The 72089-nt window shown below is 46.2% G+C and overlaps 1 protein-coding gene across 1 annotated transcript; it reads left to right on the top strand.

Moving 5' to 3' along the window:
- Positions 1-34892: 34892 nt before the first annotated feature.
- Positions 34893-39773, top strand: LOC123143043 (putative disease resistance protein RGA1). Its single transcript, XM_044561814.1, has one exon. The coding sequence runs from the start codon at positions 35007-35009 to the stop codon at positions 38808-38810; it is 3804 nt and encodes a 1267-aa protein (XP_044417749.1). The 5' UTR covers positions 34893-35006; the 3' UTR covers positions 38811-39773.
- The last annotated feature ends 32316 nt before the right edge of the window (positions 39774-72089 follow it).

Genomic DNA, 72089 nt, shown 5'->3' on the forward strand with positions numbered 1-72089 from the left:
ACGATGAGCCGACACGTGTTTCCTCCAGCCAATGATGATTTTACACGTGGAAAATCCCCATTAGTCCGGGCTGTTAACGGGTTATCGGATCCAAAACCCGACCCGATAGCTTAACGGCGTTCCGTTATGGTGGATGCCACGTGTCGGTCACCCTTAACGAAAGCACTTCTGTGACGCGTGATTTATCGTCATGGAAGTGGACACTTCCGTGATGATAATTTTGGTAATGTCATGGAACACTTCTACGACAGCACAGGTATGACTATCTTGATTCTGTCATAAATTTGTCATGGATGTACATGCATGACAGAAAACGCGACCTACTGTGACAAACACGTATCATCACGGAAGTGTATTTTTTTTGTAGTGATAAGCATGGAGGTGCAACATAACTATTAACCATATCAACAATGAATCATATCCAACTGAGCATGCCATACTGACTAGCATGAACATCACAAGTACATACTTCTCAGAAACATAGCATGACCACTAGCATCAACAATAAATATCATGCAAGAACATATCAACAATGCCATCATGCAAGCATTTAACCAACTGGATACAATGGAACATGCATAACAACAGTAATTGGGACAGACGGCAGTCATGCTCCGAAGACCATCACCAACATCAACATGTACTACTAGCAAGCATAAGCATATGAAAAGGAATACTAGCAACTAGCAGGGCAATAACCAGGTGCATAACAACATAGCAAGAAAGTAAGCACTAACCCAGAAGCATTACCATAACAATGATACCCATATTTTAAACAAGCAAACATTTAATAAATATTCAAGTTTAAAACCATGGCTACTACATGACCATCACGCAAGTGGGTATTGTGGCTTGCCTGGGGTGGAAGAAATCACCGGGACAAAGTGCGAGAGGCTTGCGGGAAGAATCACCGGAAAAACGTTCTCTCTCGGAGGGGGCTGATTAGGGGCAAGGGCAAAAAGGTCACTTTCAGACTGTTAAAACATAGTGAAAATGATACCAACAAAACGGGCTCGACGAGACGAAGAAGTCGGCTTTGGGATCACCTCATTTGGAGTTGTGGTTAAAAAGTTATTGTTGTTTTTCTGCCAGGGACCTATCTGTAATGAAATCATCACAAACAAGCCCTCAGCCGGAAAAATAGAAAGCACCTTCTCCAACTTGGCCGGATGCATGGCAGGCTATACGTCATGGGCTCGGCCCTCATGGTGTTGATCTGCGGTGCTACTTCGGCTGTTGCAGCTACAATTGTGGCTGTGGTGGTTTGGCCCCAGCAATCTTCGTCGGTCATGGTATCTTCATGTCGAACATTGACCTCTTTGATCTGGCCGCTGACACATTTCGGTCTTCCCCATCAGAGATCTATACGGATTAGCGAATGTCGCCCCTGGATATCTACATCAGAAAGGCTCCAGTCGCACGTGCTTACATTATAAGCCAACACAACTTCAAAAGGGCGTGATGCGAAGCTTCGCTTTATTATCAAAGTCATGGGATATGTCTAAGTCAAGATTCCCAAGGCGTTGATAGAGGTGGAGAAAGTCATGGCGGCTGTGATTGGAGATCTTGAAGCGTTGGCGGAAAGGTGTAGTGGATGCTATGAAAACTGTGTGCTAGGTGTTTGGTGGATTGCAACAGCGGCCTTGGCAAGCGGGGGCCGCGGCACTAGAGGTTTGCAATTTTGGTGGTGCTCTTCGAGTATCAAGTCTTGATTCCCAGGGTGAAAACCCAAGGTCTGGCCTTCATTGGTTGTACCTGGCAATGGCCTTATTGAAGGCATTCTTTCTTTGGTGAACTCAGACTTTGTCCAAGGTGAAAACTCAAGATCTTCGATCGGGCAACGACAACGCTTATGCATTGTTTCCTTCTTGAATGTGTTGCTTTTGGAGAACCTTTTTTTTTAAGTCGGGTGTTGTCTTTGGTGGTGGTTAGAGGTTTGTTGTTGCTAGTGACTGATCACCATGGCAGTTTTTTTTCTTCTTTCTTGTCATTTTCTTTTTTGGTTGTGTGTATCCTTGATGTATTTCGACATTTTGTTGGTACAGAGGCCAGTGTAATTGGTATCTTCACGATATTAATATATTCCCTTTCTCAAAAAAATTGTATTTACACTTCGTCTTTCCCTTAGCTAGCTTGCATTTTTAAGACTCCTTCCCAACCACTTCTTCGGGCTTCATGCGTGAAGTTGATTCAACACCGGGCTTCCAAATTCAATGCTTGAGGACCAAAATCATATTCCCTGGTTCTAGTGGTTGACTTAAGGATCCTTATTGGCACCGCCGATTGTGAGGTGTCGGTTCTCCTTGGATTTTCCATAGATGAAATCCAGTGGCTGCACAAAAGTTAACTTGTTAGCACAGGTATTGATCTAATATAAGGAGTATCACTTTACAGAAAAAATAAATTAGAATATTGAACTGAACTTCAACATTCATTACAAAGTAGTAAGCAAATTCTTGGCTAAAGATGAATCTAGTATTGCACATGGGAGTCCCAATGAAAGAAACAAACAACATGTTGGAATTTTTCTAGTAGGCCTTTGGCCCAAAGCCCAACTAAAATTCTGAAATTCTCTTAGCACATTCATGCACACATGTGAGTGGAGTGAGTGATACTAGAGTTTAGTCCCACCACGGAAGTTGAGAGAGACTTGCACCTCTTTATAAGGTGAGCTCTTCTACCACTTGTATGAGCATGAGAAGAGGAGACCTAGATGCGTGCTCCTCCTCCTCGCTCGCCACGCCACGTCACGGGTTGCGGGATTGAGCCGAGCCAAGGACAGAGCTATGCATGTTGTCTATATTTTTGCTGCTCGGGAATAATTAAAGAACGTGTTAATTACTGAACCGTTTCCGATTCTTTTGGATCGTGACGACTCGGACGTGGGGTTTACTCCCACGATCTACCCGGCCCGCACTATATAGTCAGGAAGACGTCTACCCTAGTCGTCGCCGCTTCGTATGGTTTCTCACCACCGTTCCAGATCATTGTACCGCCAAGCAAGTCTTCTCCATCCCTCCTTTAGGCGTGCACTGGGAGAAGGGACAGCAGGCCTCCAGAACCCCGCCTCTCGTGATCCTGTATGGGAGAGGGGCGATCAGGTTTTTTGGGAGCGCACTCGCGCGACTGTTGGCAGCGATGACTTCGCGAACGACGATTTCTTCCCCGACCATGGCAACCTCATCCTCGACGACATGGGCGACAACGTCAACGCCGGCGGTCCTGCTCCCGCTGCACCGTATGTGATTCTATCCTTCCTATTTGAGATCGTTGTAGAATTCATGTTTCTAGTATGTGCCCTAGATGTGATCTGTTCATCTTCTATGCTAGTTCGCATGATTAGTTCAATCTCTGCTACTGTAGTCATGATTTATCTTCTGTTTATTCGGATTAAATCTCGTAGTAATTTGCTTATATTTCCAACAATCCAAAAACCTGATTATAGGCAATTTACTCCGAGTGGTTTTACTGTGCATCTGAAGCCGCCTGCCTTTAAGGGGGGCACAATATAAGAGGTGGCGCACGAGAGAAGTCTATTGGTTTCAGACTATGGGCTGCTATGACCCCACCAAGGGCAAGCCTAAGGGCAATCTTAATCCAGCACAGTTGGAAGCTTTTGAGAAGATCGATACTCTCTTTAAAGGCGCTCTTCTAAGTGTTTTGAACGATTCCATTGTGGATTCGTATATGTTGTTTGAAAACAACAAGGGCATGTGGGTTGCGCTCGAGGCCAAGCTTGGTGCCTCGAACGCCGGCGGCGAGTTGTATGTCATGGAGCAATTCTATGACTACAAGATGACTGATGAGCGCTCTGTTGTACAAAAGGCTCATGAGATACAGTTGCTTGCGAAAGAACTTGAGTACTTCAAGTGTGTGTTGCCCGACAAATTTGTTGCCGGAGGCATCATTGCCAAGCTTCCACCTTCGTGGAACAATTTTGCTACTTCCCTGAAACACAAGAGACATGAGTTTTCCGTTGTGGATCTCATTGGTACTCTTGATGTTGAAGAGAAGGCGAGAGCAAAGGACACACGTGCTCGATTTGCTGAGGGAGCTTCTAGTGCCCGCATGGTACAGAAGAAGAACTTCCAGCCCAACAAGTTCAAAAACAACAAGAACAAAACTCAGGTCAAAGGCAAGTTTGATACAAAGAACAAGCCGTCACATTCTACCAACTTCAAGAAGAATTCTCATAAGAAGGGGAAGGGACTTTGACATGTCTGCGGTGATCCTAATCACTGGGCTCCGAAATGTCCTAACCGCTTTGAGGAGCGTGAACATGAGAAGAGCGGCAAGTCCGCTAATGTTGTCATCGGTGATACTGATATGAAGGAATCTGGGTGCGGTATTCTTCCTACCATCCTTTCAGTATTTCAATCTCCTGATTGGTTAATTGACACCGGTGCCAATGTACATGTTTGTGCTGATGCCTCCATGTTTTCTTCTTACCAGGTCACAGGGACTTCTCCTGTGCTGATGGGGAACGGGTTACATGCCATCATTCGAGGTGTTGGTACGGTCGATCTGAAGTTTACTTCGGGGAAGACCGTGCTTTTGAAGAACGTTCATCTGTGCCGCCCATCAATAAAAATCTCGTTAGCGGTTCCTGTTTATGTCGAGATGGTTTTAAGTTGGTTTTCGAAACCAATAAAGTTGTAATTTCCAAGTGTGGACAATTTGTTGGAAAAGTTTATGAGTGCGGAGGCTTGTTCCGCCTATCTCTGTCAGATATTTGCACTAAAGTTATTAATAATGTTTTCCACAATAATGAGTCTGATATTTGGCATTCACGACTTTGTCACATTAACTTTGGATGCATGACGCGGCTAGCCAATATGAATTTAATTCCGAAAATCTCTAATGTCAAGGGCTCTAAGTGCCAATTATGTGTGCAAGCTAAGCAACCTCGCAAGTCCCATAAGAATGCAGAGGCAAGAGACCTGGCGCCACTAGAGCTTATACATTCTGATCTTTGTGAGATGAATAGCGTGTTGACAAAAGGTGGAAAGAGATACTTCATGACGTTGATTGATGACTCCGCTAGATATTGTTATGTGTATCTTATGAAGTCAAAAGATGAGGCTTTAACTTTCTTCAAAAACTATAAAGCTGAGGCAGAGAACCAACTTGATCGAAAAATTAAACGGCTTAGGTCCGATCATGGTGGAGAGTATTTTTCCAATGAATTTGATTTGTTTTGTGCGGAACATGGTATAATCCATGAGAGGACGCCTCCCTACTCACCTCAGTCAAATGGGGTAGCCGAAAGAAAGAACCGAACTCTAACTGATATGGTTAACACCATGTTAGACACATTGGGTCTCTCCAAGGAATGGTGGGGGAGGCGCTAATGGCTGCATGTCATGTCCTAAACCGAGTTCCCACAAAGCATAAGACCATGACTCCATTTGAGGAATGGGAAAGGAAAAGATTGAAACTCTCTTACCTACGTACTTGGGGTTGTTTGGCGAAAGTCAATATACCAATTCCCAAGAAGCGCAAGCTTGGACCAAAAACCGTGGATTGTGTTCTTCTGGGCTATGCTTTTCACAGCATTGGCTATAGATTTTTGATAACAAAATCTGAGGTATCCGACATGCATGTTGGTACCATTATGGAGTCGAATGATGCAACTTTCTTTGAGGACATATTTCCTATGAAGGATATGTCGAGTTCATCAAATCAGGAGATACCTACTCCATCTAGTGAGGAATTCACTGTAATTCCTCAACACACCATTGCGATGGAACACATTGAGAATCCTGATGAGGGTGACAATGGAACTCCTGTGAGGAGTAAGTGACAGAGGACTGCAAAGTCCTTTGGTGATGATTTCATTTTGTACCTTGTGGATGACACACCCAAGACTATTTCAAAAGCCTATGCATCTCCTGATGCATACTACTGGAAGGAAGCTGTTCATAGCGAGATGGATTCCATCTTAGCTAACGGAACCTGGGAGATCACTGACCGTCCTTATGGGTGCAAACCTGTAGGATGCAAGTGGGTGTTCAAGAAGAAGCTTAGACCTGATGGTACGATTGAAAAGTACAAGGCACGGCTTGTGGCTAAGGGTTATACCTAGAAAGAAGGTGAAGACTTCTTTGATACTTACTCACTCGTGGCTAGACTGACCACAATTCGGGTGCTACTATCACTGGCTGCCTCACATGGTCTTCTCGTTCATCAAATGGACATTAAGATGGCTTTCCTCAATGGAGAGTTGAAGGAGGAGATTTACATGGATCAGCCAGATGGTTTTGTAGTACCTGGTCAGGAAAGAAAGGTGTGCAAGTTATTAAAGTCTTTATATGGCCTTAAACAAGCTCCTAAGGAGTGGCATGAGAAGTTCGAAGAACATTAACTGCTGTCGGCTTTGTAGTAAACTATGGTGACAAGTGTGTGTACTATCGCCATGGTGGGGGGTGAAGGAGCTATTCTTTGTCTGTATCGACGACATACTGATCTTTGGAACCAAACTTGATATGATCAAGGAGGTTAAGGATTTCTTATCTCGCTGTTTTGAGATGAAGGATCTAGGAGTAACTGATGTTATCTTAAACATCAAGCTGTTGAGAGATGAGAATGGTGGGATCGCACTGCTTCAGTCTCACTATATGCAAAAGGTCTTGAGTCGTTTTGGGTATAGTGACTGCACGCCTTCTCCAACTCCATATGATGCTAGTGTGTTGCTTCAAAAGAATCGACGGATTGCTATAGATCAACTAAGGTATTCTCAGATTATTGGCTCGCTTATGTAATTGGCGAGTGCCACGAGGCCTGACATCTCTTTTGCTGTAAGCAAGCTGGGTCGGTTTGTGTCAAAACCAGGAGATGATCATTGGCATGCGGTTGAGAGAGTTATGCGCTATTTGAAAGGCACTGCGAGCTATGGGATTCACTACACTGGGTATCCAAGGGTACTGGAGGGTCGTAGTGACTCAAACTGGATATCTGATGCTGATGAGATTAAGGCCACAAATGGTTATGTTTTTACACTTGGTGGTGGCGTTGTTTCCTGGAAGTCTTGCAAGCAGACCATCTTAACGAGGTCAACTATGGAAGCAGAACTCACAGCATTAGACATTGCCACTGTTGAAGCACAGTGGCTTCATGAGCTCTTGATGGACTTACCCATGGTTGAAAAACCAATACCCCCTATCGTGATGAACTGTGATAATCAAACTATGATCGTCAAGATAAACAGTTCTAAGGACAATATGAAGTCCTTAAGGCATGTGAAGAGGAGACTAAAATCTGTCAGAAAATTGAGGAACTCCGGAGTTATTACGTTGGATTATATCCAAACGTCGGAAAACTTGGCAGATCCCTTCACAAAGGGTCTATCACGTAAGGTGATAGATAATGCATCGATGGAGATGGGTCTGAGACCCACCACATGAGTTGTCCATAGTGGTAACCCACTCAATGTGATCGGTGATCCCATGAAGTAGAAGTGGGAGACAAGCTGTCGGACAGCTGGGAGGAGAGTATCCCTATATTAATTATCCCACTCCGAGAAGATGCAATAATCTCCTGATCTGCATGGCAGGTTGATACTTATCTTAATGTGTTCCAAGTGGCTTATTCGGGTAAGCAGAGATGTTGTCCTGCAGAACATCTCCTGAGGAACACACCTATATGAATTTGACTGTTAACGTCGCAGTCTGTGAGAATTGGGTGTTCTCTAATAAATTCATGAAAGGCCCTGGAGTATGACGTATACGCTCCACCCGCGGGGAAGCCTTGCGGCAGCCCAGTATCGGTCAAGAATTTGTGTGAAACTAGTTTCACAGAAAACTTGTAGTTCAAGTCATAGTCCACTATTCAAGTTATGATCTAGTGTAGCATAAAACTCTAAGTGGAAGTTCAACTTCACAGTCTCCACTAAGCACCGGTATATAAACAATGTTTTGGAACTAAATGATGAGATGTGCCAATGAGACTTTGTGGGGGATTGTTGGAATTTTGCTAGTAGGCCTTTGGCCCAAAGCCCAACTAAATTTTTGAAATTCTCTTGGCCCATTCATGCACACATGTGAGTGGAGTGAGTGAGACTAGAGTTTATTCCCACCACGGAAGTTGAAAGAGACTTGCACCTCTTTATAAGGTGAGCTCTTCTGCCACTTGTATGAGCATGAGAAGAGGAAACCTACACGGGCGCTCCTCCTCCTCGCTCGCCTCGCCACGCCCCGTCACTACGCGCCGCAGGTTGCGGGATTGAGCCGAGCCAAGGATAGAGCTATGCACATTTTCTATAATTTTGCTACTGGGGAAAATTAATGAGTCATTAAATAATAATTAACGGACACGTTAATTACTGAATCGTTTCCGATTCTTTTGCATCATGACGACTCGGACGTGGGGTTTACTCCCACGATCTACCCGGCCTACACTATATAGTCAGGCAGACGTCTACCCTAGCCGCCGCCGCTTCGTATGGTTTTTCACCACCGTTCCAGATCATTGCACCGCCAAGCAAGTCTTCTCCATCCCTCCTTTCGGCGTGCACCGGGAGAAGGGACAGCAGGCCTCCGGAACCCCGCCTCTCGTGATCCTGTATGGGAGAGGGGCAATCAGGTTTTTGGGGAGCGCATTCGCGCGACTGCTGGCAGCGACGACTTCGCGAACGACGATTTCTTCCCCAACCTCGGCAACCTCATCCTCGACGACATGGGCGACAACGTCAACGCCGGCGGTGCTGCTCCCGATGCACCGTATGTGATTCTATCCTTCCTGTTCGAGATCGTGGTAGAATTCATGTTTCTAGTATGTGCCCTAGATGTGATCTGTTCATCTGATATGCTAGTTCCCATGATTAGTTCAATCTCTGCTACTGTAGTCATGATTTATCTTCTGTTTATTCGGATTAAATCTCGTAGTAATTTGCTCATATTTCCAACCGAACGTACTCCCTACGACCCATATCAATTGACGTTGGTTCTAGTTAGTCGCATGTATGCTACTTTTTAAGTTCTATTTGGTTTTGTTTCTAGCAACATCATTTCAATTTATGATTTCCCTAGGATGGCCCTATTACCACATACCACAAAGCAACTACACATGGCAACATAGCTCAATAGAAATAACATGTATATGAATTCTTGTGCAACAAAAACAAAGGAATGGCATCAAACCAATGTGGGGGCATCTATTGAATCTCATATCAACTGAACAAGACACATACCAAAAGTGCTAAAATCTAATTAAATGCCTTGAACATAAGTAAAGAAATATGCAGGAATGCCTAGCAGTGACGGTTGCAAAAGGGCATTAGTGGCAGGCTTTGGGCTTAGTTGCCCCCACCACTGACCTCTCGTAGTAGCGGGCACAAATATGTGTCTGTTGCTGGTAATTTGTTTTGCAGTGGCAGGTGGAAATTTAAGCTTGCCACTGGTAGTCAACGGGGGCCCTGCATTCTGCCCACCAATGGTAGCTATTTATAGATTTTTTAGAAAAATAGGCACAAAAAATATGCCACAATAGGTTGTGCAGTATGCAATATGTCACAATACAAAGAAACTACACCAAAATGACGTCAGCCACTACAGAGAGGCCTGACTTGCAGTGGCGGTGGTCGCCTGATGGACATGGACGACGGCATCGGCAACTGCAAGCCAATCGACAACCAAGGAGCCCGACCTCTTCAGCATTTAACTTGTGTCACGCTCATCCGGATCAGCGGCTAGAAGAACAAGTGGATGTGGCTCGATCCACTAGGAGCCACCACGCCTTGATCTGCTTGATGCCGCCACGAGGTCCTGGTGGTCATCTGCATCCATCGAGGGAGGGTGCTTGCTGCTCTGAATCAAACGAAAAAGTAAGGAAGGGGGCTGGGGAGAGAAGGAAGAAGAGGATATGATCTCGATCGAGGGAAGGTGGATATCACCGTTGTGAGTTGAAGAAGTGAGACGGAGGATGGTGTCCCTGACCGCTGAGGGTGACCTGATGCGGCTAGGGTTCACCACGCCTCTATCTGGCCACCTTCCCGGTGGATCTCATGGTAGATGGGCCGCCTCCATCACTAGGTGGCGGAGGGTGAAGGCAGGGGGACAGAGAGAGGTTGTCGGTTTTGCTATCAAAACCAATTTCACTGAGAATCAATGCGATCTACTGCAGTCTGCCCCAAACTCGATACTTCGGTACTGATCTGTAAAAAAGAAACACCAGTTCCCCTAGTCTCAAATGTGTTATACCATCATGCAATTAACTTGCAGAAGTACCAACAAGCCCTTATGCGTACGAGATAGCTTAGGCTGGATAGGTAGCTGCATAGGAGATATCAGGATGGGATTAGAGCATCTCCAGCCGTTCAGCCCCCCAGGGCACCAAAAAAGAGCGGCCTGGGGGCGAACCGGCGCTAGATTGGCCCCTGGGGGCGACCTAGCTCCCAGCCACACCCCCAGGCACCACCCCCCAGCCATGGCAAATTCAAACGTAGTCATTCTCGCTCACAAAATAGACGCCACAAATCCGGCGATCAAGCGGCCACAGTTCGGCGATCGAATGAAAAGTTCGGCATACAAAAAAGAAAGGACGCACGTGCACATCAGACGGCGAGGTCGGCCTCCGGCGTCGGCGGAGTCGGCGTGCGCGGGCTTGGCGGGGTCTCTGTGCTGGGGGCGTCGGTGTGGCTTCTGTGCTGCGGGGAGTCGCGGCGGCATCATCGCTCGGGCTTGGCGGCGGCGGCGGCGTGGGCGTCAGCGTGGGCGGCGCCGTCGAGGGAAGATGGTTCAAGATGAGGCCACGCTCCGCCAAGTACCACGCCTTGACCGCCTTGTCGTTGCTCTGGAGCATGTCCGCCCCGCCTAGCAGGAAAGCCAGGTCGGTGTTTCTCTTCTTCGCGGCGATGCTGGTCCGGAATAGGTCGAGCTTGACGGCGCTGCTCGAAATCAACGCCGACCACCGCGCCTCGGTCTTCTCTTCACGTAGGGCGGCCCGGGCCTATGCAGCGGCGAGTCAATGCTCGATGGACTCCTGCACTCGAGTGGTAGCCGCGGCGGCGTGTTTCCCCTTCTTGGCCCCTTTGTTGCCGTCCGGTCGCTCTTCTGACGCGCCCGGCGTCAGCGCGTCCGGCTTGTAGGTCTCCTTGGCCTTGTCGTGGGTGCACCGGACTTCCGCCCACTTCTCGCACTTGTCAATGTGCTTGTACACATGGAGGTACTTGAATTCGGCGTCGATGTTGCCCTGTTGATACATGGCGAACATGCGCAGCAGCTGCGCGAAGGAACAAATAGTTGGCGGGCGCGCATGGCGAAGAGAAGCGGGAGACCGGCGTGCCATACCTGTTGGAAATATGCCCTAGAGGCAATAATAAAATGGTTATTATTATATTACCTTGTTCATGATAATTTTCTATTGTTCATGCTATAATTGTATTGACCGGAAACCGTGATACATGTGTGAATACATAGACCACAACATGTCCCTAGTAAGTCTATAGTTGACTAGCTCATTGATCAATAGATGGTCATCGTTTCCTGGCCATGGACATTGGATGTCGTTGATAATGGGATCATATCATTGGGAGAATGATGTGATGGACAAGACCCAATCCTAAGCATAGCACAAGATCGTGCAGTTCGTTTGCTAGAGCTTTTCTAACGTCAAGTATCATTTCCTTAGACCATGAGATTGTGCAACTCCTGGATACCGTAAGAGTGCTTTGGGTGTATCAAACGTCACAACGTAACTGGGTGGCTATAAAGGTGCACTACAGGTATCTCCGAAAGTGTTTGTTGGGTTGGCACGAATCGAGACTGGGATTTGTCACTCCATATGATGGAGAGGTATCTCTGGGCCCACTCGGTAATGCATCATCATAATGAGCTCAATGTGACTAAGGAGTTAGCCCACAGGATCATCATTACGGAACGAGTAAAGAGACTTGCCGGTAACGAGATTGAACAAGGTATAGGGGATACCGACAATCGAATCTCGGGCAAGTAACATACGATAGACAAAGGGAATTGAATACGGGATTGATTGAATCCTCAACATCGTGGTTCATCTGATGAGATCATCGTGGAACATGTGGGAGCCAACATGGGTATCCAGATCCCGCTGTTGGTTATTGGCCGGAGAACGTCTCGGTCATGTCTGCATGGATCCCGAACCCGTAAGGTCTACACACTTAAGGTTCGGTGACGCTAGAGTTGTTATGGGAAATAGTATGTGGTTACCGAAGGTTGTTCGGAGTCCTAGATGAGATCCTGGACGTGACGAGGAACTCTGGAATGGTCCGGAGGTGAAGATCGATATATTGGACGAAGGGTATTGGAGTCCGGAATTGTTCCGGGGGTACAGGGTGACGACCAGCATGTCCGAAAGGGGTTTCGGAGGCCCCGGCAAGCGTTGGGGGCCTTATGGGCCAAGTGGAGGGGGCACATCAGCCCACTAAGGGGCTGTGCGCCCCTCCCACCCCATCTCATGTAACGTGGAGAGGTGGGGGCGCCTCCCCTAGGACATCCACCCTTCCCGGCTTGGGTGGCAAGTTTCCTAGGGGTGGGGCGCCCAAACCCATTTAGGGTTTCCCCTGTGGCCACCGCCCCTACCCTAGGGAAACCCTAGGGCGCCTCCTCCTCCCCCCTTCCCCCTATATATAGTGAGGGAGAGAGAGAGGGCAGCCGCACCCCTTCCCCTGGCGCAGCCCTCTCCTCCTCCAACACCTCCTCCTCCTCCTCCATAGTGCTTGGCGAAGCCCTGCCGGAGAACCACGAGCTCCACCACCACCACGCCGTCGTGCTGCCATAGCTTTCCCTCAACTTCTCCTATCCCCTTCCTAGATCAAGAAGGAGGAGACGTCCCCAGGCTCTATGTGTGTTGAACACGGAGGTGCCGTTCGTTCGGCGCTAGATCAGATCTTCTGCGATTTGAATCACCGCGAGTACGACTCCATCAACCGCGTTCTTGTAACGCTTCCGCTTAGTGATCTTCAAGGGTATGAAGATGCACTCCCTCTCTCTCATTGCTAGCATCTCCTAGATTGATCTTGGTGACACGTAGGAAAATTTTGAATTATTACTACGTTCCCCAACAGTGGCATCATGAGCTAGGTCTATGCGTAGATTCTATGCATGAGTAGAACACAAAGTAGTTGTGAGCGATGATTTGTTAAATTTGCTTACCGTTACTAGTCTTACCTTGATTCGGCGGCATTGTGGGATGAAGCGGCCTGGACCGACCTTACACGTACTCTTACGTGAGACAGGTTCCACTGACTGACATGCACTTGATGCATAAGGTGGCTAGTGGTTGTCCATCTCTCCCACTTTAGTCGGATCTGATTCGATGAAGAGGGTGCTTATGAAGGGTAAATAGCAATTGGCATATCACCGTTGTGGCTTTTGCGTAGGTAAGAAATGTTCTTGCTAGAAACCCATAGCAGCCACGTAAAACATGCAACAACAATTAGAGGACGTCTAACTTGTTTTTGCAGGGTATGCTATGTGATGTGATATGGCCAAAAGGATATGACGAATGATATATGTGATGTATGAGATTGATCATGTTCTTGTAACAGGAATCACGACTTCCATGTCGATGAGGATGACAACCGGCAGGAGCCATATGGGTTGTCTTAATTTATTGTATGACCTGCGTGTCAATGAAAACGCCATGTAATTACTTTATTGCTAACTGTTAGCCATAGTAGTAGAAGTAATAGTTAGCGAGACAACTTCATGAAGACACGATGATGGAGATCATGGTGTCATGTTGGTGATGAAGGTGATCATGCCGCACCTCGAAGATGGAGATCAAAGGCGCGAGATGATATTGGCCATATCATGTCACTTTATGATTTGCATGTGATGTTTGTCATGTTTACATCTTATTTGCTTAGAACAACGGTATCATAAATAAGATGATCCCTCACTAAAATTTCAAGAAATGTGTTCCCCCTAACTGTGCACCGTTGCGAAGGTTCGTTGTTTCGAAGCACCACATGATGATCGGATGTGATAGATTCTAACGTTCGCATACAACGGGTGTAAGCTAGATTTACACATGCGAAACACTTAGGTTGACTTGACGAGCCTAACATGTACAGACATGGCCTCGGAACACAAGAGACCAAAAGGTCGAGCATGAGTCGTATAGTAGATACGATCAACATGGAGATGTTCACCGTTGATGACTAGTCCGTCTCACGTGATGATCGGACACGGCCTAGTCGATTCGGATCATGTATCACTTAGATGACTAGAGGGATGTCTATCTGAGTGGGAGTTCATTGAATAATGTGATTATATGAACTTAATTATCATGAACCTAGTCTAAATTGTCTTTGCAAATTATGTTGTGGTTTAATAGCGCGCTTTATCTCCTTGTTTTAATATGTTTCGACAGAAAGACTTAGTTGAAAGATATTGTAAGCAATTGTGTGGACTAGGGCCGTAGTCTGAGGATTGTCCTCACAGCTACACAGAAGGCTTGTGTCTTTGATGCACCGCTCGGTGTACCAACCCCTCTAGCGTCGTCTGTGGATGTTGTGAACATCTAGGAGACACATTCTGATGACTACTTGATAGTTTAGTGCGCCATGCTTTACGGCTTAGAACCGGGGCTCCAAAGGTGTTTTGAACACCATGGAACATATGAGATGTTCCAAGAGCTAAAATTGGTATTTCAGGCTCATGCCCGTGTTGAGAGGTTTGAGACCTCTGACAAGATCTTTGCCTACAAGATGGAGGATAATAGCTGTCACGCCCAATATGCGATACTATCCTAAAGAGACTCGAAGGGCCCACCATGGATAGAACCGCATATTGATATGCTTTTGCAAGGTGGATATCATTACATAAACATTACATAATAGATGGGGATACATACAAAAGGCATACAATGCTACATGAATACAACATCATTTTACATAAGAGCACCATCCGACTACGGATGAAACACAAACAGAAACTAAAATGACATCCACCCTTCTAGCCCAGGCTGCCGACCTGGAACCTATCCCCTGATCGAAGAAGAAGCAGAAGAAGGACTCCAAAACAAGTAAACATCACTCTCGCGTCATGATCATCGCATACCTGTACCTACAACTGTTGTTGTAGTAATCTGTGAGCCACGAGGACTCAGCAATCCCATTACCATGGGTATCAAGACTAGCAAAGCTTAATGGGAAGGGAAGGGGTAAAGTGGTGAGGTTGCAGCAGCGACTAAGCATATATGGTGGCTAACATACGCAAATAAGAGCGAGAAGAGAAGCAACGGAACGGTCGTGAAGCTAGCAATGATCAAGAAGTGATCCAGAACTCCTACTTACGTCAAACATAACCCAAAACCGCTTTCACTTCCCAGACTCCGCCGAAAAGAGACCATCATGGCTACACACGCGGTTGATGCGTTTTAATTAAGTCAAGTGTCAAGTTATTTACAACCGGACATTAACAAATTCCCATCTGCCACATAACCACGGGCACGGCTCTCGAAAGTTTATACCCTGCAGGGGTGTCCCAACTTAGCCCATGATAAGCTCTCGTGATCAACGAAGGATATTCCTTCTCCCAGGAATACCCGATCAGTCTCGGAATCCCGGTTTACAAGACATTTCGGCAATGGTAAAACAAGTCCAGCAAAGCCACCCGATGCGCTGACAATCCTGATAGGAGCTGCACATATCTCGTTCTCAGGGCAACACCGGATAAGTCAAGCTACGAGTAAAACCAGACTTTGAGTTTCCCCGAAGTGGCCCCGCAGGCTGCTCGGTTCGGACCAGCACTTAGAGAAGCACTGGCTCGGGGGGGCTAAAATAAAGATGACCCTCGGGTTGGCCGACCCAAGGGAAGGGTATAGGTGGTGGTGAGGCAAATGGTAAAACCAAGGTTGGGCCTTGCTGGAGGAGTTTTATTCAAAGCGAACTGTCAAGGGGGTCCCATAAATCACCCAACCGCGTAAGGAACGCAAAATCCGGGAATATAATACCGATATGACGGAAAATAGGGCGGCAAGAGTGGAACAAAACACCAGGCATAAGGCCGAGCCTTCCACCCTTTACCAAGTATATAGGTGCATTAATAATATAAGAGATATTGTGATATCCCAACATAATCCTATCCACCATGGAGCAATCTTCAACTTCACCTGCAACTAACAACGCTATAAGAGGGGCTGAGCAAAAGCGGTAACATAGCCAGGCAACGGTTTGCTAGGAAGGGTGAAAAGGTTAGAGGCTGACATGGCAATTTGGGAGGCTTGGTGAACAAGTGATAGGTAGCGTAGCTTGGCGATAGAACAAAGCAACTAGCATAGCAATGATAGTAGTGAGATCCAGGGTAGCGGTCATCTTGCCTGAGATCCCGCTAGGAAGAAGAACGAGTCCATGAAGAAGACGACGGGAGTGGTCGAACGAATCCTCACAATCGCAACTTTACCGGAACTGAGAAGCAACACCGGAAAGAAACAAACAACATGGTAAACGCACAAGCATAATCATGGCATGATGCACAATCAAGTATGATGCATGTCCGGTTTAATGAGGCATGGCATGGCAAAGTGCAACAAACAATACTACAAGTTAAGTGGAGCTCAATATGCAACAAGTTGCATACTGACAAAACACCACATCAATTATTTAGTTCTCTCTTGTTTATGTACCCAACAATAATAAATGTTGTTAAATATGGCAAGGGGTGAAACATAAGTAAACTAACTATCTAGGCAAGTTTAAATGAGGCCGAAACAACAAACAACAATTCCGGAAAATCCCCATATGCAAATTATGAATTTGGTACTGTTCTGCCCTAAACCATATTTTATTGTTGTCAAACAGGAAAATAAAGTGCACCAAGTTAAACTAGTCATTTTTCCACCCCATTTACATATAAAGTTTATTCAAATTGGAGCTACGGTTATTTAGTTATGAAATAAATCATTTTAACATGGCATTTAAGCAAATAAACACAAACAACATTTTTAACATTTTAACATGGTTTAAAGTGGCAAATTATTAAACTAGATGAAATTCTAAGCATTTTACATGTATAAATTATTTACAAAAGATGCATGGTTTGTGAGTAATTAAATGCATGAACTAGGAGGGTTTTTCTGCAAATCTGTAAAACCTGGAATAATTAGCTAAATTCGCAGTAGTAAAAAAACACAAAATGGACCGAAACTACTGGGCGCAGGACATCAGCAGCAGTAGCAGAATCGGGCCAAGCCCAAGTAGGAACAGGGGAGTGGCGTTGGGGATCTGCTCACCATGGGCCAAGGCCCGATGGAGGAGCTGGGCAAACCGGTTGCTGGGCCGGCTCGGCAGCGGAGCTGAGCGCGACCCACGTGATAGAGCTGGTCAATGCGTGTGCGAGCATTCGAGCGAGGCACGAGTCGAGGTGCTCGTCCTCTGCTCGACAAAGAGCAGAGCAGCGGCAGGGACTTGGCAAAAGGCGCGACAACAGTGCGCGGCTGAGGCCACGCGGCGCAGAGGAGGTCTGGGGATGGGTGGTCCATGGCGGAGGTGGCGAGATCCGGCGGTCCTCAGCCGGATCTGACGCGAAACGGCAGCGGTGGTGGACTCAGGGTAGAGCACGGGCGTCCATGGTGTCGGTCCCTGTGAAGAGGAAACTAGAGAGAAGAGAGAATCTGAGAGAGAGCGTTGCCAGGGAGCAAGAGGAAAACAGAGGGGAGGACGGAGAGGAAGGGCACAGTCCTGCTGGTCCGATGTTGCTCCAGTCCGATGGAGCTTGACGGCAGCGACGCGTAAACAGAGGTCTCCAGCGCGGGAGGCTAGCGAGGGAGGGGAGTAGCGGCCTGGTGGCACTCCGGCGAGCTTGGTCGCAGGGACCTCCGTGTCCGGTGAGGCAGCAGGGTCGAGGAGGGAGGAGCGAGCGGGAGGAGCTCAGTGTGGGGGTGGATCGATGGGTGGATCGGGCAGGGAGGTAGCTGCGCTTGCGGGACTCGGGCGGCTGCGATGGTTGGGGATGGATCCCGAAGGAAGCGGGAGGCTGGCGCTCGGTGGTGGTTGGGCGAGGGGATCGAGGGATATCGGTGAGGGGATCCTGATGAAGAAAGTGGCGGCGGCCGAGACGGGATGGATGGGACATCTCCCTAGATTTTAGGGTTGATCTATTTATATAGAAAGTGGGGTAGGTTTAGGGGTATTTGGTCCCTCCGATCGTAATCGGACGGTCGAAGATAAATGGCTTATGGGAGTCCAACAAATAAACGCAGATGTTTATAGATGTTTAGGGATGATCCGGACCCATTGGTCACGACTGACCAGTTCGGGTCCGGGTAAGATTCGGACACGCACACGAGGGGTCTGAGAGAGGTCAACGAGGACAAGGGCCTGACAAAATAACAATGGAGGCAAAGAGAGAAAGGGCAACTACAAACGGCTACGAGTTTTATGAAAACATGCGGATGCAATGCGCATGATGCTATGAGATGAGATGCATGACATGAACAAAATGCAAAACAAAAGACAAAAACCCAACCACGAAGGAAAAATCATATCGCATCTCCGGAAAAGGCAAGAGTTGGAGTTACGAATATGGAAAGTTGTATTCGGGGCATTACAACACTCCACCACTACGAGAGGATCTCGTCTTGAGATCTAGGATGGCACCGGAGGGAAAAGAAAGAGGAAGATAAGAGGTAAACTAAATTGCTTCTTCGACAAACGAGTGAAACCATGAACCTTGAGAGGTTCAGTAGAATGAAAGAAAGAAAACAACAAAGATGAACAAAGTTGAAAACACTCCGTTAGAAAAGAGGAACAAGGGATTTGACGAGAACCAAGAGTTTTATTGATAAGATAGATATTGAAACCACTCCGGTTAAAACTAGATAGAGAAGGAATAAGATTGATATAATTTGGGCAGCACTCCGACTGAAAGAAGAAGGAAGACTTGATAAGATGAAAAGCACTTGAAGAGATGACACAACACTCCGGTTAAATGGATAAGCAAGAAAAGAACATGATCCTCACAATTCGAGATGATGAGTGAAGAGAGCAACATCACCATGCCTCCGAAATAAGAAATAGAAGATAGATCATCGAAATAAAGGGATGGAGAAGAAAATGCCAACTTCTGCCACAAATGAGCTTGGAAAGCATCCTTGCAAAGAAGAATTGAACGGAGTTGTTGCAAAATAAACAACGAAAAGCACAAGCTTGTTGTGGGCTTATGGCAAACATCTCAAAATGATGAGGTGACAACCGGCCACCGATGGAAACAATTGCTTGCTTGAGATCAACGAAGAGATGAAAAACCTCTCTCACCGAGAAGGATATGGAGAAAGCTTGGATCATTGATAAGCACCACAAATAGCAACATTCCTTAGGGAAGGCTTTAGGTGAAATCTATACCAAGATAACTCCAAAGAAGAGATTGATGGATTTAAAATACCTCATTCTTGACAACAATATGAATCATGAACCATGAAGGAAATTGTCAAGAGTGACATAACACCACGTCAAAAGATAAGGTAGAAAGAATTGCACTTTGGAATGCAAGATGAAGAATACTTGAGCTCCTCAAAACAAAACATGTGTTGAGCACCATGTTTATTTAGAGTATAGCTTGGCGGATCATAACTTTGAGAGAAATCTTGAAGAACAATTGAAGATTGAAAGGTATCCTTGACGAACCACCATGTAGAGCCTCCATGAAGAACTCCGGTAATAAAAGGATGATAGAAAGAAAGAGAAGTTGAAAACACAAGGTGGAGCCTTGCAATGATTTAGATGGAGCTTCGCGATGATATAACCGAGAAAACTTGGAACTCCGCAAAAGGAAAAGATGAAACACTAGAACCGAGAATTACTTCATCATGAACAATCTCCGGAAGAAAAGAATTGAATCACCTCAAGGAAATAAGAATAAGATTTATTGTATGCTTATCCTTCATCAAATTAAATTGATGACAAGCAATAGATTTGGCATACTACTTATTCTTCTTGAGGGATTGGAAAGAGATATAGCGCCAACTTGAAGAAGTTATTGATGGGACCACCGGTGTATTGGAAACAACGAATGAAATGATACAGTAGCAAAGTAAGAGGAATCTTGAACGAACCACCGTTAAAATTGGAAAAGAGAGTAGCAAGGGCACAATTCACCGGAAAGAATTGGAAAACGAATGAAGATACTTGAGGGGATTTAGATACATGAGAACGAAGAGGCCATGAACTGATTAGAGGTTATTTGAATGATGCACCGGTAAGATTTGGAGAACGATAGCTACACACTGAGAATGAATAATTATGACATGATGGCCTTCAGAGGAAAGAAATTGAAACAACTCATGAAATGCTCCGGATGGTAAGAAAAGAATTGTCACAATCAAAACAATTATGAGGATAGCATGAAGCTAGAACCATGAATCTTCAAGAGAATGGACCAAGATTTAGAGGAAACACTTCTTCGGTCTTCACATGTTGAGAATGATGACGAGAGCCACCAAAACTGTTGAGGCACTTCAGATCAAAGAAGAATAGAAATGATGAAGCAGCGATCAAAATATTTTGAAAACGATCTTGGAGAAGGGATATGACTCATGAAAATCATTCTTACATCACACTTGAAAAGAATTTAAGAATAACTCCGGAATAATTAGAAGAGTCAGGTAAGATACTGGGAAAAGACCAGTGGGTTAGGGCCCACTCACAAGATACACCGTTGAACAATTGATTGAAAAGGGGGGATTGCACCGGTTGAATTAAATGACTTGAATGAGATAATACTCTCCAAATAGCTTGAACGGATTAAGAATGGAAAACATGAATCTTATGAGATATCTTGAGCACTTCGGATAAGAATAGAGAGAGAGGTGAACAATTAAGAGGTGCATCAGCATGAGAAAGCATTAGAAACGAGGAAAGGAATATGATGAATATCGAAAGCTTGAATTGGATCCACCGGAGAAGAAACAACAATGAAGGATGATGAACTTGAAACTGTTGAGCATCTTCATGGGAAATCACTGGATAAGAACATTGAAAGAAAAAAATGAAGAGACTTCACATGAATAAATGGATACTTGATTAAAATAAATGAGTCCTTGAAGAAAAGGGTGGGAGGGCGGGAAAACAAAGGCAACTTGGGGACGGATGAAACGGATACCGTTGAGAAAACTTAGAATTGATCTCGCAAATATTGAAATGATCGGATCCACTTGAAGAGAAGCACACCGGTTGGAAAGAATTGACATGACAACCTCAATGATCAAAAGGACTAGTATTCACATAGCAATATGAGAACACTGTTTAGGAAAGGTATGGATTCAACATTTGACTTCGAAGCAACTCAAATAGCACAAATAAAACAAAAGAAAGGATTTGGCTTGCAGAATAAGTCGGAACAAACATATGATAGAGATTTCGTCCAAAGTTTTCGTGGTGGGGCCCACACGGGCTCGATCGTATAGCACCATCATGTACAAGGCAGTGCACATGACATACGAAGTGTCCCCGAACCAGCATAGCCAAGGGTTCTTTAAGACACAACGAGACCACTGTAAAAACGACCGTGGATAGGCGGACCACTAGACGTCGAACCCCAATCTCATATCATGCATCTGACGGAAAGATATTCTAGGAGCTACTTGAATTCCCACCTATAAAACTCCTGAAACTTTCTGGTTATGCAATCTGGTGTTGGGGATACAGGGGAAGCAATATATATCTCACCCAAACTAACAATCCCTACATCCAGCTATATCCATCCATCAACACATAACCAAGAAACCTTCGGAAATCGTGTACCTCAACCTTCAAAAAGCATCCGTTATACGAGCTATGGCAATACACCCGAACTCCCCAGTACTGGGTGGCGTCGAGGTTATCTCACCAACAACTACATAAAAGAGATTTTCGATGTCGGCAAAACTCAGGTATTCCAGAACTGCAATGATAAAAGTGTGACGACAACACCTCGGAGCTCAACTCCCCGGGACACTACCACAACCCCTAAATGTCAGGAGGCACCAAGAACAATGTTCTCGTCACAAGAATATCGGAACGATCCCAAGATACCCGCGTGATCCTAAAAGAATTTTTTTTGAAAAATTGAGGAGAGGAAAGACAAAACATCTACGTCAAGAGGCCTCACTAGAGCGAGGAAGGGACTGAGGAGTAAAAAGAATCCTACTCTCCGATATATATAATCCTAAGACTCAAAATAGTTTTGTTTTAGACTCAACAATGGCCAACAATCAAGGGGGCTCCTATGTTCGGTCGAGGCTCTGATACCAACTTGTCACACCCAATATGTGATACTATCCTAAAGAGACTCAAAGGTCCCACCAAGGATAGAACCGCATATTGATACGCTTTTGCAAGGTGGATATCATTACATCAACATTACATAATAGATGGGGATACATACAAAAGGCATACAATGCCACATGAATACAACATCATCTTACATAAGAGCACCATCCGACTACGGACGAAACACAAACAGAAACTCAAACGACATCCACCCTGCTAGCCCAGGATGCTGACCTGGAACCTATCCCCTGATCAAAGAAGAAGCAGAAGGACTCCAAAACAAGTAAACATCACTCTCGCGTCATGATCATCGCATACCTGTACCTACAACTGTTGTTGTAGTAATATGTGAGCCACGAGGACTTAGCAATCCCATTACCATGGGTATCAAGACTAGCAAAGCTTAATGGGAAGGGAAGGGGCAAAGTGGTGAGGTTACAGCAGCGACTAAGCATATATGGTGGCTAACATACGCAAATAAGAGTGAGAAGAGAAGCAACGGAACAGTCGTGAAGCTAGCAATGATCAAGAAGTGATCTTGAACTCCTACTTACGTCAAACATAACCCAAAACCGTGTTCACTTCCCGGAATCCGCCGAAAAGAGACCATCACGGCTACACACGTAGTTGATGCGTTTTAATTAAGTCAAGTGTCAAGTTATCTACAACCAGACATTAACAAATTCCCATCTGCCACATAACCGCGGGCACGGCTCTCGAAAGTTTATACCCTGCAGGGGTGTCCCAACTTAGCCCATGATAAGCTCTCACGATCAACGAAGGATATTCCTTCTCCCAGGAAGACCCGATCACTCTCGGAATCTCGGTTTACAAGACATTTCAACAATGGTAAAACAAGTCCAGCAAAGCCGCCCGATGCGCCGACAATTCCGATAGGAGCTGCACATATCTCGTTCTCAGGGCAACACCGGATAAGTCAAGCTACGAGTAAAACCAGACTTCGAGTTTCCCCGAAGTGGCCCCGCAGGCTGCTCGGTTCGGACCAGCACTTAGAGAAGCACTGGCCCGGGGGGGCTAAAATAAAGATGACCCTCGGGTTGGCCGACCCAAGGGAAGGGTATAGGTGGTGGTGAGGCAAATGGTAAAACCAAGGTTGGGCCTTGCTGGAGGAGTTTTATTCAAAGCGAAATGTCAAGGGGGTCCCATAAATCACCCAACCGCGTAAGGAACGCAAAATCTGGGAACATAATAATGATATGACGGAAACTAGGGCGGCAAGAGTGGAACAAAACACCAGGCATAAGGCCGAGCCTACCACCCTTTACCAAGTATATAGGTGCATTAATAATATAAGAGATATTATGATATCCCAACATAATCCTGTTCACCATGGAGCAATCTTCAAATTCACCTGCAACTAAAAACGCTATAAGAGGGGCTGAGCAAAAGCGGTAACATAGCCAAGCAACGGTTTGCTAGGAAGGGTGAAAAGGTTAGAGGCTGACATGGCAATTTGGGAGGCTTGATGAACAAGTGATAGGTAGCACAGCATGGCGATAGAACGAAGCAACTAGCATAGCAATGATAGTAGTGAGATCTAGGGTAGCGGTCATCTTGCCTGAGATCCCGCTAGGAAGAAGAACGAGTCCATGAAGAAGATGAACGGGAGTGGTCGAACGAATCCTCACAATCGCAACATTACCGGAACTGAGAAGCAACACCGGAAAGAAACAAACAACATGGTAAATGCACAAGCATAATCATGGCATGATGCACAATCAAGTATGATGCATGTCCGGTTTAATGAGGCATGGCATGGCAAAGTGCAACAAACAATACTACAAGTTAAGTGGAGCTCAATATGCAATAAGTTGCATATTGACAAAACACCACATCAATTATTTAGTTCTCTCTTGTTTATGTAACCAACAATATTAAATGTTGTTAAATATGGCAAGGGGTGAAACATAAGTAAACTAACTATCTAGGCAAGTTTAAATGAGGCCAAAACAACAAACAACAATTCCAGAAAATCCCCATATGCAAATTATGAATTTGGTATTGTTCTGCCCTAAACCATATTTTATTGTTGTCAAACAGGAAAATAAAATGCACCAAGTTAAACTAGTCATTTTTTCACCCCATTTACATATAAAGTTTATTCAAATTGGAGCTACGGTTATTTAGTTATGAAATAAATCATTTTAACATGGCATTTAAGCAAATAAACACAAACAACATTTTTAACATTTTAACATGGTTGAAAGTGGCAAATTATTAAACTAGATGAAATTCTAAGCATTTTACATGTATAAATTATTTACAAAAGATGCATGGTTTGTGAGTAATTAAATGCATGAACTAGGAGGGTTTTTCTGCAAATCTGTAAAACCTGGAATAATTAGCTAAATTCGCAGCAGTAAAAAAACACAAAATGGGCCGAAACTACTGGGCGCGGGACATCAGCAGCAGTAGCAGCATCGAGCCAAGCCCAAGTAGGAACAGGGGAGTGGCGTTGGGGGTCTGCTCACCATGGGCCAAGGCCCGGTGGTGGAGCTGGGCAGACCGGTTGCTGGGCCGGCTCGGCAGCGGAGCTGGGTGCGACCCACGTGCTGGAGCTGGTCAACACGCGTGCGAGAGGTCGAGCGAGGCACGGGTCGAGGTGCTCGTCCTCTGCTCGACAGAGAGCAGAGCAGCGGCAGGGACTTGGCGAAAGGCGCGACGACGGGGCGCGGCTGAGGCAAGGCGGCGCGGAGGAGGTCTGGGGATGGGTGGTCCATGCGGAGGTGGCGAGATCCGGCGGTCCCCGGCCGGATCTGACGCGAAACGGTAGCGGTGGTGGACTCGGGGTAGAGCACGGGCGTCCATGGCGTCGGTCCTTGTGAAGAGGAAACTAGAGAGATGAGAGAATCTGTGAGAGAGCGTTGCCGGGGAGCAAGAGGAAAACAGAGGGGAGGATGGAGAGGAAGGGCACAGTCCTGCTGGTCCGATGCTGCTCCAGTCCGACGGAGCTTGACGGCAGCGACGCGTAAACAGAGGTCTCCGGCGCGGGAGGCTAGCGAGGGAGGGGAGCAGCGGCCTGGTGGCACTCCGGCGAGCTTGGTCGCAGGGACCTCCATGTCCGCTGAGGCAGCAGGGTCGAGGACGAAGGAGCGAGCGAGAGGAGCTTGGTGTGGGGGTGGATCGATGGGTGGATCGGGCAGGGAGGTGGCTGCTCTTGTGGGATTCGGGCGGCTGCGATGGTTGGGGATGGATCTCGAAGGAAGCAGGAGGCTGGCGCTCGGTGGTGGTTGGGCGAGGGGATCGAGGGAGATCGGTGAGGGGATCCCGATGAAGAAAGTGGCAGCGGCCGAGACGGGATGGATGGGACATCTCCCTAGATTTTAGGGTTGATCTATTTATATAGCAAGTGGGGTAGGTTTAGGGGTATTTGGTCCCTCCGATCGTAATCGGACGGTCGAAGATAAATGGCTTATAGGAGTCCAACAAATAAACGCAGATGTTTATAGATGTTTAGGGATGATCCGGACCCATTGGTCACGACTGACCGGTTCGGGTTCGGGTAAGATTCGGACACGCACACGAGGGGTCTGAGAGAGGTCAACGAGGACAAGGGCCTGACAAAATAACAACAGAGGCAAAGAGAGAAAGGGCAACTACAAACGGCTACGAGTTTTATGAAAACATGCGGATGCAATGCGCATGATGCTATGAGATGAGATGCATGACATGAACAAAATGGAAAACAAAAGACAAAAACCCAACCACGAAGGAAAATTCATATCGCATCTCCAGAAAAGGCAAGAGTTGGAGTTACGAATATGGAAAGTTGTATCTGGGGCGTTACAATAGCTCAGCCAGTGAGCATGTGCTCAGAATGTCTGGATACTTCAATCGCTTGAATCAAGTGGGAGTTAATCTTCCAGATGAGAGAAGTGATTGACGGGTTTCTCCAGTCACTATCACCAAGCTAACTAGAGCTTCGTGATGAACTATAACATGCAAGGGAAGTTGATCCCGGAGCTGTTCGTCGTGCTTAAGGCCATAAAGGTAGAAGTCAAGAGGGAGCATCAAGTGTTGATGGTTAACAAGACCACTAGTTTCAAAGAAGGGCAAGGGCAAGAAGGGAAACTTCATGAATGGCAAGCTAGTTGCCGCTCTAGTGAAGAAACCGAAGAACCCAAACCCGAGACGAAGTGCTTCTATTAGGAGAACGGTCACTGGTAGCGGAACTGCCTCAAATACATGGTAGATAAGAAGGCTGGCAACTTCAACAAAAGTATATTTCATATATGTGTTATTGATGTGTACCTTACTAGTACTCCTAGTAGCACATGGGTATTAGATACCGGTTCAGTTGCTAATATTGGTAACTCGAAACAAAAGCTACGGAATAAACGGAGACTAGCTAAGGGCGAGGTGACGATATGTGTTGGAAGTGTTTCCAAGGATGATATGATCACCATCGCACGCTCCCTCTACCTACGAGATTAATGTTGAACCCAGATAAATGTTGTTTGCATTGGTGTATGTGTTGAGCATGAACATGATTAGATCATGTTTATTGCAATACAGTTATTCATTTAAGACAGAGAATAATGGTTATTCTGTTTACATGAATAATACCTTCTATGGTCATGCACCCAATGTGAATGGTTTATTAAATCTCGGTCATAGTGTTACACACGTTCATAACATTGATGCCAAAAGAGGTAGAGTTGATAATGATAGTACCACTTTCTTGTGGCACTGCCGCTTAAGTCATATTGGTGTAAAGCGCATGAAGAACCTCCATGCTAATGGACTTTTGGAGTCACTTTATTTTGAATCACCTGACACATGCGAACCATGCCTCATAGGCACGATGACCAAAACCCCGTTTTCTTGAACAATGGAATGGGCAAGTGACTTGTTGGAAATCATGCATGCTGATGTGTGCGGTCCGATGAGTGTTGACACATGCAGTGGATATCGTTATTTTCTCACCTTCACCGATGAATTGAGTAGATATGGGTATATTTACTTAATGTAGCATAAGTTTGAAACGTTTGAAAAGTTCAAGCAATTTCAGAGTGAAGTTGAGAATCATCATAACAAGAAGATCAAGTTCCTATGGTCTGATCAGGGGAGAGTATCTGAGTTATGAGTTTGGCAATCACTAAAGACAAGGTGGAATCATTTCACAGTTGACGCCACCTGGAACACCATAGCGTAATGGTGTGTCCGAGCGTTGTAGTCGCACCCTATTGGATATGGTGCAATCTATGATGTCTCTTACTGATCTACCGCTATCATTTTGGGGTTATGCATTAGACATAATTACATTCACTTTAAATAGGGCACCATCTAAGTTTGTGGAGACGACACCGTATGAACTATGGTTTGGCAAGAAACCTAAGTTGTTGTTTCTTAAGGTTTGGGGCTATGATGCTTATGTCGATAGGCTTCGGCCAGAAAAGCTCGAACCCGAAGCGGAAAATTGTGTCTTCATAGAATACCCAAACAAGACAATTGGGTATACCTTCTATCTCAGATCTGAGAGCAAAGTGTTTGTCGCTAGGAATAGGTCCTTTCTCGAGAAAGAGTTTCTCTCGAAAGAATTGAGTGGGAGGAAGATAGAACTTGATGAGGTTGTTGAACCTTTACTTTAATCAGAGAGTAGCGCAGCACAGAAAAATGTTTCTGTGACACCTACCTCAGTTGAAGAGAAAGCTAATGATGATGATCATGGAGCTTCAGATCAAGTTACTATCAAACCTCATAGGTCAACAAGGGTGTGTACAACTTATGAGTGGTAACCCTGTCTTAAAGGTCATGTTGTTGGACAATGATGAACCTATGAGCTATGGAGAAGCGATGGTGGGCCCGGATTCCAACAAATGGCTGGAAGCCATGAAATCCGAGATAGGATACATGTATGAGAACAAAGTATGGACTTTGGTGGACTTGCCCGATGATCGGCAAGCCATTGAGAATAAATGGATCTTTAAGAAGAAGACAGACGGTGATGGTAATGTCACCATTTATGAAGCTCGACTTGTCTCAAAGAAGTTTCCGACAAGTTCAAGGAGTTGAATGTGATGCGACTTTCTCAATCATAGCAATGCTAAAGTTTGTTAGAATTATGTTAGCAGTTGCTGCATTTTTCATTTACGAAATCTGGCAGATGGATGTCAAAACAAAGTTTCCTTGACGATTTCCGTGAGGAAAGGTTGTATATGATACAACCAGAAGGTTTTGTCAATCCTAAGGATGCTAAAAGGTATGCAAACTCCAGTGACCCTTCTATGGACTGGAGCAAGCATCTCAGAGTTGGAACATATGCTTTGATGAGGTGATCAAAGTTTTTGGGTTTATACAAAGTTTGCAAGAAACTTGTATTTACAAGAAAGTGAGTGGGAGCACTACAACATTTTTGATAAATATATGTGGATGACATATTGTTGATTAGAAATGATGTAGAATTTCTGGAAAGCATAAAGGGTTGTTTGAATGGAGTTTTTTAAAGGAAGACCTGTGTAAAACTGCTTACATGTTGGGTATCAAGATCTATAGAGATAGATCAAGACGCCTGATAAGACTTTCACAGAGCACATACCTTGACATGATCTTGAAGGAGTTCAAGATGGATCAGTCAAAGAAGGAGTTCTTGCCTGAGTTGTAAGGTGTGAAGTTAAGACTTGAAGCTCGACCACGGTAGAAGAAAGAGAAAGGACGAAATTCGTCCCCTATGCCTTAGCCATAGGCTCTATACGATATGCCATGTTGTGTACCGCGATGTGCCTTGCCACGTGTCTGGCAAGGGGGTATAAGAATGATCCAGGAGTGGATCATTGGACAGCGGTCAAAATTGTCCTTGGGAATAAGGAAATGTTTTCTCGGTTATGGAGGTGATGAAGAGTTCGGTGTAAAGGGTTACGTTGATGCAAGCTTTAACACCTATTCGGATGACTCTGAGTAGCAAGATGGATACGTATAGTGGAGCAACCATTTGGAATAGCTCCAAGTGGAGCACAGTAGCAACATCTACAATATGAAATAGAGATTTGCGAAGAACACACGGATCTGAATGTTGCAGACCCGTTAACTAAAACATCTCTCGTAAGCATAGCATGATCAAACCCTAGAACTCATTGAGTGTTAATCACATGGTGATGTGAACTAGATTATTGACTCTAGTAAACTCCTGGGTGTTAATCACATGGCAATGTGAACTAGATTGTTGACTCTAGTAAACTCTTGGGTGTTAGTCACATGGCGATGTGAACTATGAGTGTTGATCACATGGCGATGTGAACTAGATTATTGACTCTAGTGCAAGTGGGAGACTATTGGAAATATGCCCTAGAGGCAATAATAAAATGGTTATTATTATATTTTCTTGTTCATGATAATTGTCTATTGTTCATGCTATAATTGTATTGACCGGAAACTGTGATACATGTGTGAATACATAGACCACAACATGTCCCTAGTAAGGCTCTAGTTGACTAGCTCGTTGATCAATAGATGGTCATGGTTTCCTGGCCATGGACATTGGATGTCATTGATAACGGGATCACGTCATTGGGAGAATGATGTGATGGACAAGACCCAATCCTAAGCATAGCACAAGATCGTGTAGTTCGTTTGCTAGAGCTTTTCTAATGTCAAGTGTCATTTCCTTAGACCATGAGATTGTGCAAATCCCGGATACCGTAGGAGTGCTTTGGGTGTATCAAACGTCACAACGTAACTGGGTGGCTATAAGGGTGCACTACAGGTATCTCCAAAAGTGTCTGTTGGGTTGGCACGAATCGAGACTGGGATTTGTCACTCCGTATGATGGAGAGGTATGTTTGGGCCACTCGGTAATGCATCATCATAATGAGCTGAATGTGACTAAGGAGTTAGCCACGGGATCATGCGTTACGGAACGAGTACAGAGACTTGCCTGTAACGAGATTGAACAAGGTATAGGGGATACCGACGATCCAATCTCGGGCAAGTAACATACCGATAGACAAAGGGAATGGAATACGGGGTTGATTGAATCCCTGACATCGTGGTTCATCCGATGAGATCATCGTAGAACATGTGGGAGCCAACATGGGTATCTAGATCCCGTTGTTGGTTATTGGCCGAAGAACGTCTCAGTCATGTTTGCATGGTTCCCGAACCCATAGGGTCTACACACTTAAGGTTCGGTGACGCTAGAGTTGTTATGGGAAATAGTATGTGGTTACCGAAGGTTGTTCGGAGTCCCAAATGAGATCCGGACGTGATGAGGAACTCCGGAATGGTCCGGAGGTGAAGATCGATATATTGGATGAAGGGTATTGGAGTCCGAAATTGTTCCGGGGGTACGGGGTGACGACCAGTGTGTCCGAAAGAGGTTTCGGAGGCCCCGACAAGCGTTGGGGGCCTTATGGGCCAAGGGGAGGGGGCACATCAGTCCACTAAGGGGTTGTGCGCCCCTCCCACCCCATCTCACGTAACGTGGGAAGGTCGGGGCGCCTCCCCTAGGGCAGCCACCCTTCCTAGAGGTGGGGCGCCCAAACCCATCTAGGGTTTTCCCTGTGGCCGCCGCCCCTCCCCTAGGGAAACCCTAGGGCGCCTCCTCCTCCCCCTTCCCCCTATATATAGTGAGGGAGAGAGAGGGCAGCCGCACCCCTTCCCTTGGCGCAACCCTCTCCTCCTCCAACACCTCCTCCTCCTCCATAGTGCTTGGCGAAGCCCTGCCGGAGAACCACGAGCTCCACCACCACCACGCCGTCGTGCTACCGGAGCTTTCCCTCAACTTCTCCTCTCCCCTTGCTGGATCAAGAATGAGGAGACGTCCCCGGGTTGTTTGTGTGTTGAACACGGAGGCGCCGTCCGTTCGACGCTAGATCGGCTCTTCCGCGATTTGAATTGCCGCGAGTACGACTCCATCAACCACGTTCTTGTAACGCTTCCGCTTAGCGATCTTCAAGGGTATGCAGATGCACTCCCTCTCTCTCATTGCTAGCATCTCCTAGATTGATCTTGGTGACAAGTAGGAAAATTTTGAATTATTACTACGTTCCCCAACAATACCTGATCCTCAACGCTGGCGCCGCTCTTCGGGCAAGCCGCGACCTCCTCGACGATCCCATGCCATTTGTTGCACGCCCCTGGATGAGCCTCCAATGGTTCGCCATCACCTTCGCCCCGCGCTGCATCTAGACGCCTTTAAAGTAGGGGTCGACGAGCTTGCGCTCGTCAAACTCGGCCTTGATGCGCTCCTAGTACGTCTCGATGCTCTGGTTTGTACTGGTGGTCGGGTCGAGGCAGACGACTTTCCATGCTTCGGCGAGGCATTCCTGCTCCTTGGACGCCCACTTGATGCGCGGCTTGCCGGACCTGATCGCCCACTTCTTCTTGCACCTCCTCGACGGAACAGTCACCAGCTCCTCCTCCTCCTCCTCTTCGTCCTCCTCCTCTTGCTCCTCTGGCTCCTTCTCGCCGTAGACATAGCCGAGCTCGCCGTCCATGCCGCTGTTGAGATCCACCGTGTCGTTCGGGGTGGCGAACCCGGGGGACGCGGCGGCCGCGGCCGAGCCTGCCGCGATGATGTCATCCATGTCGGCGTCGGTCCCGTCGGTGTCACCGAGGTGCGAGAAGGGCAGCGCGCCACGGCGGAGAGGGGGCGTTGGGGAGGACGCGTAGGCCGGCGGCGAGTAGTTGTATGAAGGGTATTGCACGCCGGCAAAGGCGGGCGAGGGCGTGCGCTAGGCCGGGTGTCCATTGGTGAAGGTGACATTGGGGTTGAACCCACCATGCGCGTCCCCATCGGCGTAGCCCGGCGACGGCGTGCATCCCCATGCCTATGGCGATGGAGAGCCGACGCCTTGTTGGCTCCAGGGCGCGTACTAGGCGTGGCTGCCGGGTGGATTCATCATCCCCATGCGAGTCGCCTCAGCCTCGGCTTGGTCCGCCGAAGCCGCAGCCGCACGCGCCATCTTGTCATGGGCCTTCTAGGCGATTGCCCTGTTCCGCCGGTCGGCGGTGACAGCCTCCCGTCGCTGAACTTCCGCCCTCTACTCGGTGTTTGTCATGCCCGGTGGCTTGGACGGCGGCGCCCTCGGCTTCCTCTACTTCGGCTGGGCAACAGAGGCGGTTACGGTTGCCGCGGCGCGGGGGACGACGTACTTCTTTGGCGGCATGGCGGCCGGCTGGGAGGCGAGCGGGAGGGAGATTGGCGGGAGGAATGGAGAGAATGGGAGGGAAGTGAGGGAAAAGCGGGAAGAAACGGCGAGAAGAGGCGCTCGACTCGCCGACAGGACGGCCCCACGCCCCTTTTCGCTTGTGCCGGCGCCCCCAGAGCACCGGGTTCGGCTCGGGTTTGCCGGCACCAGTTTCGGCCTGAGCCGGCGAAAAATGGGCTATTGGCGACGCGACTGGGCCGATTTTTGGGTGCCGGCGCGGCAAAAACGCCTGGGGAAGGCCTGTTGGGGGCGCGGCTGGAGATGCTCTTAGTACGATGCTAGCTAGCCCCATGTGACTACAATGCAACGGCCGGCTAGCCAGCCAAATTTACAATGCTGCCCACGGCATTGTCTCTGTATTATTACGTTAAAGGACTGTTATATCTTCCAAACGTTCTGATTATAGGAATAGATCCTAACGATGTTCCATCCCTCCACGCACATGATTTTCAGCGATCGCTAATCTCATGTGCTCGTTGCATGTGGCATCTCCCGTGCCCAGAACAAAATCAAACGCCTCTGCTATAGAATACATGTATGTGAAGGTTAGAAAGCTCCTAATTAGGTGCATGCAAGAAAAAAACAAAATTGATGATGTCATCAGATTCTTTTCAAAAACTGAGAATTCAGAATGCTTTGTAGCTCAAACCGTCGTCCGGATTGAAAAGTTGTCTTCACATAAAAGATTTGTCGCGATGACACCTTTGAAACTAGATCTCATGTTGGTATGTTTCAACGACTTCTTTTTTCAGGTCAAAAGTTACCACATCTGGACTATGTAAACTTCTCGCCTACAGTATAGAACTTATCATGTTGTTTACAATGAAGTTATCAGGGTATGTTCAACTACTGTTTTTGCATGAGTCGAATGATACCACACGATTGATTTGTAAGTAGAATTATCAGGTATGCAATACCACCGTCTACTATCGATGTCGTGTCTGGGTCGGGTGAGGTCCACATGCCGACGCAGCATGGCTCGCTTATAAACAGAACTCTGCGGGTCGTGCCGAGCCAGGCGCATTTACGCGTGTCGAGCCGTGGTGTTTGTACACGAGTTATCAGCTGTGTTGTGCATATATTACCATGCTATTTACATAGAAGTTATGAAGTTACCGGGTGTGTATTTCATCTTTTTTCCTCGAGTCATAAAGTTACCGTGGCTCGTATGTGTATATTACCATGCTACTTACACACAAGTTATCGGAATATATTTCTCAACAACATTTTTCCATTAAAAAATGTTATTACGGTGTTTGTGTGTGAGTTATCATCTCTGTAATATGTATATTATCATGCTATTTATACATAAGTTAACTGTGTATGTATTTCAACAACTTTTTTCACCGGCTAGAAGTTATCATGGTGTCTTTGCCTAAGTTATCAAGTATGCGGTGAGTATATTACCATGTGATTTACACATAAGTTAGCACGTTTGTACGAGGTATGTGGTACATATATAACCACACTACTTACCCAGAACTTATGGGAGGTATAATTCAACAACTTTATACACTAGGTCGAAAGTTAGCATGGTGATTGTACATAACTCATCATGTCTGCACTGCGTATATTACCATTTAGTTTGCACAGAAGTTATCGAGAGTATGTTTTCAAACATTTTTCTCCGAGTCAAAAGTTATCATAGTGTTCATGTGTGAGTTATCAACTCTGCGGTGCGTAATTTACCATACTTATCAAGGGGTATGTTTCAACAACCTTCTCTTGTTGGGTCGAAAGTTACCATGATGTTGGTACTAAGTTATCGGGTGCACGGTGCGTATATTATCACGATAGTTACACAAAAATTACCGAGGGTATGTTTTCAACAAAAGAAAATCCAGGTCAAAAAAATTACCGCGGTGTTTGTATGTGTGTTATCAGGTTTGCGGTATGTAAGTCATCATTTTTTTTACATAGAAAACTACCGGAATATTCTCAAAACAAACCTTTTTTCTCGGGTGACACACGAGACAATGACTGGAGTTAAAATTCAATAGGAAGTGAAACATTTATTTCTCTAAAAATTGGTCATCAAATACAGGGCATTGTTCCTTAAAAAAACTTGCTCCACATGGTTCTTCCCATCGTCGAAAGCATTGTTATTTTCCCAACTTTCGTAAAGTATAAATACAAGCTAACCTACATCAAGAACATGAGAACTGCCTTAGCCTGATGGTATTGCACAAGTATATCACGCAGCAGGTTGTAACGTTCGGATTACATATATCGTACATTAAAACCATGGTATTTTATACCCGAGGACTAAATTACTGTAGTTTGTTGTGATACTTTTTTTTTCAAATACTTTGCTGTCAAACATAGCCATAATGTTGAATTTGCAGCGAACACTAATTAAAGAACACGCGTGCACGCACGTCGTCTGTGCACCGGCCACAAACTAAGTCATTAGCGTGGGTGGTGCGTACGTGCACGACTTTATAACCAATCAATGCTTTTAAATCGACGCACGACTTGATCATCAGCGCATAGTCAACGACGTGGCAACCACAACAGCAAGCTGCTTCCATTTTCTTCTTCCATGGAATTGATCATCACACGAGGTTGCAGATTGGTCATCCAGCTCCCGAAGAAACGCTGGGAACATCGCAATGGCAATGGCGCCACCACCGCACAAGCTCGCCACGATGGTCGGCTGGTCGGCCTCGGCGTTCGTCGCCGCCGTGCTTGCCCGCCTGATCCGCAAGGGCATCGCGCTGCTGGCCGAGCTCGACGAGACCGCGGTGGGCCACCTGCGCCGCCTCGAGGGTCTCCTCGCGCCCGTCTGGCGGGTGCTCGACGCGGCCGACGCCGGCGCCATCGATTCGAGCCAGCGCCCCATCCAGGACCTGCTCGACGCGGCCTGCTCCGCGGACGACGCCCTCGACGACCTCGAGTACGTGCTCCTTCATACCGAGGTGGGCGATCCCGGGTCGAACACCAGCACGCCGGCCTCGGTCGCCGGCGCCGGCGCCACCAGGAAACCGCGCAGCCCTATGAGGTTCTTTCTGTGCTTCAGCCCACCAAGAACCGCTTCATATACTGGCAGTGGCAGCTCCCTTTGGAAAAGCTCAAGCAAGAAGAGGAGCAGCGCCGTCAATGTCAATCTGGACGGACTAAGAGAAGCGTTTGAGGCGGTGGCTCAGGCCGCCTACAGGTGCACGTCCATGTACGAGCACGTCGTGCCGAGGAAGAACTACGCCACCATCGTCTCCGTAAAATCGCCGGGGGATGCCGTACGTGACAAGTACGACATCTTCGGCAGGGAGGCCCAGGTGGACCAGATCGTGAAGGCGGTGAGGCTCGGCGACGACCTGCGTTACCGCCTTGGCGTCGGCGTGCTCCCCGTCGTCGGCGCCGAGGGGGTAGGCAAGACGGCGCTCACCCAGCTCATCTTTCACCATGAGATCATCAAGGCCGAGTTCCCCGTGCGCATGTGGGCGCACGTCTCCGGCGAGCTCCTGCTGAGTAAGCAGCTCATGCTCCAGATGATCCATCCGGTGGTCACCGGAGATGCCGGCCATGACGTCCAAGACGCCAGGGAGCTTCTGCTGGCCCAGCTGGCCGGCAAGAGGTTCCTGCTCGTGCTCGACCACGTCACAGATGTCAGTGATGCCCAGTGGAGAGATCTGATGGAGGTGCTGCAACCAGCTGCTCGGAGGAGCTTGATCATGGTGACAACTCAATCCCAAGATGCCGCCGTAGCTGTAGGGACCATGCCCCCGCTGATCCTCGGCCCTATGGCATTCGATGACTACTGGAGGATGTTCAAGCATTTCGCATTTGGGGCTGCAGATGAAGCCGAAGAAGACTGCACTCCGCTGGTGGATGAATGGGACGACCTCGAAGAGGAAGAGGAGGAGCTATCACCCATGGAGCAAATCGCACACGAGATGGCCAAGAACATGGGCTGCGCACCGTTACCGGCACGGGCAATCGGGCGTTCACTGTACTTCCGGCGGGACGAAGAAGGCCACTGGAAAGATGTGTTGGCTGACAGCTTGTGGCAGCAGGGGGACATCGGCGGGGTCTCGCCGGCGCTCTGGCTGAGCTACCAGCACCTTGATCCCCGCCTCAAGCAGTGTTTCGCATACTGTGCGGTGTTTCCGGGTGACTATGTCTTCCGAAAGGAAGAACTCGAGCAGATGTGGGTAGGACATGGGTTCATATATTCCGATGATCCTGCGGCGACATTGGAGGACGTCGCCGGCGAGTTCTTCGACGAGCTTGTCGAACGATGCTTCTTCCAGCCCCTGGGAAGGAACAGATACATTATGCACAACACGATGCAGAAGCTAGCACGAGCAGTCTCAGGGAGCCAGTTTCACATGGTCACTGATAGCTCAGGAGAAGTGCCACAGGAAGTTCGTCACCTGACAATCACAACTAACAACCTGCTGAAGCTGAAGATGGATCTGGCATTGCAGCTCTCACATCCCTCCGATCACCATTTCCTCCAGCAGGTTCGCACGATCCTGTTCTTCGAAGATTTCGGCGATTCAGATGATTTCTTGGAAGTTTTAGTCGAGATTTTCTCGATCACAAAGAGTGTGAGGGTCCTCGGCTTATCGTCTGCAAACATTTCACTTCTGCCTGCTGAGATCGGCCTGCTCCGACACCTGCGGTATCTCAACGTGTCCAGGAACAGACTCACTGAACTTCCAGATACAATGTGCCAGCTCCACCTGCTGCAGGTCCTGGACGTCAAGTGCAACTCTCCTTATCTCCGTCCTCCCAATGGCATGACAAACTTGATTCATCTGAGGCATCTCCGTGCATGTGAGGCTCTCCTTTCGGCCATACCTGACATACAACTACTCTCAAATTTGCAAGAACTGGAGGCAATCTGCATCAAGAGTGGCGCGCACGCCAATGCCCTACGCCAAATGGTACAGCTCAAAGGCGCGCTTCGCGTTGCGAATCTCCACCGGAGCGATGCTAGTGGGTCCAAGAAGGGTATCCTGAAGGGAACAAAGCACCTGAACAAATTACAGCACCTGAATAAACTACACCTGTCATGGGCTAGCAGCAGCTCTATGCCCGGAAGCAACGAGGTTTCAGTTGATGAAGAGGTGCTTGAGTGCCTGCAACCACATGAGAACATAGAGATTCTGATGGTTTCGGGCTATGCAGGAATAAGGTCCCCACCATGGATGCTGAAGACCTCTTGCTCGCTGCCGAATGTGACATCCATGTGCCTGACAGACTGCCTGAACTGGGAGAGCCTGCCTTGCCTGCATGACATGCCTTGCCTCGAGGTTCTTGAGATCAAGAGGATGCACTCTGTTAACACGGTGGGCATTTCTCAACTATCAGACCAAGAACTGTTCCCGAAGCTCAAAAGGCTCATCATCGAAGACGCTTCGCATTTCACCGGATGGTCGACCGGCAACTCGACAAGACACATGTCATTCCCCTGCCTCTGCAAGCTGGAGATAAGAAACTGTCCCAGCCTGACGACCTTCCCAGACGTTCCCCTTTCACTCACCACCATGATCATTGAAAACGTTGGTCTCGAGCTGCTGCCGATGATTCACGACAAGCAGTCATCATCAGAAGACGCGATGTCGTCAACATCAGAGGACGGCGGTAGATGGACGTCACGGCTCACCACGTTACACATACACCGGTGCCACAAGCTGAGGTCCCTGGGATCCGGCCTTCTTCAGCAGCAGCACCTCCTGCGGTCTCTCGAGGCTCTGTCGATCAAGAGCTGCGATGACGTCGCCTGCGATCTTCCCGACGGTTTCAAGGATCTCACCGCGCTGAGGGACCTCTCGCTGTACGACTGCCCGAAGCTGCTCGTCGACAAGTTCCACGCGTCGCTGCGGACGCTGGAGATCAGCGAGTGCTTCGTCGCGCGGGGCGGGTGGGTGGACGAGTACCCTTTCCTCTTCTCGGTGTGGGTGCTGAAGATCAGCGGCTGCCCGCACGTGAGCTCCGGTCATGGCGGCAAGGTTGCTGAGCCTCTGGACTGGCTGAGCTCCATGTTCAACGTGTACAGCCTTCAGTTGGAGAACACGTCGTTTGTGAGCCTGAACATGTTTGACAAGCTCCATTCTCTTGAGACACTCGAGATCGACGGGAGCCGCGGCGCGTTCTTCGACGGTTCCTGGGAGTTTGAGTGGCTGGAGAAGCTGCACACCCTGAGCATCAGAAGCTGCGGTGAACTGAGTGAGCTGCCGGAGAACCTGTACACTCTGCCTGCGCTGGAAGAGCTGTGCGTGGACAACTGTCCGGCTATTCAGGCACTGCCGGCGAACGGCTTGCCGGCGTCGCTGAAGAGGCTCTCCATATCCAAGTGCAGTCCGGAGCTGATCCAGAGGTGTCTTGAGGACGAACTTGATAGGCCCAAGATTGCCAAGGTTGGTGTTGTTTACATTGATGGACAAAATATTGCTGCTCGGCAGGAATAGCGCGACATTTTTGTTCCCCTGTATATGCATATGTAGACATTATCTAATTGATTAAGATACTCCCTCCCTTCGGAAATACTTGTCATCAAAATGAATAAAAGAGGATATATTTAGATGTATTTTAGTTCTAGATGCATCTTTTTTTGTCCATTTTGATGACAAGTATTTTCGGACGGAGGAAGTACTTATCAAATCATCCATCTGAATCGTATGAAACCTATATTATACTGCTCCTTAATGTTGGCTTAGAGCGATTGAAATGACATTGGTACCTGCAATTCAACTCTGCTCCTTTACTGTACTACATCCCCACCAACCAACGCTGCCGCTGGCCGTCGCCGCGGTGGCGGCGGGCCCACTCGCCGCGGAAGGTGCCGGGAGGGAGGCTCGCGGGGGCGCGTGACGGGGGCGCTGCGTGGAGGTCGCGGTTGCCGTCGTGCGGCGGCGCTGGACGGTCGCGGCCTTGGTCCCTGCTGGCGGGCGAGGGGCATGGGCGGCGCGGTGGAGGCGCGGTGCTGACGCTACGCGATGTGCGGGGAGGCCGGATCTCGTTCCGCGTTTTGCGGCATGCTCGATCTGCCCGTCCCTCGCTGTGTCTGGCGTGCAAGGATGCGGCTAGGCCGTCGGGTTACTGCTCCTGGCAGGGGGGAGGTGCAGGGGGCGGGAGGTGCCTCTCGGCGCGCGCGGTCGTTGCGGCGCTCGGCGGGAGACTGCAGGTGGCGCGGTGGCTGCGCTCAGTGGAGTTTACCCTTTTTTTTTTGAGTGGTAGCGGAGTTTACTGTCCGCTGTTTTTTTTTTCTTAGAAATACCCCGCCACTTTTATTAAATGTTCATAGGCACACCGCACACGAGCGGGGTACCGAGGATTACCTAGCCAAATGTGTCTACCTACATTCAAATTACATGCAAATTTGACGAGGTTGTGAGCCTCAAAATTATGGTTTCTAGACTCATGAACATAAAGCAAAACTGTTACAATGACTTGTTATTTCATGAACGATAGCAGCATGAGCTCCTCCCGTGCCCTTATTAATATCATTCACCACTGTCAAGCAGTCTGATGCCACCTTTAGCCTCTTCTCGAGAAGATCATCCGCCAATGCCAACGCTTTCCTGCACCCATAAGTTTTCAGAATAGTTGGATCTCTAATCCCATTGTATACCACCACGGAGGATCCAAGATATGTTCCAGTGTGGTCGCGACACACAGCCGCTACTGCACCTCCTCTTTTGTTACGCGCCAACGCACCGTCGACGTTGATTTTAACTACCCCCTCCACCGAAGGTAACCATTGCCGAGGAGCACTCTGCCGGCTCCCCGTTCCAGGATTTTGCCTCGCCACTTGTGAGGGAACATGATCCAGTTCAGCAATGTAGCGATCAACGAAAGCTGAAGTTTGCCCGGGCGATTGGAATACTCCTTCATGAATGGCTTGTCTCCGTGCATACCAAATCGACCAAAGGGTTACCACCATCCTCGCAAACGTGTTCTGGTCAAAATCCTCATTTAGCTGGAAAAGCCAGTTCTTTGCTCGAGGCTCCTCGTTTTCCGCCATCTTAGACACCAGGACGGGATCAGCCAGCGCCCAGGTGCACCTAGCGTGAGTGCAAGCTGGCAGTGCATGGAGCCATGAATCTGCTACCCCGCACAAAGGACACGCATCCCTGGTGGACATGTTTCTTCTGTTGAGAACATCCGTTGTCGGCAGCGAGTGGCGAGCCAAACGCCATAGAAACACACGCGGCTTCGATGGGACTTCCAGGTTCCATAAATTCATCCAATCTTTTTCCTCCTTCTCGCTGCTAGATGAGCCACTTCTCCCTTCGAGCCAATTCTCTCTTGTAATCTTTGTTTGTACCATGAACTTATATGTTGAGCTCACCGCGAATCGCCCCTTCCTATCCGGATGCCACGCCCAAAACTCATCAATGTTCCTGGTGCATACCGGAATCTTCAATATTGCCTCTGCATCCGTAGGCAGGAAAACAGTTGTGATCAATGCCGCGTTGCATGATGTCGTCGCGGGCTCGAGCAGTTCTGAGACCATCTCCGGTGGGTTTTGAACCCGAGAAACAATAGGGCCCAGGGATGCTTTTTTGGGGAATCCAATTGTGCTCCCAAATATTCGTGCTCTGCCCATTGCCGATCCTTCGAATTATTCCTTGTTTGAGGATATCTCTCCCTTCAAGCAAAGCTCTCCAAATTTGTGACCGCCGTGATCCCATCTCAGCACTAAGAAAAGTGGTGTTACGAAAATATGAGGCTTTGAGTATTCTTGCACTCAATGAAGTAGGATCATTTAGCACCCTCCACGCCTGACGTGCTAGGAGTGCCAAGTTAAAAAGTTCCAGGTCCCTAAAACCCATTCCACCTAGGTATTTAGGCCTTGTCATCACCTCCCAAGATACCCATGCCGGTTTTCTTCCTCCCTGCTTGCATCCCCCCCAGAACTTGCGAATGATAGAATTAATGTGGTTGCACAGTCCTCTGGGCAGTTTGAAACATGACATTAAATAGACGGGAATTGCTTGTGCTACTGATTTAATTAGAACCTTTTTGCCTCCTACTGACAAACACTTACCCATCCACCCTTTTACTTTATCCCATACCCGATCACTCAAGTGTTTGAAGGTACCCATCTTTGAGTGACCCACGTCAGTTGGCATTCCAAGGTATCTATCACTCAATGATTCATTTGGCACTTGTAGACAACCTTTCACTGCATCTCTAACAATTTGTGGGCACCCCTTACTAAAGAATATCGATGATTTATCTCTGTTAATTCTCTGACCCGAGGCCCTGCAATATGTATCCAATCAGTGGCGGAGCCAGTGTTGAACCATTGGGTTCAGATGAACCCAATGAAAATCGCTACCTACGTGCATGTCATGTGGGACATATAAGGCCTGACCCCAATAAAAAATTAAGCTTGACCCCATTAAGCTGCTAACGCTACATGATTAGACAAATAAAAGGCCCAAAAGCCCAGGCATCTTCGTTACTAGTACTAGGTCAATACATGTATACCGAGGAATACACGGACGGCAGCCGCACGCCTCGTCGCTTTCCAACTCGCCTCGCCTCTCTCTTCGTCGTCTCGCCAGTTTTCGTTAGGCCGTCGCTTCGGTCCTCATCTCGACACCGACGCCAGTTTTCGTTAGGCCGACAAATAACATAGAAGTGCTCAACTGCAGTCTAATTCGAGGCAGTAATATCACCTCCACATATCTTCCCTCTGAACGTTCTACCCAATCTAAATCTAATAGCCCAGTACGGGAACTTTTTGCCCTAATTTTCTAATTTTTATTTTCATGGACTTTCATTGATGCAGGCTATGGAAAGATATTTTTCAAATAAGAGAAGTCGATCACCTGATCCAGATAATGATGCGGGGACATCGAGGTCATCCGTCAGATGTAAGCAAACTGCATCAAATGTCACTGCTAGTAGTCTCCCAAAGCTTCCTATCGACAAAGAGATTAATTTAGATGAATTGCCCTACGATCCGGCTGATCGGAAGAGAATTTCGGAGTACACAAGAAATCCTAAGAAGCAAGATGAGATTAGGCGATGATATTTAACAAGGGGACCTTACAGGCCGCCGTCTACTTTTGTTTATCCATACAGGACATTGGAGATACTCCACCAAGATTTAATCCAGACTGGTTTAAAGATTATGGCCATTAGCTTGAGTATAGTGACAAGGTGCATAAGGCCTTTTGTTTGTGTTGTTATCTTTTCAGAGATAATAATGAGGAACAAGCTGGGAGTGATGCATTTGGAATTAATGGTTGGAACGGTTGGAACAAGAAAAATAGGTTGGATACCCATGAGGGTAAAGGTAATGTTAATAGCTTTCATAACGTAGCAGTAAAATGGTATGATGCTTTGATGAATCAAGATCAATCAATTCTGGTAGCTCTCGATAAGCAAACTGATCTTACAAAAAAGCAAAATCGAATTCGGCTTAATGCTTCAATTGATTCTGTTAGATACTTGTTGCATCAAGGCTTAGCTTTCCGAGGCCATGACGAAACTGAAGAGTCAAAAAATAAGGGAAACTTTCGGGAGTTGGTAAAAACTTTGGCGAATCAAAATGATGATATACGGAAGGCAGTTCTTGAGAATGCTCCATAAAATTGCAAGTGGGTATGTGGAGATATTCAGAAGGAAATTGCCAACTATTTTGCCAAGGTAGCATCATTGTTAAATTATATTTCCTACTATTTTTGTTGTCTTACAAGTTACACTAATCTCTAATGATGCTCTTATTGTTTTGCACAGATAACTTTGAATTCTATTATTGAAGAAATTGGAGGTGATGTGTTTAGTTTGTTGATTGATGAAGCTGCTGATGTGCGTGACAAAGAGCAAATGGCAGTTGCTTTGAGATATCTTAGCAAGCGTGGATTTATCATTGAACGGTTAGTTGGAGTAGTACATGTGCAAGAAACATCGGCAATATATCTTCAAGCCGCACTTCAAAAGAAAGGACATGATCTCCATTTTATTTAATGTGGTCGGAGCTTCTTGAAAAAGAAAGGACATGATCAGAGAGAAACATCGAGAGGATGTAATAAAAGCCATAGGTAGTGGGCAGATTAGCATTGGCAAGAGGGTTAAATCAAGATCAAACTCTTCAGAGAGCTGGTGACACTCGTTGGGGCCCACACTACAGAACTCTCTCAAGTCTAGTGAAGTTGTTCCCTGCAGTCATATATGTTTTGAAATATGTGGAGATAGAAGGAAAAAATGAAAATAAAAGTCAGGCGCGTGGTCTTGTATTTCGAGACCTTTGATTTTGTGTTTTATTTGCACATGATGATGCATATATTAGGAAATGCAAATACTTTGTCACATTCTTTACAAAAGAAGGATCAAGACATCCTAAATGCCATGTCACGTGTCAAGTCCACATGGAATGCGCTACAACGACTAAGGGAGAATGGATGGGACTCACTGATACAAAAGGCATATTCATTTTGTGAAGAACATCACATTGAGAAGGCGGACATGCAGGAGCAATATATCAATCGACACAAACCAAGACAAAAAACTAACAAGACAAACCTCCAGCATTACCGAGTAGAGTGTCTTAATTCTGTTATTGACTGGCAACTTCAAGAGTTTGATGAATGTTTCAATGAGGTAAATTCTGCATTACTTGGTCACATGGCTTCTTTCAACCCAAACAATGGATTTGTTGCTTTTAACTTGGATAGCTTAGTGAAGCTAGCTAAGTTTTATCTAGATGATTTTGATTCAAAAAAAAGGATGATCTTGGTCCTGAACTGGCACTTACATTGATAATGTGCGAGCGGATGAAAGGTTTGCTAATTTGGACGGGATTGCTGATCTTGCGAAGTTAATGGTGCAGACAAATAAACATGTTACTTTTTCCTTGGTCTATCATCTTCTAAAGTTAGTATTGATATTACCAGTTGCAACAACATCCGTGGAGAGATGCTTTTCAGCTATGAATGTTGTCAAGAAAAAGTTGCGCAACAAAATTGGTGATCAGTTCATGAGTGATTGTCTAATTTGCTATGTGGAGAAAGAGATGTTTTCTCCCATTAGTAATGATGTTGTGTTTGATCTTTTTAAGGCGATAAAAGATCGAAAAGGGAAGCTCTAAAATGTGAGTGACTTTACATGATTCTTTCACATGATGTCACTTTAATTTTAAACTTGTCAAACTAACTTGTTAGTTTCTTCATTGTTTTCAGAAAGATGAGAAGTTAGATCTGAAATATGAAGTTTCTTTTTGTACTACTTTTATCTATAATATGTAAACAAGTGATTTTATAATCTCATCCGATCGGTATGTTATGCACTCTTATTTTTTTAAAGTGACAAATATGTGTGATAAGTAATATCATATTCATTGTGCTTTCTTTGACTAATATAATCTCGTCGCAATTTGTCACAAAATAGGACTAAGTTCATTAATAAAAATTCATAACTAGTTAGTGAATGAACCCATTGGCGAAAATTTCTGGCTCCGCCCCTGTATCCAATAGGTTTGACACCTCCTCTGCTCCATCAACACTCGCCTTGAAAAACAGCAGGCTATCATCCACGAATAAAAGGTGGTTCACCGGCGGAGCATCTTGATGTTCTGGATGGGCCTACTTGGGGGATGTTGGGTGTCTGTGGACCGGTCTGGATGGGCTGTTCCGGGCCAAACCTGGCCACATGAGCCGGCCCGGCCCGACATGGCTGTAAAAGGGCTTGGCACACCCATGCTTCTTGGCTGGCCCATATGAGGGGTACGTGTGCATCTGGGCCAGCCCGCGTTCCTGGGTTGCAAGGCAAGGCCCACGTGATGACATGGCATGACTTGCTTTTATTTTTGAATAGCCCGAAAGGTCGAATATCAAATGGGTCAGACCGACACATTTGGATGTGTTGTGTCTCGGCCTTGATGCAAGGCACACATGTCGGCATGGCACGACCCATTTATAAACCGGCCGAGTGGACCATGCTAGCACAACTTGGCGGGTCTGACAACACGGGTTGTGTCATGCTAGCCCGAAGGCCTGGTCACGGGATCAACCTGGCACCACACGACTGCTGGTCGGCCGTGTTGCTTCCTGGCTTTGTGGGCCTCTAAGACTTTTGTTTTTAAAAATTAAAAATTCTAATCTTGAGAAAATACAAAAAATCTGTCAATTAGGAAAAAATACAGGAAAATATATTTATAAAGAAAAAACCTAGTTAGAAATTACAAGCCAAATGAGCTGCATGCAGCGTCGGGTCGTGTTGTGCAGGCCCACAATTAAAAGGGTCGTGTTGTGCTCGTCCTTAAGGCCTGCCTTTCGAGGTCAGCCTTGTTCCATGGCGATGTTAGGGAATGTAGTAATTTCAAAAAAAATCCTACGCACACGCAAGATCATGGTGATGTAGACCAACGAGAGGGGAGAGTGTCATCCACGTACCCTCGTAGACCGTAAGCGGAAGCATTATGACAGCGCGGTTGATGTAGTCGTACGTCTTCACGATCGACCAATCCTAGTATTGAACGTACGGCAACTCCGCGATCTGCACACGTTCAGCTCAGTGACGTCCCACGAACTCATGATCCAGTAGAGCTTCGAGGGAGAGTTTTGTCAGCACGACATCATGATGATGGTGATGATGAAGCTACCAGCATAGGGTTTCGCCTAAGCACTACGACGATATGACCGAGGTGGATTATGGTGGAGGGGAGCACCGCACACGGCTAAAAGATCAATGATCAACTTGTGTGTCTATGGGGTGCCCCCTCCCCCGTATATAAAGGAGTGGAGGAGGGGGAAGGACGACCCTCTACTATGGTGCGCCTTGGGGAGTCCTACTCCCCCCGGGAGTAGGATCCCCCCCCTTCCAAGTAGTAGGAGTAGGAGAGAAAGAAGGGGAAGAGAGAAGGGAAGGAAGGAGGGGGCACACCCCCTCCCCCTAGTCCAATTCGGACTAGGACTTTGGGCGGCGCGCGGCCTACCCTAGGTAGCCCCTTTCTCTCTCCCTTAAAGCCCAATAAGGCCCATATACTCCCCGGTGAATTCCCGTAACTCTCGGGTACTCCGATAAATACCCGAACCACTCAAAACCTTTGCGATGTCCGAATATAGCCTTCTAATATATCGATCCTTATGTCTCAAACATTCCAAGACTCCTCGTCATGTCCCTGATCTCATCCGGGACTCCGAATAACCTTCGGTACATCAAAACACATAAACTCATAATACCGATCGTCACAGAACGTTAAGCATGCGGACCCTACGGGTTCAAGAACTATGTAGACATGACCGAGACTCATCTCCGGTCAATAACCAATAGCGGAACCTGGATGCTCATATTGTCTCCTACATATTCTCTAAAGATCTTTATCGGTCAAACCGCATAACAACATACGTTGTTCCCTTTGTCATCGGTATGTTACTTGCTCGAGATTCGATCGTCGGTATCTCAATACCTAGTTCAATATCGTTACCGGTAAGTCTCTTTACTCGTTCCGTAATGCATCTTCCCGCAACTAACTCATTAGTCACATTTCTTGCAAGGCTTATAGTGATGTGCATTATCGAGAGGGCCCAAAGATACCTCTTCGACAATCGGAGTGACAAATCCTAATCTTGGTCTATGCCAACTCAACAAGTACCATCGGAGACACCTGTAGAGCACCTTTATAATCACCCAGTTATGTTGTGACGTTTGGTAGCACATAAAGTGTTCCTCCGGTATTCGGGAGTTGCATAATCTCATAGTCATAGGAACATGTATAAGTCATGAAGAAAGCAATAGCAATATACTAAACGATCAAGTGCTAAGATAACGGAATGGGTCAAGTCAATCACATCATTCTCTAATGATGTGATCCCGTTGATCAAATGACAACTCATGTCTATGGCTAGGAAACTTAACCATCTTTTATTCAACGAGCTAGTCAAGTAGAGGCATACTAGTGACACTCTATTTGTCTATGTATTCACACATGTACTATGTTTCCGGTTAATACAATTCTAGCATGAATAATAAACATTTATCGTGAAATAAGGAAATAAATAATAACTTTATTATTGCCTCTAAGGCATATTTCCTTCAGTCTCCCACTTGCACTAGAGTCAATAATCTAGTTCACATCACCATGTGATTTAACACCAATATTCACATCTGTATGTGATTAACACCCATAGTTCACAGCGTCATGTGATCAACACCCAAAGGATTTACTAGAGTCAACAATCTAGTTCACATCGCTATGTGATTAATACCCAAAGAGTACTAAGGTGTGATCATGTTTTGCTCGTGAGAGAAGTTTAGTCAACGGGCCTGTCACATTCAGAGCCGTATGTATTTTGCAAATATTCTATGTCTACAATGCTCTGCACGGAGCTACTCTAGCTAATTGCTCCCACTTTCAATATGTATCCAGATTGAGACATAGAGTCATCTGGATCGGTGTCAAAGCTTGCATCGATGTAACTCTTTACGATGAACTCTTTATCACCTCCATAACCGAGAAATATTTCCTTATTCCACTAAGGATAATTTTGACCGTTGTACAGTGATCTACTCCTAGATCACTATTGTACCATCTTGCCAAACTCCTGGTGAGGTACACAATAGGCCTGGTACATAGAATATCATACTTTATAGAACCTATGCCTGAGGCATAGGGAATGACTTTTCATTCTCTTTCTACTTTCTGCCATGGTCAGGTTTTGAGTCTTACTCAACTTCACACCTTGCAACACAGGCAAGAACTCCTTCTTTGACTGTTCCATTTTGAACTACTTCAAAATCTTATCAAGGTATGTACTCATTGAAAAATCTTATCAAGCGTCTTGATCTATCTCTATAGATCTTGATGCTCAATGTGTAAGCAGCTTTACCGAGGTCTTTCTTTGAAAAACTCCTTTCAAACACTCCTTTATGCTTTCCAAAAAATTCTACATTATTTCTGATCAACAATATGTCATTCACATATACATATCAGAAATGCTATAGTGCTCTCACTCACTTTCCTGTAAATACAGGCTTCACCGCAAGTCTGTATAAAACTATATGCTTTGATCAACTCATCAAAGTGTATATTCCAACTCCGAGATGCTTGCACCAGTCCATAGATGGATCGCTGGAGCTTGCACACCTTTTTAGCATATTTAGGATTGACAAAACCTTCTAGTTGCATCATATACAACTCTTCTTTAAGAAATGTCCATTTAAGGAATGCAGTTTTGACATCCAACTAACATGATTCAGACGGATTTAAGCATCACTACAGTTGAGAAAATCCCATTGTAGTCAACACCTTGAACTTGTCGAAAACCTTTTTGCGACAAGTCGAGCTTTGTAGATAGTAACACTACTATCGGTGTCCGTCTTCCTCTTGAAGATCCATTTATTTTCTATGGCTTGTCGATCATCAGACAAGTCCACCAAAGTCCACACTTTGTTCCCATACATGGATCCCATTTCAGATTTCATGGCCTCAAGCCATTTCGCGGAATCTGGGCTCATCATCGCTTCCTCATAGTTCGTAGGTTCATCATGGTCTAGTAACATGACTTCCAGAATAGGATTACCGTATCACTCTGGTGCAGACCATACTCTGGAAGACGTACGAGGTTCCATAGTAACTTGATCTGAAGTTTCATGATCATCATCATTAGCTTCCTCACTAATTGGTGTAGGAATCACTAGAACTGATTTCTGTGATGAACTACTTTCCAATTCGGGATAAGGTACAATTACCTCATCAAGATCTACTTTCCTCCCACTCACTTCTTTCGAGAGAAACTCCTTCTCTAGAAAGGATCCATTCTTAGCAACGAATATCTTGCCTTCGGATCTGTGATAGAAGGTGTACCCAATAGTTTCCTTTGGGTATCCTGTGAAGACACACTTCTCTGATTTGGGTTTGAGCTTATCAGGTTGAAAAACTTTTTCACATAAGCATCGCAGCTCCAAACTTTAAGAAACGACAACTTTGGTTTCTTGCCAAACCATAGTTCATAAGGCGTCGTCTCAACGGATTTTGATGGTGCCCTATTTAATGTGAATATAGTTGTCTCTAATGCATAACCCTAAAACGATAGTGGTAAATTGGTAAGAGACATCATAGATTGCACCATATCCAATAAAGTGTGGTTACGACATTCGGACACACGACTACGCTGTGGTGTTCCAGATGGCGTGAGCTGTGAAACTATTCCACATTGTTTTAAATGAAGGCCAAACTCGTAACTTAAATATTCTCCTCCACGATCAGATCATAGAAACTATATTTTCTTGTTACGATGATTCTCTACTTCACTCTGAAATTCTTTGAACTTCTCAAATGTTTTAGACTTGTGTTTCATTAAGTAGATATACCCATATATGCTAAAATCATCTGTGAAGGTCAGAAAATAACGATACCCGCTACGAGCATCAACACTCATTAGACCGTATACATCGGTATGTATTATTTCCAATAAGTCACTAGCTCGTTCCATTGTTCCGGAGAACGGAGTTTTACTCATCTTGCCCATAAGGCACAGTTCGCAAGCATCAAATGATTCATAATCAAGTGATTCCAAAAGTCCATCTTTAAGAAGTTTCTTCATGCGCTTTACACTGATATGACCCAAATGGCAGTGCCACAAATATGTTGCATTATCATTATCAATTTTGCATCTTTTGGCATCAATATTATGAATATGTGTATCACTATGATCAAGATTCAATAAACCATCAACATTGGGTGCATGACCACAAAAGGTTTTATTCATGTAAACAAAATAACAATTTATTCTATGCCTTAGATGAATAATCGTATCGCAATAAACATGATCTAATCATATTTATGCTCAACGCAAACACCAAATAACATTTATTTAGGTTCAGCACTAATCTCAAAAGTATAGGGAGTGTGCGATGATGATCATATCAATCTTGGAACCACTTCCAACACACATCGTCACTTCACCCTCAACTAGTCTTTGTTTATTCTATAACTCCTGTTTCGAGTTACTAATCTTAGCAACTGAACAAGGATCAAATACCTAGGGGCTACTATAAACACTAGTACGGTACACATTAATAACATGTATATCAAATATACCCTTGTTCATTTTGCCATCCTTCTTATCCACCAAATATTCAGGGCATTTCCGCTTCCAGTGACCATTTCCTTTGCAGTAGAAGCACTCAGTTTCAGGCTTTGGTCCAGCTTTGGGCTTCTTCATGAGAGTGACAACTTGCTTGTCATTCAACTTGAAGTTCCCTTTCTTTCCCTTTTCCCTTTTCTTGAAACTAGTGGTCTTGTCGATCATCAATTCTTTGATGCTCTTTCTTGATTTCTACCTTCATTGATTTCAACATCAGGAAGAGCTCGGGAATCGTTTTCGTCATCCCTCGCATACTATAGTTCATCATGATGTTCCAGTAACTTGGTGATGGTGACTAGAGAACTCTGTCAATCACTATCTTATCTGGAAGATTAACTCCCACTTGATTCAAGTGATTATAGTACCCAGACATTCTGAGCACATGCTCACTAGTTAAGCAATTCTCCTCCATCTTTTAGGCAAAGTACTTGTCAGAGGTCTCATACCTCTTGACACGGGCATGAGTCTGAAATACCAATTTCATCTCTTGGAACATCTCATATGTTCTGTGATGTTTCAAAAACGTTTTTGAAGTCCCAGTTCTAAGTCGTAAAGCATGGTGCACAAAACTATCAAGTAGTCATCATATTGAGCTAGCCAAACGTTCATAACGTTTGCATCTGCTCCTGCAATAGGTCTGTCACTTAGCGGTGCATCAAGGACATAATTCTTCTGTGCAGCAATGAGGATACACCTCAAATCATGGACCTAATCCGCATCTTTGCTACTAACATCTTTCAACATAGTTTTCTCTAGGAACATATAAAAAAACATAGGGAAGCTATAACGCGGGCTATTTGTAACGCCCCGGATTCGATGCGCCAGGTGTCTGCCAGTTATTCGCCGTCTTTGCCATGTCATTTGCTTGCGTGTTGAATTTTTCCATGTCATCATTTGCATTGTGTCATCATGTGCATTGCATTGCATTGCATACGTGTTCGTCTCATGCATCCGAGCATTTTCCCCGTTTTCTGTTTTGCGATCCGGCACTCCTATGCCCTCCGGCGTTCCCCTTTTTGTCTCTCATTGTGAGCGGGTGTTAAACGTTCTCGGAATGGACCGAGGCTTGCCAAGCGGCCTTGGTATAGCACCGGTAGACCGCCTGTCAAGTTTCGTGCCATTTGGAGGTCGTTTGATACTCCAACGGTTAACCGGGTAACCGTAAAGCCCCTTTCGTCTTGCGGCCCAACACCACCTCCAAAGTGGGCCAAAACACATCTAACTCCCCTCCATGCTCTTTGTCGTTCGATCACGATCGCGTGGGCGAAAACCGCTCCTCATTTGGACTCTCCTAGCTCCCTCCACCTATAAAAACGTCCTCCCCGTCCATTTTCGCAGGCGAAACCCTAGCCATCTTCATCCTCGCGCCGCCGGACACGTCCGCCCAAGCCGGACATGTCCGCCGGCCACCTCGCTCCGCCCAATCCAGCGCTGCCACGTATCCCCGCCGCCGCTCCCGGCCAGTGGCGTTGCGCCACGTCACCCCGCTCCTTCCCACCGCGCCTCCTCTCTCTCCCCGCGCCGCGCCAGGCCCTGCGGGCCCAGATCCGGCCCGCCAGGCCCAGCCGCCGCTGTCGTGCGCTCGCGAGACGGCCCGTGCCGCCCGGCCGTGCCCCGCCGCCTCCCGCACCGGCCCGGCCGCCCTCCGCCGCCCGGCGCCGCCCGCCGCGGCCTCCGCCTCCTCCCGTCGCCGCGCCGGCGTCCCTCCGCCCGCAGCGCGACCTCGCCAGAGCTCCTCCGTGCGCCGCACCGCCGAGCCCATCCGGTCCGGGGCCATCTCCTCGTGCCGCCCTCGACCTCCCGCGGCCATCTCCGGCGATGCTCCGGCCATCATCGTTTTCCGTGCGAAGGTTGACTTTCCCCCTCTGAAAATTCTGCAAAGTCCCCGAATCTGTGACATTATTATGCCATGTTCATCGCATCGTATCCTTGCATCCGTAGCTCCGTTTCCTTTGTGTAATATGTCAAATTGTTCGCCTCAACGAGTACTTCATTTCATTCCATTGCATCATGTTCATTTGAGTTCATCTTGATGCCTGAATCATTGTTGCAAGAGTGCTTCATAATGTTGTCTGTTGTCTGTTAACAGAACATGCTCATTGGTCATTTTTGTCATGATTGATGTGTGCATCCTATAAGGTTGATGTCTACATGTGTTTTGATCTATGCCATGTCTTCTTTACAGAGGTGCTTACCATGTATTTTTGTGATCAATGTGGTGACTAGCACAAGCATGCAAACTAGGCATCGTGATGTTGTTGATTTTAGTCCCTGTTCTGCTGTTATTTTGATGCCATGTAAACATGATGCTACAGAGAGATCCATGCATTTTTTGAGATACTTCAGTAAGGGTGTTTTGAACATATGGTTATCCTCTGTCCATTCATGCCCCTGGTAGCAATTATGGAGTAGTCTAGCATGTCATTTTCGTGCTCTACTTTTGCTACAAAATGTTTCCTGGCAGATTGTTTACATGTTATTCAATTTTGCCAAGGTTATTATAGTTGATCCTTGCATGCTATGAACTTGTTCTTGCCTTGGTTTTTTTCATAAACATGTCTTCTTGCTGATGCTATGCTTATATTGTCATGCAATGACTTGTGGTGAGTGAATCGAGCTTGTTAAGTAGTGTACTCGCTGTTGTTGTTTTGCTAGACCGAATCTGTTATTTCGTGATGCCATGTAAACCTGATCCTACTAGTCATTCTATGCATAATATGGAGATTTTCACTAAATATGTTTTGATCTACATGTCATGCTATATCCATTCATGCCCCTGGTTGCAATTATAGCTTGCTGTAGCTTGTTCATATCTTGCTCCAAAGTTGCTTGATAATGTTGTTGTCAGCCTATTAACATTAAGTTCAGTTGTTTGCCATGTGTTTTCCTAGTGTTCCATGCACCCTATGAACTTGCTATTGCCATGCTTAGCTTCACAAACATGCCTTCTTACTGTTGGTTGCATTGCCATGCCATGTATTGCTCTGTAGTGAGTTGCACAAGCTCATTTACATGCCTTCATAATTCTGTTCCTGCCATGTTTGAATCTGTAATATAACTTGCCATGTTTACGTGGGTGCCATCTTAATTTCTGATCCTTTTTGGCTTATGGTCAGTAAGGGACTTTTGATCTATGAATTTAGTAGATTCATTCCATGCCTTTTTTTGCCATGATATGTTCCTGTAACATGTTGTTTGATAGCTCTAAACATTGCAACATGATGTTATTTTCTGCAAAGCCTGAACTGTTATTATTTGCAATCTTGCCATGTGTGTCTGAGCATGTTCTAGTGATTTCTGGAGATAGCTCAGTGTTCATGTTTTGTTATGCTTTACCTGTACATCATGCCCATGCCTTTTGTTTTCATGTAGAGATGCTGTAGCATATTGTTTTGGTGCTTGCAATATGCCTAGTTGCTGTTTTGGACAGATTGTTGTCATAACTTGTATAGTGTGTGTGTTGAACCGTTGCTCCGTTTTGAGTGTGCTCTATATGAAACTTGCTTAGAATTGCATGTAGTTTCATATTATCATGTTGCATCCATGTTTTGAGGTGTTTGCTTGATGTTTGGGTGTATTTTGCATCAATGCCATGTTGATCTTGTTTTGCTCATATCTTCTAGGCCGTAGCTCCGAACTAAATAAACTTTATATGTAACTTGACTAGAATCTCGTGCAGTTCATCTTTGTGCATCTTAACTTGCTATTTAACAACTTGAACATAAGGTTTATTCAGATCTGGTCCAATTTCGAAACTTGCATATGAGGACTTACCGGAATTGTTATATGTTGTTCCCGGCCTCATTTAAACTTGCCTTGATGTGTTGCTCTTGTTTGCCTCATCTCTTGCCATGAGTAGCTTCGTGTAGCTTTGTCATGCATCATGCTTGTTTGTGCATCATGCCTTGTTCATGTGTGATGTGTTTACCTTGTTGTGTGTTTCTTCTCGATAGTTCCTGTTTCGTTGCGATCGTGAGGATTCGTTCGTCTACGCTTGGTTCGGCTTCATCCGTTCGTCTTCTTCATGGACTCGTTCTTCTTCCTTGCGGGATTTCAGGCAAGATGACCGCTACCCTGGATCTCACTACTATCATTGCTATGCTAGTTGCTTCGTTCTATCGCTATGCTGCGTTACCTATCATTTACTCTTCAAGCCACCCAAATTGCCATGAACCTCTAACCTTTGATACCTTTCCTATGCAAACCGTTGTTTGGCTATGTTACCGCTTTGCTCAGCCCTCTTATAGCGTTGCTAGTTGCGGGTGAAGTTGATGATTTCTCCATGGTGGACAGGATTTTGGTTGAGATATCACAATATCTCTTATATTATTAATGCATCTATATACTTGGTAAAGGGTGGAAGACTCGGCCTTATGCCTGGTGTTTTGTTCCACTCTTGCCGCCCTAGTTTCCTTCATACCGGTGTTATGTTCCCGGATTTTGCGTTCCTTACGCGGTCGGGTGATTTATGGGACCCCCTTGACAGTTCGCTTTGAATAAAACTCCTCCAGCAAGGCCCAACATTGGTTTTACCATTTGCCTCACCACCACCTACTTTTCCCTTGGGAGTTGCTCTCTCGAGGGTCATCTTTATTTTAGCCCCCCCCCCCCCCCGGGCCAGTGCTTGTCTAAGTGTTGGTCCGAACCGAGTAGACTGCGGGGCCCCCTCGGGGAAACTCGAGGTCTGGTTTTACTCGTAGGATGTCTCATCCGGTGTTGCCCTAAGAACGAGATATGTGCAGCTCCTATCGGGATTGTCGGCGCATTGGGCGGCTTTGCTGGTCTTGTTTTACCATTGTCGAAATGTCTTGTAAACCGGGATTTCGAGTCTGATCGGGTCTTCCTGGGAGAAGGTATATCTTTCGTTGATCGCGACAGCTTATCATGGGCTAAGTTGGGACACCCCTGCAGGGTATAATCTTACGAAAGCCGTGCCTGCGGTTATAGGCCGATGGGAATTTGTTAATGTCCGGTTGTAGATAACTTGACACCAGATCCGATTTAAAACGCATCAACCGTGTGTGTAGCCGTGATGGTCTCTTTTCGGCGGAGTCCGGGAAGTGAACACGGTTTTTGGGTTATGTCTGACGTTAGTAGGAGTCCAGGATCACTTCTTGATCATTTCTAGCTTCACGACCATTCCATTTGCTCTCTTCTCGCTCTTATTTGCGTATGTTAGCCACCATATCATGCTTAGTTGCTGCTGCAACCTCACCACTTTACCCCTTCCTTTCCCATTAAGCTTTGCTAGTCTTGATACCCATGGTAATGGGATTGCTGAGTCCTCGTGGCTCACAGATTACTACAACAACAGTTGCAGGTACAGGTTTCGCGATGATCATGACGCGATAGCGATGTTTGCTTGTGTTGGAGTTTCTTCTTCTGCTTCTTCTTCGATCAGGGGATAGGTTCCAGGTCGGCAGCCTGGGCTAGCAGGATGGATGTCGTTTGAGCTTATGTTTGTGTTTCATCCGTAGTCGGATGTTGCTCTTATGTATGATGTATTGTTGTATTTGTGTGGCATTGTATGCCTCTTGTATGTATCCCCATCTATTATGTAATGTTGATGTAATGATATCCACCTTGCAAAAGCATTTCAATATGCGGGTCTATCCTTGGTGGGACCTTCGAGTTCCTTTTGGATAAGGTCGCATATTGGGCATGACAAGTTGGTATCAGAGCCTCGACCGACCCTAGGAGCCCCCTTGATTGATCGTGTAGTTTGGCCATTGTTGAGTCTAGAAGAAAACTGTTTTCGGAGTCTAGTTATATCGGAGAGTAGGAATTCTTTTACTCCTCAGCCCCTTCGTCGCTCTGGTAAGGAATCTTGATGTAGGTGTTTTGAACTACTCCTCTTCCCTTTCAAATTTTCTTTAGGATCACGCAGTTGGTTTTCCGATCGTTGGTTCTCTGCTCTTTCTATCCGGTGCATTTCTCGTCAAGTTGACTCGAGCCTCTTCATCTTTGCCAAGTTCAATCCTCAGTTGTTTTCTTTTCCCACCCGCCCTCCCTTCTTCTTCTCAGAGCCGGAGTCCGTAATCGAGTATCCATCCTACTCGTGCGAAGTCTTTGCTTTCTTTCCTCAATGATTTCAACTGGTGTTTTTTTTCTCTTCAAGTTATTCGTCGATTTCCCCTTCCAAGTTACCTTTGTTTTCCCGCCCTCCAAACCTCTTCTTCCCGGAGCTTGAATCTCTTTCGAGCATCAATTCCATTCGTGCGGAGTCTCTTCAGTCTTACCTCAATTATTTCAACCGGTGAATTCTCGTTTTGTTCGACATTCTTCATCTCTTATTCTTCTCCGGTGGATTCAATTCCAATTTTCGATAGTGATTATATTCTTTCCCTCAATTCAAGTTTTTCGGTGTTGATCGCATTCTTTCCCTCAGCTCAAGTGTTTTCCCTGCTCGTTCGCCTCTCGCCAGTTTGTCCTTCCGGAGTGCTCAAGACATATCAAGAGATTCGTCTGTGTTCCAATTAATTCGAGGTTGTCACCTCATTCAAATATTTCAATTGTTCCGGTGCATCATTGATCTCTTCAACAATCCTTTTCAATGGTGTTATCTCTTTAGTGGGCCCTAACCCACAGGTCTTTTCCTAGGATCTTACCTGACTCTTCTAATTCCCCCGGAGTTATTCTCAAATTCTTTTCAAGTGTGACGTAAGAATGAATTTCATCAGTCAGATGCCTTCTCCAAGATCGCTTTCAAATTCTTTTCATCTCGGGCTCTACCTTTCCTATTTTTCATTATTCCGGAGTTTCTCAACAATTTTGGTGTTGTTTCTCGTCGTCATTTGAGGATTGAAGAAGAGTTTTTCCATCTTGCCCATTCTCCCGGAGATTCGTGGTTCTAGCTTCATGTTATCCTCTCGATTTATTCCATTTGTCAGATAATTCTTTTCATCCATCCGGAGTATGTCAGAAGTTGTATTCCCGTTTCTTTTCACCGGAGGCCGTCGTTCAAGAAGAATTCTTCGCCCTCATCATTCTAGCTATCGTCCTCTAATTATCCCAGTGCTTCGTTCAAGTGTTCTTTAATCACATTGTCATCTCTTCGTTCTTGTGCATCTAAATCCCCTTGAGCATATTTGTTCTTCTTATTCTTCTCGGCGATTCATCCTCTTTAGTCAGTCATTTTCGAATTCTATGGTGGTTCGTTCAAGATTCTTTTCTTTGATTGTCATTTTAATTCATTCATTCTTTCCAGTTCTACCGGTGGTTCATGAAGACTTTCTCAAGTTATGGGCTATGTTCCCCCTTAATCCTTTTCCAACGAGAATAAGTAGTATGCAAAATCCATTGCTTGTCATCAATTTAATTTGATGAAGGATAAGCATATAATAAATCTTATTCTTATTTCATCCAAGTGAGTAATCCCTTCCTTCAGAGTTTGTTCTTAATGAATAAATTCTAGTTCCAAGTGTTTCCCATCTTTTCTTTTCCGGAGTTCAAATTTTCCTCGGCTATTTTGTCGGAACCTCCATCTAAATCATCGCAAGGATCATCTTATTCTTTCATCCTTTATTCTATCTCATCATCCTTTTGTACCGGAGTTCTTCATGGTGGTTCTTCATGATTTAATTCATTCTTCAAGTGTTCATCAAGATTCTTGTTGGTAGAGTTCAAGCATCTTTTCGTATCGCGTCTCGAAGTGCAATTAATTCTCTGTATTCTTTTGAAGTGGAGTTTTGCATTTCTTTGTTCCTCTCAGCTATCCAATCATTTCGGTTTGTGGCCGGTTATCACCTTATCATCTTCAGATGTTACCTATAAGTCCACGACAAGCTTATTCTTTTCGTTGTTGAATTTTCTCAACAACTCCATTCAATCTTTTCTTCTAAGTTTGCTTTCTATTTCATTCGTGGCACAAGTTGTCATTTTCTTCTCCGTTCTTTTCATTCAACTCTTTTAATTCTTTCCGGAGGTTTTGTGTCATGTCTTCATCAAGTATCATTCCATCCTCTCTAGTTCGTGTTCTATTCTTTCCTTGTTCAACCGGAGTGTTGTCTAAATCCTTCAGTCTTATTCGTTTCTTATCTCGTTGTAACCGGAGTGGTTTCATAGTCTATCTGATTCCATGAGCATTTGATTCTCGTCATTCTCGTCGTTCCTCTCTTCTTCTCGAGTGCTCTCGATTCTTTGCTTCTTCTCTTGAGTTCTTGTTTCACCTCTTCCCTTTTTCCTTCCGTCTCGGTCCTAAGATCTCGGGACGAGATCTCTTGTTAGTGGAGGAGTGTTGTAACGCCCCAGATTCGATGCGCCAGGTGTCTGCCAGTTATTCGCCATCTTTGCCATGTCATTTGCTGGCGTGTTGCATTTTGCCATGTCATCATTTGCATTGTGTCATCATGTCCATTGCATTGCATTGCATACATGTTCGTCTCATGCATCCGAGCATTTTCCCCGTTGTCCGTTTTGCGATCCGGCACTCCTATGCACTCCGGCGTTCCCCTTTTTGTCTCTCATTGTGAGCGGGTGTTAAACGTTCTCGGAATGGACTGAGACTTGCCAAGCGGCCTTGGTATAGCACCGGTAGACCGCCTGTCAAGTTTCGTGCCATTTGGAGGTCGTTTGATACTCCAACGGTTAACCGAGTAACCGTAAAGCACCTTTCGTCTTGCAGCCCAACACCCCCTCCAAAGTGGCCCAAAACCCATCTAACTCCCCTCCATGCTCTCGGTCGTTCGATCACGATCGTGTGGGCGAAAACCGCTCCTCATTTGGACTCTCCTAGCTCCCTCCACCTATAAAAACGTCCTCACCGTCCATTTTCGCAGGCGAAACCCTAGCCATCTTCATCCTCGCGCCGCCGGACACGTCCGCCCAAGCCGGACATGTCCGCCGGCCACCTCGCTCCGCCCAATCCAGCGCTGCCACATCTCCCCGCCACCGCTTCCGGCCAGTGGCGTTGCACCACGTCGCCCCGCTCCTCCCCACTGCGCCTCCTTTCTCTCCCCGCGCCGCGCCAGGCCCTGCGGGCCCAGATCCGGCCCGCCAGGCCCGGCCGCCGCCGCCGCGTGCCCGCGAGCCGGCCCGTGCCGCCCGGCCGCGCCCCGCCGCCTCCCGCTCTGGCCCGGCGACACCCCGCTGCCCGGCGCCGCCCGCCGCGGCCTCCGCCTCCTCCCGTCGCCGTGCCGGCGTCCCTCCGCCCGCAGCGCGACCTCGCCGGAGCTCCTCCGTGCGCCGCGCCGCCGAGCCCATCCGGTCCGGGGCCATCTCCCCATGCCGCCCTCGACCTCCCGCGGCCATCTCCGGCGATGCTCCGGCCATCATCGTTTTCCATGCGAAGGTTGGCTTTCCCCCTCTGAAAATTCTGCCAAGTCCCCGAATCTGTGGCATTATCATGCCATGTTCATCGCATCGTATCTCTGCATCTGTAGCTCCGTTTCGTGCGTGTAATATGTCAAATTGTTCGTCTCAACGAGTACTTCATTTCATTCCATTGCATCATGTTCATTTGAGTTCATCTTGATGCATCAATCATCGTTGCAAGAGTGCTTCATAATGTTGTCTGCTGTCTGTTAACAGAACATGCTCATTGGTCATTTTTGTCATGATTGATGTGTGCATCCTATGAGGTTGATGTCTACATGTGTTTTGATCTATGCCATGTCTTCTTTACAGAGGTGCTTACCATGTATTTTTGTGATCAATGTGGTGACTAGCACAAGCATGCAAACTAGGCATCATGATGTTGCTGATTTTAGTCCCTGTTCTGCTGTTATTTTGATGCCATGTAATCATGATACTACAGAGAGATCCATGCATTTTTTGAGATACTTCAGTAAGGGTGTTTTGAACATATGGTTGTCCTCTATCCATTCATGCCCCTGGTAGCAATTATGGAGTAGTCTAGCATGTCATTTTCGTGCTCTACTTTTGCTACAAAATGTTTCCTAGCAGATTGTTTACATGTTATTCAATTTTGCCAAGGTTATTGTAGTTGATCCTTGCATGCTATGAACTTGTTCTTGCCTTGGTTTGTTTCATAAACATGTTTTCTTGCTGATGTTATGCTTATCTTGTCATGCAATGACTTGTGGTGAGTGAATCGAGCTTGTTAAGTAGTGTACTCGCTGTTGTTGTTTTGCTAGACTGAATCTGTTATTTCGTGATGCCATGTAAACCTGATCCTACTAGTCATTCTATGCATAATCTGGAGATGTTCACTAAATATGTTTTGATCTACATGTCATGATATATCCATTCATGCCCCTGGTTGCAATTATAGCTTGCTGTAGCTTGTTCATATCTTGCTCCAAAGTTGCTTGATAATGTTGCTGTCAGCCTATTAACATTATGTTCAGTTGTTTGCCATGTGTTTTCCTAGTGTTCCATGCACCCTATGAACTTGCTATTGCCATGCTTAGCTTCACAAACATGCCTTCTTACTGTTGGTTGCATTGCCATGCCATGTATTGCTCTGTAGTGAGTTGCACAAGCTCATTTACATGCCTTCATAATTCTGTTCCTGCCATGTTTGAATCTGTAATATAACTTGCCATGTTTACGTGGGTGCCATCTTAATTTCTGATCCTTTTTGGCTTATGGTCAGTAAGTGTGACGCCCCCGATTCAATCGTACACTAATCATGCACGCAAATGTGTACGATCAAGATTAGGGACTCACGGGAAGATATCACAACACAACTCTAAAACATAAATAAGTCATACAAGCATCATAATACAAGCTAGGGGCCTCAAGGGCTCGAATACAAGTGCTCGATCATAGACGAGTCAGCGGAAGCAACAATATCTGAGTACAGACATAAGTTAAACAAGTTTGCCTTAAGAAGGCTAGCACAAACTGGGATACAGACCGAAAGAGGCGCAGGCCTCCTGCCTGGGATCCTCCTAAACTACTCCTGGTCGTCGTCAGCCGGCTGCACGTAGTAGTAGGCACCTCTGGTGTAGTAGGGGTCGTCGTCGACGGTGGCGTCTGGCTCCTGGGCTCCAGCATCTGGTCGCGACAACCAGGTAGAAAGAAAAGGGGGGAAAAGGGGGAGAAAAGCAACCGTGAGTACTCATCCAAAGTACTCGCAAGCAAGGAACTACACTACATATGCATGGGTATATGTGTAAGGAGGCCATATCAGTGGACTGAACTGCAGAATACCAGAATAAGAGGGGGATAGCTAGTCCTATCGAAGACTACGCTTCTGGCAGCCTCCGTCTTGAGCATGTAGAAGAGAGTAGATTGAAGTCCTCCAAGTAGCATCTCCAAGTAGCATCTCCAGTAGCATCGCATAGCATAATCCTACCCAGCGATCCTCCCCTCGTCACCCTGTGGAAAAGCGATCACCGGGTGTCTGTGGAACTTGGAAGGGTGTGTTTTATTAAGTATCCGGTTCTAGTTGTCATAAGGTCAAGGTACAACTCCAAGTCGTCCTATTACCGAAGATCACGGCTATTCAAATAGATTAACTTCCCTGCAGGGGTGCACCACATAACCCAACACGCTCGATCCAATTTGGCCGGACACACTTTCCTGGGTCATGCCCGGCCTCGGAAGATCAACACGTCGCAACCCCACCTAGGCACAACAGAGAGGTCAGCCCGCCGGTCTAAATCCTATGCGCGCAGGGGTCTGGGCCCATCGCCCATTGCACACCTGCACGTTGCGAGGGCGGCCGGAAGCAGACCTAGCAACCTCCATTACAAAGGAAGTCACGTTACGCGGTCCAATCCGGCACGCGCTGCTCCGTCGCTGACGTCAAGAAGGCTTCGGCTAATACCACGACGTCGAGTGCCCATAACTGTTCCCGCGTAGTTGGTTAGTGCGTATAGGCCTGTAGCCAGACTCAGATCAAATACCAAGATCTCGTTAAGCGTGTTAAGTATCCGCGAACGCCGAACAGGGCTAGGCCCACCTGTCTCCTAGGTGGTCTCAACCTGCCCTGTCGCTCCGCCACAAAGTAACAGTCGGGGGCCGTCGGGAACCCAGGCCCACCTCTACCGGGATGGAGCCACCTGTCCTTTCAGCCCCCTCATCAGAATCACTTGCGGGTACTCATCGAGCTGACCCGACTTTAGTCACCATCTGTATAATATGTATGTATGTATAGTATATACCCGTGATCACTTCTCGAGTGATCACGGCCCAATAGTATAGCAAGGCAGACTGACAAGAATGTAGGGCCAATGATGATAAACTAGCATCCTATACTAAGTATTTAGGATTGCAGGTAAGGTATCAACAGATGTAGCAACAATGTTAGGCTATGCATCAGAATAGGATCAACGGAAAGCAGTAACATGCTACACTACTCTAATGCAAGAAGTATAGAGGAGAATAGGCGATATCTGGTGATCAAAGGGGGGGCTTGCCCGGTTGCTCTAGCAAGAAGGAGGGGTCGTCAACACCGTAGTCGAACTGGGGTCGCCGGCAGTCTCGGGGTCTACCGGAAAGAAGTAACGGAGGGGGAACACACAATAAATAACAAAGCAATCAAAGCATCACAAAGCGTAAAAAGACAATACGCGGTGTTCGGTGTGCCCTAACGCGGTAGTAGGTGATACCGATGAGGGGGGAAACAACCGGGAAAGTATCCCCGATGTTTCGCGTTTTCAGACAGCTGAACCGGAGGGGAAATGTTGTAGGTTCACTATGCTAGGGACGCATGGCAGACGAACGGGCTTCGTGTCTGGATTCGTCTCATCTTCTGAGCAACTTTCATGTAGAAAGTATTTTCATCTGAGCTACGGTTTATTTTATATGTTTTTCTAAAGTTTTAAATCATTTTAGAATTTATTTAATTATTTAAATCAAACATTATCCATAACAGCGAAAGGTGATGTCAGCATGACATCACCATGACGTTAGCAGGTCAAACCCAGCTGACCAGAGTCAAACCTGGCATGTGGGTCCAATGGGACCCACCTGTCATTGACTAACACTAACTAAACAGGTTTAACTAGTTTAGTTAATTGATTAGGTTAATTAAACACAATTAGATAAGTTAATTAAACACGATTAGTTAGTTACCTAATTACATAATTAATATTTGTATGTGTTTATTTATTTATTTATTATTTATTCATTATTTATCTATTCTCTTTTTCTAAACGTTACAGGGGCTGGGCCCCACATGTCATTGGCCCATAGGGCCAAACGAGTGCGGGCGAACGGGCGCACGCCCGAGGGGCGCTGGGCACGCACGGCGTACGCCGGCACCGGCGTCCAGGGGAGGCAGCAGTGGGGCGCGCCGCAGCGGCAGGCCACGCGACGGCCGGCAAAGGCGGGCACGGCAGGAGCGGGTCAAGCCGGAGGTTTGCGCACGACGAGGACGACTAAGTCACGCGGAGCACGACGCAGAGGGCACGCTGGCCATGGCGGAGGTAGGCGGAGCGCGGTGGGCAAGCAACGCGGGGACGAAAAGGCCGGACGGGGTGTGCGCGGGGGGAGGGAAAGGAGGATAGGGGGTTCCTCACAGGGAACTGCAGGGGGTAGGCAGTGGGCTCGGGGAGGCGGCGGTAGTGTCGCCGGCGATGGGGGGGCGGAGCCGTTCGGGGGAGTTGCGGGCGTCGGGGTCGACCCGGTCGATCCGACAATGGAGCTCGACGGCGGGGATGAGGAAGCAGCAACGCGGCTCCGGCGAGTGGACCTCCAGGCGGCGGCAGTTGGTGTCGAACGAGGGAGGAGGGGATCGGGCTCCTCCCGATCCAGATCCAGAGCGAGGGGGTGGGGAGAGCGAGTGGGGGGCGAGTGGGTGACTGGGTGGTTAGGGTCCCCCCCCCTCGTGGGGATAAGGCAAGGGTGGGTCGGCCGGCTGGGCCAGGTGGGCCGGCCTGGCCGGTGAGCTGGGCCGCCTGGCCCAGTTGGTCAAGGGGCCTTTCTGTTCTTTTTTTTCTATTTTTGTATTTTCTTTTATTATTTCTTTTCTGTTTAAATTCATTCAAAAGTATTTAGGCATTTCATAAAAATGTGTTTACTTCACCATAATTACCGATGCAATAATTGACATAGCCCGAACATTTTTGTTTTAATATTTGAAAACTTTTGTCGTTTGACTTATTTAGGATTTAAATTTGAAACGGTTTTGAATTAACCCGAGATTAATTACAGTGACAAAGGTGACATGGCACCATTAACGTGAGATTACTGTAGCATGATTATCCGGGCGTCACAAATCTCCACTACAAGAAATCTCGTCCCGAGATTTAGGAGGGGAGTAAGGGGGAAAGACTAGGTTGCGAAATTCTAACGGGTCTTCTCGGTCTTTGTTGCACTTCTCGAAGTAGCTGATCCTTTACGTTGATGTCTCCATTTCTCCGCTTCATCTCATCATGACGAAGTCGGCATCCTTTCTTCGGAAACTACATCGTACTACGAACGCGACCAAGGGGAAAAACTCCGGAAGAACGCGTCTCCACAAAGCTGGGCATATGACGGTGAACTCAATGGGAAATACACAAGGTACCCCCACGAGTTGTATTTTAGTGAATTCGTTGAGTGCAATATACGATGGTACCAAAGTTTCAAACGGGTAGGCAATCATTCGATGACTAGACAGAAGCTGGAATGGGGGCTTGAATAACGAGAATAGCATGGTGTTTGATTCCAGGATGAACAATGGTATAGCATTCAGCTCGTGAATCATATACGAAGCCAGGTGTAAAGGATACATTAGAATCCGGGTTATAAAGAAGAGTCAGGTTTCGATCCAGTGGACCTGTGGGTTATGGGCCCACCATGTGGGTTAAAAGTAGGAGTGGTGACATCTTGCGTGATCATGTAAGCAAGGAATGTCAGAGGATAACCTGTCAATTATGTCGGCAACAACATCGGTACCAAGGGCGAGGGACGAAGAGAACCATTTCCTGCTCGTTGAACAAGGCGGACCAATAGGCAAAGTTCTCGTCCATCGGTGGCTACCGGAACGTCAGCAACAATAGTAATAGGGTTACACCAGACAAGATGGTACACCGAGGTGTTTACATAAGCAAGAAAATATTACTGCTTATATAGATCACAAGAAGGTTTAAGCAAAACAATGGAAAGGAAAATGTGTTTAAACACATATTTCAGGGGGTATATCCTTCCCAAGGACAAGCAAAGTATGATATCCATGATAGGAAATAATGTAGAAAACCCTTTAGGTAAGGGGAGAGAAATTTCATGACATTACCCATACAACGGTGTTTGGATAATTGATAAAGAAACATTTAGCATTGGGCTTTAAATGTTCTTGTTGAAAATTGGAGTATCACAGACATGCTTCGAGATAGCATTGACATGGTCTTCAAGCAAAGGTCGGACTTTGGATACACAAAGGATCCATCATGATAAACTTATTAAACAAGGCATTCAATTTCCCCATGGAAAAATGGTTGACCTTGTTAAAAAGGAAACTATAACAATAGGGCCTCTGGCCAGGTGGGCTAGGAACGACGCCACCTTACCGGGTCATATTAAGACCAAATTTATAACTCTTGGAATTATGTTCCAACCATCATATCAGACCGAGATTCAGTTCTGATAGGTGGCAGGATACCTCAGACTCGGGATGCCTGAGAAGAAAGGTGCAACACAAATTGACGAGATGACATTGTAAGATTCTCGGGAAATGAACTAAGGAAGCGAGTTCTGAAACAAGAGTTCATCATTAAACCAAGGAGAGGATGAGGGGGTGGCTGCTGGACTCAGCGACAATTCCTCGAGATTTCCAAAAGATGGATTCCAACAATCATGTGAAGGAGATAACATTTTTCAGATCAAATAACATAATGATGTATGCTTGAAGGAAACATACTCAATTAAACAATGGTTGAAAGGTGCACCCGAAATATGGGCTTAGGTGGTATGATCAATGTTAGAATGGTGATTTGATAATCAATGGCCTAAGGATGTAATGTTGACCATTAACTCCCAAGCAATAGGGTTGCTAGAAGGGCAAAATTCAAACAACACCGTTCACTTGTTGGTACACCGGTTGGAATCAACACGAGGACCAAGAAAGAATGGTGATGGTGGGAAGCATCACTGTATCACAAATTCTTAAGGGGTGGTGTAATTCTCACAACATTGATGACATAAGAGATGGTAATGTTCCGAGTAAAGAAGAACAATTGCTAGATGACAGGGAACTCAAGGTACAACACCAAACACGAACAAGCTGTGTTGGTGGGAAGGCAATAAAGTGGTCGATGATAATAAAATTCATCGAGGGCAAGGATGGTATTTCTCATCATGAATTCAATTGATATCCTAGAAGAGCTCAAAATGTTGATGATGATCACGACACAATTGTCGAGAGATTTCATGAAGGTGTAACCAATCGGCGATGACATCAAGTCAAAGGAATGATGAAGCGAAAGGTTAGTGGAGCCACGGGTACGTCACAAACTCCAAACCAAGTTTGTTGTTCAAGGCGAAATGACATGATGAGGAAAATTGACGTAAGCTTAGCTCATCATCGAAAATTGTGCTCCGAGAAGAAGGACCAGGTAGCACAGTTAAAATCAACACGAATAGATATAGCAGAGTAGGCTAGGAATGACATGATCGGGTACAAACTCGTACTTAAAGAAGATTACTGAAGAGTTGTTGAACCGTAGTGCGGACTCGGTTCAGTTATCGGTGTCTTTGAGTGTTTAATAACTCAGAGCCCGTGAAAAATTGGAACCCGTGAGAATGTAGTACTTGATGAAGAACTCATAAGAGGTTATGCAGTTCCATGATAATCTCGAGATACCAGGGGGTAATACTCGACGACAGATCAAAATAGAGATTGGACTGGAGTATTGCCCTGCCCAAGACAAGTGCTTAAACTTGCACGAGAAATGGTAAGTAAAGGAGAACGTGGTCGGGACCACGATTGCAAAAAGGCATGATCTCAGATATAAGATGAACTAATACCAAGGGAATAATTAATGTAAGAGAAGCTTTAATGATAAGATCTACATCGTGTCCATGGGCATGAACACAAAGTTCAAGGTCGACTCCCACTTCTCCACTGCATAACCTTACATTCACTTCTCGTTTCGATAATGGCATTAGTGTTGAAAGTTTTACCTGGTGAAATACCAGATGAGTATGACCCTGAAAACTTCCGAGTTCACACATAGTAAGGAAGGCATAGGTTCAACCCATCAGGGCATCTTAGGAACATATACCACAAGCTTCAAGAGTAAATATCACCAGCTCAAAAGCAGAGCATGGTTGGCAAAAGGAGAGGATACAATTTACCATAGGCATTATGTATCGAAGAAATAACTCACAAGGTGATTAATTATGAAGGACAATGTCGGATGAAATCCAACAATGGATCGGGCGATCCACAACGGAGCTGATGTGAGTATCGATACTCAATCAGAGGGAGAAAGAATGCACGGGCATCAGATTATAGAACATCTGAATAATTTGATGCTTAGATAACAAAGGAATTATGATTTCCAAAACAAGGGATCAGAAGCAGACACTCTGATCAAGGATGGTTAAGTTGGATAGACTGAAGGAAATATGCCCTAGAGGCAATAATAAAGTTATTATTTATTTCCTTATAATCATGATAAATGTTTATTATTCATGCTAGAAGTGTATTTATTGGAAACATAATACATGTGTGAATACATAGACAAACAAAGTGTCACTAGTATGCCTCTACTTGACTAGCTCGTTAATCAAAGATGGTTATGTTTCCTAACCATGAACAATGAGTTGTTATTTGATTAACGAGGTCACATCATTAGTAGAATGATCTGATTGACATGACCCATTCCATTAGCTTAGCACCCGATCGTTTAGTATGTTGCTATTGCTTTCTTCATGACTTATACATGTTCCTATGACTATGACATTATGCAACTCCCATTTACCGGAGGAACACTTTGGGTACTACCAAACGTCACAACGTAACTGGGTGATTATAAAGGAGTACTACAGGTGTCTCCAATGGTCGATGTTGGGTTGGCGTATTTCGAGATTAGGATTTGTCACTCCGATTGTCGGAGAGGTATCTCTGGGCCCTCTCGGTAATACACATCACATAAGCCTTGCAAGCATTACAACTAATATGTTAGTTGTGAGATGATGTATTACGGAACGAATAAAGAGACTTGCCGGTAACGAGATTGAACTAGGTATTGGATACCGACGATCGAATCTCGGGCAAGTAACATACCGATGACAAAGGGAACAACGTATGTTGTTATGCGGTCTGACCGATAAAGATCTTAGTAGAATATGTAGGAACCAATATGGGCATCCAGGTCCCGCTATTGGTTATTGACCAGAGATGTGTCTCGGTCATGTCTACATTGTTCTCGAACCCGTAGGGTCCGCACGCTTAAGGTTACGATGACAGTTATATTATGAGTTTATGCATTTTGATGTACCGAAGGTTGTTCGGAGTCCCGGATGTGATCACGGACATGACGAGGAGTCTCGAAATGGTCGAGACGTAAAGATTGATATATTGGAAGCCTATATTTGGATATCGGAAGTGTTCCAGGTGAAATCGGGATTTTACCGGAATACCGGGAGGGTTACCGGAACCCCCCGGGAGCTATTTGGGCCATAGTGGGCCTTAGTGGAAAAGAGAAGGGGCTGCCCTAGATGGGCTGCGCCCCCCCCCCCTTCCCCTAGTCCTATTAGGACTAGGAGAGGTGGCCGGCCCCCTCCTCCTCTTTTCCCCTCCGAGGAATCCTAGTTGGACTAGGATTGGAGGGGAATCCTACTCCCAGTGGGAGTAGGACTCTCCTGCGCCTCCCCCCCTTGGCCGGCCAGCCTCCCCTCCTCTCCTCCTTTATATACGGAGGCAGGGGCACCTCTAAACACACAAGTTGACACAAGTTGATCCACGTGATCGATTCCTTAGCCGTGTGCGGTGCCCCCTGCCACCATATTCCTCGATAATACTGTAGTGGAGTTTAGGCGAAGCCCTGCTACTGTAGTTCATCAAGATCGTCACCACGCCGTCGTGCTGACGAAACTCTTCCCCGACACTTTTCTGGATCGGAGTCCGGGGATTGTCATCGAGCTGAACGTGTGCTCGAACTCGGAGGTGCCGTAGTTTCGGTGCTTGATCGGTTGAATCGAGAAGACGTACGACTACTTCCTCTACGTCGTGTCATCGCTTCCGCAGTCGGTCTGCGTTGGGTACGTGGACAATACTCTCCCCTCGTTGCTATGCATCACATGATCTTGCGTGTGCATAGGAAATTTTTTGAAATTACTACGAAACCCAACAGTGGCATCCGAGCCTAGGTTATTTATGTTGAGGTTATATGCACGAGTAGAACACAAGTGAGTTGTGGACGATACAAGTCATACTGCCTACCAGCATGTCATACTTTGGTTCGGCGGTATTGTTGGACGAGACGACCCGGACCAACCTTACGCGTACGCTTACGCGAGACCGGTTCCCTCGACGTGCTTTGCACAGAGATGGCTTGCGGGAGACTGTCTCTCCAACTTTAGTTGAACCAAGTATGGCTACGCCCGGTCCTTGCGAAGGTTAAAACGGAGTCTATTTGACAAACTATCGTTGTGGTTTTGATGCGTAGGTGAGATTGGTTCTTACTTAAGCCCGTAGCAGCCACGTAAAACATGCAACAACAAAGTAGAGGACGTCTAACTTGTTTTTGCAGGGCATGTTGTGATGTGATATGGTCAAGGCATGATGCTGAATTTTATTGTATGAGATGATCATGTTTTGTAACCGAGTTATCGCCAACTGGCAGGAGCCATATGGTTGTCGCTTTATTGTATGCAATGCAATCGCGATGTAATGCTTTACTTTATTACTAAACGGTAGTGATAGTCGTGGAAGCATAAGATTGGCGAGACGACAACGATGCTACGATGGAGATCAAGGTGTCGCGCCGGTGTCGATGGTGATCATGACGGTGCTTCGGAGATGGAGATCACAAGCACAAGATGATGATGACCATATCATATCACTTATATTGATTGCATGTGATGTTTATCTTTTTATGCATCTTATCTTTCTTTGATTGACGGTAGCATTATAAGATGATCTCTCACTAAATTATCAAGAAGTGTTCTCCCTGAGTATGCACCATTGCCAAAGTTCGTCGTGCCCAGACACCACGTGATGATCGGGTGTGATAAGCTCTACGTCCATCTACAACGGGTGCAAGCCAGTTTTGCACACGCAGAATACTCAGGTTAAACTTGACGAGCCTAGCATATGCAGATATGGCCTCGGAACACGGAGACCGAAAGGTCGAGCGTGAATCATATAGTAGATATGATCAACATAGCGATGTTCACCATTGAAAACTACTCCATCTCACGTGATGATCGGTCATGGTTTAGTTGATTTGGATCACGTAATCACTTAGAGGATTAGAGGGATGTCTATCTAAGTGGGAGTTCTTAAATAATATGATTAATTGAACTTAAATTTATCATGAACTTAGTACCTGATAGTATCTTGCTTGTTTATGTTGATTGTAGATAGATGGCTCGTGTTGTTGTTCCGTTGAATTTTAATGCGTTCCTTGAGAAAGCAAAGTTGAAAGATGATGGTAGCAATTACACGGACTGGGTCCGTAACTTGAGGATTATCCTCATTGCTGCACAGAAAAATTACGTCCTGGAAGCACCACTGGGTGCCAGGCCTGCTGCTAGAGCAACACCAGATGTTATGAACGTCTGGCAGAGCAAAGTTGATGACTACTTGATAGTTCAGTGTGCCATGCTTTACGGCTTAGAATCGGGACTTCAACGACGTTTTGAACGTCATGGAGCATATGAGATGTTCCAGGAGTTGAAGTTAATATTTCAAGCAAATGCCCGAATTGAGAGATATGAAGTCTCCAATAAGTTCTATAGCTGCAAGATGGAGGAGAACAGTTCTGTCAGTGAGCATATACTCAAAATGTCTGGGTATAATAATCACTTGATTCAATTGGGAGTTAATATTCCGGATGATTGCGTTATTGACAGAAGTCTCGAATCACTGCCACCAAGCTACAAGAGCTTCGTGATGAACTATAATATGGAAGGGATGAACAAAACTATTCCCGAGCTCTTCGCAATGCTGAAAGCTGCGGAGGTAGAAATCAAGATGGAGCATCAAGTGTTGATGGTTAACAAAACCACTAGTTTCAAGAAAAAGGGAAAAGGGAAGAAGAAGGGGAACTTCAAGAAGAACGGCAAGCAAGTTGTTGCTCAAGAGAAGAAACCCAAGTCTGGACCTAAGCCTGAAACTGAGTGCTTCTACTGCAAGCAGACTGGTCACTGGAAGAGGAACTGCCCCAAGTATTTGGCGGATAAGAAGGATGGCAAGGTGAACAAAGGTATATGTGATATACATGTTATTGATGTGTACCTTACTAGAGCTCGCAGTAGCACCTGGGTATTTGATACTGGTTCTGTTGCTAATATTTGCAACTCGAAACAGGGACTACGGAATAAGCGAGCACTGGCAAAGGACGAGGTGACGATGCGCGTGGGAAACGGTTCCAAAGTCGATGTGATCGCAGTCGGCACGCTACCTCTACATCTACCTTCGGGATTAATATTAGACCTAAGTAATTGTTATTTGGTGCCAGCGTTGAGCATGAACATTATATCTGGATCTTGTTTAATGCGAGACGGTTATTCATTTAAATCAGAGAATAATGGTTGTTCTATTTATATGAGTAATATCTTTTATGGTCATGCACCCTTGAAGAA

The sequence above is a fragment of the Triticum aestivum genome, chromosome 1B (genome assembly GCF_018294505.1).
Source record: "Triticum aestivum cultivar Chinese Spring chromosome 1B, IWGSC CS RefSeq v2.1, whole genome shotgun sequence".
NCBI lineage: Eukaryota > Viridiplantae > Streptophyta > Magnoliopsida > Poales > Poaceae > Triticum > Triticum aestivum.

What these genes read in the sequence shown, in the direction of transcription:
- LOC123143043 (XM_044561814.1), top strand. Translation starts at nt 35,007, where the DNA reads ATGGCAATGGCGCCACCACCGCACAAGCTCGCCACGATGGTCGGCTGG.